The 72,089-nt window shown below is 36.1% G+C and overlaps 1 protein-coding gene and 1 long non-coding RNA gene across 3 annotated transcripts; both read left to right on the top strand.

The window, feature by feature from the left end:
- Positions 1 to 8,990: 8,990 nt before the first annotated feature.
- LOC113301345 lies at positions 8,991 to 11,461 on the top strand. Of its 2 annotated transcripts, none has more exons than XR_003336238.1 (5): positions 8,991 to 9,129; positions 9,235 to 10,074; positions 10,185 to 10,380; positions 10,463 to 10,616; positions 11,270 to 11,461. It is a non-coding gene; the product is annotated as an uncharacterized LOC113301345 (long non-coding RNA). The 2 variants fall into 2 exon arrangements; XR_003336237.1 differs by having other exon boundaries at positions 8,993 to 9,129; positions 10,463 to 10,667.
- Positions 11,462 to 37,521: 26,060 nt separating this feature from the next.
- LOC113305500 (suppressor protein SRP40-like) lies at positions 37,522 to 38,070 on the top strand. The gene has a single exon (XM_026554526.1). It carries the CDS (start codon positions 37,522 to 37,524, stop codon positions 38,068 to 38,070), a length of 549 nt encoding a protein of 182 aa, XP_026410311.1.
- The last annotated feature ends 34,019 nt before the right edge of the window (positions 38,071 to 72,089 follow it).

Raw genomic sequence — 72,089 nt, 5'->3', positions numbered from 1 at the left:
GTGACTCAACAACAACCCAAATTAACAATGTAATTAGCTAAAGGGTAAAACCTGACCCAGAAAGGTGAATAAAAATACAAGGTATTATATATTAAGCCGCTACAGACACTAGCCTACTACCAATTAACTTCGGACTAGACTGTAGTTGAACCCTAATCAATCTCACACTGATTCAAGGTACAGTTGCGCTCCTTACGTCTCTGATCCCAGCAGGATACTACGCACTTGATTCCCCTAATTGATCTCACCCACAACTAAGAGTTGCGACGACCCAAAGTCGAAGACTTGATAAACAAATTTGTCTCACACAGAAAAGTATATAGGATTGAATAAATCTGTCTCCCACAGAAATACCCAAGAGTTTTTGTTCCGTATTTTGATAAATCAAGGTGAACAGAAAGAACAACCTAGTATTATCAATGACCTCACAATAAACTTAATCGATTAGCGAAACAAGTTATTGTGGAATCACAAACGATGAGATGAAGGTGTTTGTGACTACTTTTCTATCTTGCCTATCGAATATATAAATCTCAATCCAATTTTATAATTGCACTCAATCACGATAGAAACAACAAGATCACATCACACAACTACAAAGAGAATAGTTGGGTCTGGCTTTACAATCCCAATGAAGTCTTCAAATCGTTAACCTACAGAGTCTTGAGAAGAAACCTAAGGTTAAAGGAGAATCGACTCTAGTTATGCAACTAGTAATACACAGGAGGTGTGGGGATTAGGTTTCCCAGTTGCTAGAGTTCTCCTTTATATAGTTTTCAAATCAGGGTTTGCAATCCAAGTTACCTTGGTAACAAAGCATCCAATCACTACGCCATAATGGACAATTTTAGATAGGGGGCTTATAGGAATTTGACAGCAAAACCATGTCATTTCATTTTTGATAGGCGTTTGCTATCAAATTCGTACAGGTACATGGGCCCCGATTGGGCATCTATTATCGACGAGGTCAATAAGCGTTTCATTATCCCCAAATACATTTTCGTTTCACCCAGAAGGAGCAATATCTCTTTTCTTCTCCACCAACCAGTCGATCTGAAGATTCATCACTTAAAAATATCAATATGAAGATATGAAAGCTGAATCTAGTTTTTTAAACTAAATCAGAGTATCAATTAGCACTTGATTCAGCATTCAAACGTTAGTTGGAAGATTCACTTGAAGTCGTAGGAGAAACCTGATGAGAATTATTTGTTGATCGAGAGATTAAATCACTGAACGCTATTGGAAGATAAGTTTATTCTCTCCTTTTATTTTAATTTGTCTCTGTTTGTTTAAGTTATCGATTCTGGAATTTAAGTTTATATCAATCAATTGATTAATAAAAACATAAATTTCATTGAGAATCTCTTTACTGACTCTTAATTGGAGCTCAAATCTGTAGCAATTTGATTGCTATTATCGTTTTGACTAGGAAAATATCATCAATTTGTTTTTAGAACTTATCTCTGAAAATTTGAGTTTGATTCGGTCTATGACCTAAATCGAGCTTATATTTGTTCTTGAATGATTGTACTTGCTCCAATCAAAATATTGCTTGCAGAAAAAAGAAAAAAAAAGGTTTTTAAATTTACAAAATCTGGTTCTCTGTTTCCTTAAGTTGTTAATCAAAGTCGATGCAGTTTTCCAATTGTGAAAAATACTAGAACCCCCCTACTATATGGGTTCAATATATAGAAGCCCCACAAAATGAATCATTCACAGTCAACTCCATACTTTAGGAAACTGATATTACTAGGCCCAAAAAATCAAATTTGTTTCAGATATGGCCCATAATTAATTATTATGAATTTTAATATTGACAAAAATACCCTTTACCATAAATACAAGAAGAATATCAGAAGATATTTTCATTTTTCCATTTTCATTCTCTCTCATCTTTATCTCTCTCAGTTGCAGAGGAAAAAAAATCTAGGGTGTTTCTGAGATTCATTTTCATCTTCTCCTTTTAAATCTTCTACTGCAACAACGATGAAGAAGTTTTAGGGTTTTCTTTCACAGTTTCACATCTTCTCCATTGATTCCTCTGTAATCTAAGTTGTTACGAAGATCATTCGCATCTGATAAAGAGAGATCATATGGAAGATGAAGAAGATTTATTTGATCCCATTGTTAATAAAAGAAGATCAACTGCATCTGAAGATTCATCCACATAATCAAAGCGTCCCGCAGATAAGATTTTTCTAGATTTATTTTTTTTCACTGATTTCGTTTTTCATCTGCTCTCTTAGATCTGGAAAAACGATGGTAAATTATCTTGGTTTTGATGTGGTTATTTAGAGATTTGATTCAATAGATTTAATTGTTGAGCATCAAATAATATATGAATTCGAATCAATCAAATATTGTTTCGATTTTGATTTTGAATCTGAAATTAAAGCTTGTGAATCATAAATTAAGGATTCGCCAACTCTTCTCACTCTCTATTTCAACTCATAAGTCTTCTTCAATTAGTTATTATTTCATCAATTTCATCTCCTTTAAGTTCTCTTTAGTTGGGATTTCTTCTTCTTTTTGTTGTTTCTCATGTATGTATTGATGTTTTAAACCATAAGATTTACTTGTTGTACAGGTTCAATATGTTTGTGTTAGCAACTCAGTTTGATGAGAAAGTGTTTAATGGTGATGTTCATGAAGGATCTTTGGTTCAAATGATCTATTACACGTGTAATACTATTCAGACTCAGAAGTAAGTTTTTCTGAATTCTGATCCATTTTTTTGTTTGATTTCAATTTTTTTAGTGTTATAAACCTTTGGAATGATGCTCGTTTCAGTTTATAAAAATGAGGTATCATACGGTTGAATCTAAACAACTTCAACAACTATTTCATAGAGAATCAGTGAAATAAGATAAGTTTCTTTGAGTTTTTTTTATGGTTTGAATGTATCATATTGAAATTGTATATACTTTATGATTTGAGTTTACTGTTCTTTTGTTCAAATTTGATTAATATTTCAATGTGATTGAGTTTCTCATTTTGATGATTATGCACAACATGTGTAACTTTCGTCTACACATCCAAATTGCATGTGTAACTTGCGTCTACACATCCGAATTGCATGTGTAACTCTCAGTTACACTATTCAGATGCTCTGTAACTCCTAGTTACACTAGTCATATACATGTGCAACTCCTATTTACAGAAGTCAAGTGCATGTAAAATCGTTTATACATTGTTGTGTGTATTGTTCTTTTCAATCTCATAAAAGCTTATTGCTTTTTGTTTTCTTCGGGTTGCCAATAAAATTGACTGCTTATTTATGGTATTTTTGTAGGATGGTCTTCCTGGAATTGGAGTTGGCACTTAAATGATGAAATGAGGACTAGGAAGTGGAATTCATGATTGAGTAATTGTGGAATTTCATAATGGAACTGAGGACCAAGTGAAGAAGATTTTTGACACACTAACGGTGCTGAAATTGCATCCATAGGGTGAGTAGATTCAGTTACTGCAGTACAAATATTGAAGGTAAAAACCGAACTCCAAGAACTTTGAGTGTCTTGTCATCTGTAACTATTCATGTCGTTGTATGCTAATTGCTATAAATTATAGGAAAAGTATGTAATATTTTGTTGGTAGGAACCTATCTTTGATGAAATTTGTGTTGCTATAATCATGTTGAAAAAGCGGGGGTACAACAGTCTCACCCAATATTTCGATTAGCAATCTGTATGGACTAACTCCAATATACTTCTAGAGAATCAACTAGACAGTCAGACTCAATCTAGATAAAAGTATATCGAGGAGTTAATATCTCAATCTCTTGATTTGATCTTTACTCAAGCAAATAGAAATCTGCGAGTCTTTATAAAATACAAGGATAAAAACTTGTATGGTAACAAAGACCAATATCCAAGGATCAATCAATTTCCAACCAACAACCAAAGGTTGGATTTCACAATTGATCGATACAACGCACAACCTGTGGTATTTCAATTATGTAACAAAACATAAGACGAAATAGAAACAACATAAACACCAGAAGTTTTGTTAATGAGGAAACCGCAAATGCATAAAAACCCCGGGACCTAGTCCAGATTGAACACCACACTGTATTAAGCCGCTATAGGCACCAGCCTACTACAAACTAACTTCTGTCTGGACTGTAGTTGAACCGTAATCAATCTCACACTGATTCAAGGTACAGTTTCGTTCCTTACGTCTCTGATCCCAGCAGGATACTACGCACTTGATTCCCTTAGCTAATCTCACCCACAACTAAGAGTTGCTACGACCCAAAGTTGAAGACTTGATAAACAAATCTGTCTCACACAGAAAAGTATATATAATTGAATAAATCTGTCTCCCACAGAAATACCCAAGAGTTTTTGTTCCATATTTTGATAAATCAAGGTGAAAAAGAACTAATTGATAAACCGGACTTATATTCCCGAAGAACAGCCTAGTATTATCAATCACCTCACAATAATCTAAATCGTATGGTAGCGAAACTAGATATTGTGGAATCACAAACTATGAGACGAAGATGTTTGTGATTTCTTTTTATCTTGCCCTATCGGAGATATAATCTCAAGCCAGTTATTCAATTGAACTCGTACGATAGAAAATGGCAAGATCAGATCGCTCAACTATAAGAAAAGTAGTTTCGTCTGGCTTCACAATCCCAATGAAGTCTTTCAGTCGTTAACCTAAAGGGTCTCAAGAAGAAACCTAAGGTTAAAGGAGAATCGACTCTAGCAAACCAACTAGTATCACACAGGAGGTGTGGGTATTATTTTTTCCAGATTCTAGATGTCTTCTTTATATAATTTTCAAATTAAGGTTTGGAATCTAAGTTACCTTGGTAACAAAGCATTCAATATTCACCATTAGATGAAAAACTTGATTCCACCAAGCTAATATCTTTCAACCGTTAGATCGAAACTTAGCTTGTCACACACACAAATGAAATGCATTCATTTAGGTTTGAGTAAACGTACATAAACGTGTACACTTAGTTGGTTCACAAATAGTTAACCACTGGTTAGCCATATGAGCACTTTCATATTAACCGTATTCATCTTTCTCATAACTAGTTCAAATGACTCATAAGAACTAGTTGAAGAGTTGTTCAATTGCTTAGGTCTTTATTCATAGACACAATTGAAACAAAATCGGTTTGATCCACTTGAATCAATTCATGAACAATATAGCCACGGTTTTCAAAGATTGCATTCCTTATAATTTATTGTTTTAAGTTCATGAACTACCGATTTGAGATATCACCAGCTTGAGTACCCATAGATTTGAGTTTACAAACTCAGCAGAAATTTTTGGTTCGAAAACTTCCGTGAGTACGTGTACCTAAGGTGACTGGTTTACTAGTTTGACATACAAACTCTAGCAGAAATTTTCGGTATGAAAACTTCCTTGGGCACGCGTAATCAACCTGTCTCCTTCACAAATACCGCATGCACACATATGCACGCACTTGGCTTACGACACATGGATTTATATACTAATGTGCGAACACACTATATATGTTTATATCCATAGATGGTAAGCTCAACTCTACATTTCAATCATTGAAACATTCTTTTATAATGTTATAACAATCGTTATTCACGACTATCGTCATCAAAGCTATTTTCAAGTTTAAAACGTCATCATGACTTTCGTCACAGGTAAAGATGAAAATGGTTAAGGCGAAAGCTTACCAACACATATTTCGAGAAAAAGATAGGCGCGTAAACTCGGCTCGAAATAGCAAATGTGTATGTATGAAAACTATCATACTTATACAACTATGTCTCAAGAGTAGGAGATAGAATAGATTTTTGAGTGATAGATAAGTTCAAGTCTCCACATACCTTTTAGTCGGATGAAGTTCCATTGGTCCCTCGAGTAGTTCTTTATCTTCGTAAGATGATTGCCATGGAGTCTGGAGCTTCAACTACACTTGACTATCCTAGAATGAGACTTAGTCATAAGTAAACTAGAAATCAAGACATATAGTTTTGATCACTAATATTGACATGCGAGTTCGACCGAGCAATTCTCTAACACATGTGTATCTACTAGTTACACATGCTTTCTAGCATGTGTATCTTCTAGTTACAGATGCTTTTAGGATGTGTAATTGATGGTTGCACTTGCATTTTGGATGAGCAATTGCAGATTACGCATGCATTTAGGGATATCTGCCATGCACAGATGATTTTTCTCTTAAACTATACATTTCAAAAGGAAATATTGTAAATTTGCTTACTTTGGGTTTTGTGGTTTGCAATTGATGTCCTTATCAACAGCCTAGCGTTGATTAGATGCTTTACCACCAAGACTTAACATATGCATACAGTAGAGTTTATGTAGCCTCATTGTTTTTCAGTTTTCTTTTGGTTGATGTGAATTATTCGTAAATAATATAGATCTGCTTACTTTGCGTTTTGTATTCTGCAATTGATGTGCTTATTGACTGTCTAATGAAGGTTAGTGATTATCCGAGTAAACATTATGGGAAGAAGTCAAGTGGTGTTGTTAACCAAGAAAACAGTGGAGACACCAACGGTTTACATAGGTCATGTGCTGCTATAGACCTAGCTCAATGGTTGTGTAGGCGTGGTATTCCACAATGGGTTTTGAAGTTGAACAATGAGCTCACAGTCAAGATTTGACAATTCAAAGGATTTTCAATGAGCTCACAGTCAAGGTATGTCCTTACTCTAAAGAGTTCAAATTGCCGTGACAATTCCAGTTTAATCTTTTAGCTTCTAGCTTATGTTCTCATGCACCTGTTGAGATTTCTGATACTCTGCATCATAAATTTATCATGATTTAAAACCAACAATAATCAGCATTACTTGTTTCAAAGAGCAAATTTCTTATATATAGATCCCTTTCCAAAATGTGTTTGATTCCCTATTTTCACGCCATGTTTCTTGTGGTTCCAGTTATATGAAACCCATGGTCGTTTAGCTCTAGAAGATGGGGACTTGCCGGAGTTTAACCATGCTGGATACTGATTCTTTTGTAAGTTATCTGACTTTTTCTGGATGTGTAACTATTAGTTACACATGCTAATTAGATGTGTAACTTCTAGGTACACAAGCTAAATGGATGTGTAGCTACTAGTTACACATGCTAATTAGATATGTAACTTATAGACACACGTTCTAATTGAATTACTAGTTAGTTAGATGTGTAACTATTAGTTTCTGAAGTTGTCATCTAGTATTGTTCCTGCATTTCTTATTCGATATTTAGGTTCACGGTTGCTCACTGATTGATTATGTCTCTCAATAATTAATTCCTCAGATTCCATATTGTGGGTCTATATGGTCATGTTCTTCAGACGAAGTAATGAGATTTTCAGCCTTTTCAGTTCTTTCATTTTGCCGAAACCATCATTTGCTTCAGGTAAATTTTCCTTTAATTACCTTCAGATGTTTGTCCTCCATATAAACTATAGATGAAATAGTATTGAATGTCAGTCTGTCGGTATCTTTAATCTTGCTTTCATTCGGTGCTACTACCATATAATGTTATCTTAAGATGAGTTTTTCACATGGTCAGTCATGGAATCATGTTTGGAACCATAGATTTAATGATAGGAATTTCTCCATACACAACTCAGTTGCATGTGTAACTTCTCCTTACACATTTCTATATGCATGTGTAACTTCTCTTTACATTAGACAAATGCATGTGTAACTAGAAGTTACACAAGTTAGATGCTTGTGTAGCTCCTTGTTACACATGCTAAAATAAAAATAACTCCTCCTCCTTACACTAGGCTTTAGAGATAAGTTATCATGTGCCTTTTATGTGATCTTTGTTCTATAATTTCTCCTTGCAATTATTCTATAATTTTGTTTCTTTATTTTTTGTCCATCCAATCTAATTCCATGGATGTTTATTCTTGTTTGTAGATATGCAAATATATTGAAATCGAGAAAGACAAAAAAGGAAGGAAACATTTCTATTATAGGATATAATGGATTTTTTCTAGGATTTCGCTTTCCATATCTCGTATTTTAATTCGTTTATTGTGTTCAAACAACCAATAACTATAATTATAATAATTGATGAGTGGAAAAATTATTATAAATGAAAACTAAAGTAATACATATATTTTATGATGAATAACTTGTAGATAACCTTACATATAATACATATATTTTATGATGAATAACTTGTAGATAACCTTATATATAGCATATGTAATAAAAAGTTACACATGCATATGGATGTGTAACTTGTAGATACACATGTCATACGCATGTGTAACTTCTGCCTACACATGTGTAACTACAGAGTACACAGCTATGTACAAGTGTAACTTTGCATTACACATTTTATATGAATGTGTAACTCATGGATACACATGTCATATGCATGTGTAACTTCTGTGTACACATTCATATGTTGGTGGTGGTCGGCAGTGGTGGCGGGAGGTGGTCGACGGTGGCGGCGTTTACCAGTGGCGATGGTGGTGGTGGTCGGAGGTGGTTGGCGGTGGCTGTGGTGGTCGGAGGTGGTTGGCGGTGGCTGTGGTGGTCGGAGGTGGTTGGAACATCATCATATAATATTTTAATAATTGTGGACCTAAATTTTAATTTTATTTAATTATGGGTTTGACAAGATACATACGGGTATCAAGCTTTTTTAATATTTCGGAGCTTAAATTTAAACTTCTTTTAGTTAAGGGTCTAATATTATGGGTTATCCATGGGTGTGGCCTTAACCTAAGTTTCCCTTTCCAATTTTGTAATGGTGATCACTTGACTGGTATCCCTTGTAAGGTGTGCTTTATTGCCTAGGTGTGTTAAAAAAGGAAGTCATTTTTAGACGAATGGATTCATATGAATGGAAATTAGGTTGGTTGGGAGTTTGTGGTGTTTTTAACTCTATTCATCCATGAATAGATTCAAATGAAATAGGAAATCATTTGTATGCATGATTTGATTGACGTTGATTCTAAATTAAAGCTTAAAAATATTTTGTGAATGTTAAGAGACTAAGAAAATTCATACCAGATATTTGATTTCGAAGTTTTTTATTTGTGAAACTGGTAGAGATGGTTCATCTTTTTGTGCTGAAATTTACAGTTTTTTTTTAAGTGTGATTAGGTGGTTCTTGCTGCTTCCATTATTAGTAAATCTGGTGAAGGTGAGATTGCTTTCAGTTAGCTAACCGTTAATTAGAATTCTATAATGAGCTGACACCATTTGAGTTACACCTGTTAAAATTAATGGTGTGTTTTTTTTCTTCCAGTCCTTGTCTCAAGGAAGTTTGTGGATATGACTCGTATAAGAATTGAAGGCTTACTTGCTGCATTTCCCAAGTTGGTTGGTATAGAAAAACAACATACATTTGTTGAGATTGAAAATGTCAGATTGAAACTGGTTGGCGTTGTTTTTAGGTAAACTTTGTGTTCTTGGTATTCTTGATGACAATGCTAGGGAAGACATACAATGAGAAATGAAAATGTTATGTGCCTTGTTTGCAGTTTTGGTTTTTGATTGTTTATATGGTATGAGTTTGCGCGGTTTTCAGCATGTAAGAATGCTTGTAGTTGATTCGGTTTCTTTTGCCTTGAGATACCAGTAGTTTTATTTTCCTTGACATACCAGTAGTTTTAAACCATGTCAGCTGGAGCGAACATTACTCAAGAATCATGAAAGAATCAATCGATCAAATTGTTTACTTGTTACAGATGCACTTAGCTTATTTGTTTGTAATGTGCAAAATCAATCCGAACGGGCATCGAAAGTTGTTATTTCTTTTTTACATAGGTTCAGAGTAGGTTCATTCTAATAGTATATCTTGATTTGATAAACAAATTGTCTGTTAGGGAGACTTGTTTGCACGAGAAAGACACATTAACTGTAGGAAATGGTTTTGAGAAATGTTCTTTGCTCTCTTCGTTATGCTGTCCATTTGGACATGTAATTGTTTTCTAATGTGGTTTTTTGTCGTCTTGATTCTTAATATCATTGAAGATTCCACAAATTATTTCCTTAAGTCTATTCAGGTTCCCGAATATTGCCCCGCTATAGATGTAGAAGGAATTTTCCAGTCAGGGTTTGAGTTGATTTTTGCTTTCAAGCTCAGGTACTGTCTCTGCCTTTCTCGTGCATGATTATAACTTCAGGAATCTCTTTATTTTTTCTTTAATGGGTTCACTAATTTATCTCTTCAATTTATATTGTATCTAATTTCAGATGGAGTCTGGAACCAACTCTGCCATCCATTTCAAAACACATCCAAACATCAACAAAGAGTTGCTTTCAAATGAAAACATACTAGGCCTGAAAGATCCAAATTGACCTTTTCCAAAATGTCCACCTGGTGATGCAGGTGTTAGTCTCTTGAGGTGGAGAATGCTGAGTACTGACGAGTCTTTAGAGCCCCTGACCAGTGAGTTTTGATTCTGGAAACCATTAGTAGTCAAGTCATATTTTGTTCTGGCACATGTTATTAAACTATGTTGTTTTTGCAGTCAATTGCTAGCCGTCTGTATCTGGAGGTGACAGTTATGTTAGCATGGAATATGAGGCATCAACTATGTTTGATTTGCACAATCTTGTGATCTCGGTCCCCCTTCCTGCACTTCGAGATACATCAAATGTGAGCCAGGTTGATGGTGACTGGAGGTAATTGGTTCTTTTTGTGTTGGAAGTACCGTGCCATCAACAATAAAAGTGGTACATCTTAACCCCTCTATTCTTTTTTCTAATTGAGTTGATTGAGTTGAGGCTGGAAATTTGCTGATCTTAACGTTACATCTCCTTTATACAGATTCTTCTAAATGACATCTTTTGTATCACATGAGAGTAACTTATAGATACCTAATTGAGAACTAGAGTGATTTAAGTTAATCTGAAATGTTGATGGTTTGAGCTTGTAGTTTGTGTTGAGCACTGAAATTGGTGTCAATGATTTCACTGTTGAGTCGTTGACCCATCGGTCGGTTTTCACAATGACTTATCCAGGGATTAGCATTTGTATGTAATAGAACGCTGGTCTGTATGTAATAGAATGTTGCATAGCTAATTTTTTACATTGATAGATCTATGCTCGCCCCACATTTCTTGTGACTTTACGTATATATGCTTATACATCCTTACATGTCTATGGATTCCAAATAAGGGAAAAAAAAAATCCTTGTCAGTATTTTGATTTGTGGAACCTTTTCATTTACTAGTATTCAGTGGAAGTAATTTTCGCTCTTGCCATTCGTATTTTTCTATTTTGCAGAGAGTCTTGAGTTTGAGTTACTAACTAGTTGCATTCTCTTCTCTCGCAGAGAATTGCAGTGTTGAGGCTCAACTCACCCAGTCCAAGAAAGAGGACTGACGGAAGGATACCAGCATCGCAACTACTTGAGATATCTGTTGTCTTTTGTTGTCTTTTTATTTTCTTGGATGTTGTCTCCTTTCTTTTATGTTACTTGAACAAAGAATACTTGTGAGATTGGGTTTTTATAATATATGATGATTTGTTTTAAATTTAACATGTTCTTAGTTCTTTAGATGACTTTTATTTACAATTAAAGTAATGAGAAAAAACTTTGTATACGATTGAAAATGAAAACTGGCAATTCAATATTTGAACTAATTGACAAGTAAAGCCCGTCAATAATTTTTGATAGTGAAACTTCCTCGTTTGTTGTTCATCGTTATTGAAAGTAGTTTACCATCATTTAAGATTTTTGACACCTTAAATAACGACAGGCCGTCCGACGGGAAGGGTCTGTCAATAGTCTCTATTATCGACAGATCTGGTCCGTCGAAAATGGTTAATTCTGGCGTAGTGAATAATCACCGTTAGATGAAAAACTTGTATCAACCAAGCTAATATCTTTCAACCGTCAGATCGAACTTATCTTGTCATACACAAATGAAATATACCCTCATTTAGGTTTATGTAACCGTACCTAAACGTGTACACCATGTTGGTTCACAAATTGTTAACCGAGGTTAGACATATGATTACTCTCATATCAACCTTATTCATCTTAACCATAACTAGTTCAAATGACTCAAATGAAACTAGTTAAAGAGTTGTTCAATTGCTATATTCTCATGGATTTATACAAGAACACAATTGAAGCAAAATCGGTTTGATTCACTTGAATCAATCATGAACATTATAGCCACGGTTTGCAAAGATTACATTCCTTATAATTTAAGTGTTTAAGTTCATGGACTGACCGATTTGATAAAGTAACCAGCTTAAGTATGCGTTCTTAAGCAACCGGATTTGATTTGGTTTAGTTTCCAAACTCAGTAGAAATTTTCGGTTCGAAAACTTCCGCCAGTATGCATACGGGTACGCATACTTAACTTGTCTCCTTCACTAATTTCGTATACAGACATATGCATACTCTTGGTTCCCGATTTATGGATTTATACACTAATGTGCGAACACACTATATATGCTTATATCCAAAGATGGTTACATAATCTCAACTCTTTATTCCAATCATTGAAACATTCTTCTATAATGACAATAGTCGTTTTCATACACTATTAGGATCAAAGCAATTTTCAAGATATTGAAATAATAATTATCGAAACATTCCAAGTCTTACATCAAATGATTGTATCACACAAACCATGTAAGATGTTACTCGACAATTTTCTCATGATATAAGATGAACTTGGTCGAAGCGAAAGCTTCCCAACACATTTTTTTTTCTGAAGCTGGAAATTTCATTGATTAAATGTCAGAGATTACATGATTGGCATCCTCATTTAGCTGAAATAAGATGTCATCAGGGATGGACTGAATCCATACACTACTTAAGCAAGAAACTCTAGCTAATTTTGTTAATCTATCTGCAACCTTATATTTTTCCTTTGGCACATAAATGCATTCCCAGGAAACATTATTCTTAAGAATTCTTTTAATATCTAAGATTAAAAAACGAATTCTCCAATCTGCGTTGAAGTCTTCTTTGTTTATTGCATCAGCAACCAATTGAGAGTCCATTTCAAAAACTACCTTATCTAACCTCATATCTTCTGCCCATTGTATAGATTCTCGTAATCCCTTGCACTCCACTTGCTCTGGACTCAGAGCTGATTCTAGGAAGATACATTTGGAGCCCCTGTGAGTACCTGTAAAATCACGTAAGATTAGACCAATCCCACCTGTTTTTAAAGAGTAATTAAAAGAACCATCTACATTAATTTTATGAATTCCTATAGGAGGGGGACTCCAATGCATATTTAATCTATTTTGTTTAGGAATAGGAGGTATAGAGGTGTCTTGTTTTGTCTTCAAGAGCTCTATTTCTTTTTTACTTCGATGAATGATTGTGTCTGGAGTTATCTTCCACCCTTTGAAAACATTATCACACCGTGCAGACCATATATACCATGCAGTTATTGCTATTTTGCAAAGATGATCCTCTTGTATCTGATGTGAAAACAACACGTCAAACCAGTTGCATAACCATTCTATTAAGTTTGCATCAGCTTGAATATGTATTCCTAAGACTGCAAACCAGACTGCTTTAGAGAGATTACAATGTAGAATGCAGTGTGAAGAATTTTCCAGAGTTTGAGCGTAGAAAGGGCAACCATAATCACCGTTTTGAATTACATAAGTTAGTTTATCTATGTTTTGTAGAATGTTTTTAAGACATTTCCAGATAAACTGAGCTATCCTTGGCAGAATAGGTAGCTTCCATAACTTCTTGAATATAGCTTTCATCCTTTGTCCAATTGTAGGATTCACATTTTGCTCTTGAAACATCTTATTATATGCTGATTTAACTGAGAAGTTTCCATTTCTCTCCAAAGTCCAGACCAATTTGTCTTGATACTGAGAATGAATTGTGATAAAGAATTAATCTTGCAATTGGCGCTTCAAAAAGAGAGAAAATGAGAGAATCATTCCAACCTCCTGAATTTGAAAAAAGTTGAGAAACATGAGTATAATTCTGATAATTGTTGACACCAGCTTTTGGAGTGGGTGGTGTTAATAACTCTGGGATCCATCTATAACTCCAGATTAAGACAGTTTGGCCATTTCCAATGTTCCAACAACTGTATTTTTTGATGAAAGACAACTCCGAGCTGATGCTTTTCCATGACCAAGTGGAGTTAGAATTCTCTTTTATATCAAAAACCTTTCCATCTGGGAAATAATTTGCTTTGAGAGAAAGAGCACACATTAATGTATTATCCGTGCATAATTTCCATGCAGATTTTGCAAGTAATGCTCTGTTGAATAACTTGAGATTTCTGAAACCAAGTCCTCCTTCTTCCTTTGGTGTACTTACATTATTCCAAGAAATAGGGGGCCTGCCCTTGTTTGTCATTTTTTTCCTCCAGAATTTCTGTTGTGTAGAATTCATCTTATTGATAGCAACATCTGGTAATTTGAAACTGATCATGTGGTAAACTGGAATAGCATTTGTGACATTTCTCACCATTACCGATCTTCCAGCTTCCGACATATTAATAGAACACCATCTAGTCATCCCATTCTCCATTTTTGTGATTAAACTTGAGAAAGGAATTTTTTTTGTTTCTTCCCACAAAGAATGGAAGACCCAGGTATTTTTCCTCAGTGATGCTAAGCTCCTTAACTTGGAAAAATCCACTGACGAGTTGACAGCAAGAAGTACTTGTATTTCTACTGAAAAAGACTGCAGATTTGTGGAAATTTATAACTTGTCCAGAACAGGAACTGAATTCTTCAATAACTTGTAACAGTTTGTTAGTTTGAGTTTGATTTGCCTTGCAAAATAAAAGACAATCATCTGCAAACAATAAATGGTTAATTTTTGGTGCAGATCTGGAGATTTTCATACCTGTAATTTGACTCCTATTCTCATGATAAAATAACTGTCTTGAAAAGGCTTCCATTGCAAGGATGAAAAGAAAGGGAGAAAGGGGATCTCCTTGTCTGATTCCTCTTGAAGGTCTGAAAGAAGAAGAAGAAGGAGAGACATTGATCATAATCTCCACAGATGTAGTGCTGATACATAGTAAGATGAGATGAAAAAACTTCTTAGAAAAATTAAATTTTCTCATAACTTCAATTAGAAATACCCACTCCAGCCTATCAAAGGCCTTAGACATATCCATTTTTAGAGCTAGACGTCATGTTCTTCCTCTTTTTTTCTTCATGGCTTTCACTAATTCTTGAACTAAACAAATGTTCTCAGAAATCAGTCTACCAGGAACATAAGCAGACTGCATAGGAGAAATTATTTTAACCATGTGTTTTCTAAGTCTAAGAGAAATGATCTTAGAGATTAGTTTATATGTTGTATTACACAGGGCTATAGGCCTGTAGTCTTCTGGTTTATGAGCTCCTTTTGTTTTTGGAATTAAGGAAATTCTTGTATTGTTGATCTTCTTGAGTAAATATCCAGAAGAGAAGAAGGCTTTGACCATTTTGCACACATCATTGCCCACAAGATGCCATTGGTTTTGATAGAATCCTGGTGGGAATCCGTCAGGCCCTGGAGAAGTCCAAGGCTGCATAGACATTAAGGCTTTATGTATTTCCTTATCATCTGGGACTCTAGTAAGCTCCTCATTATCTTGAGTAGAAATACAGGAAGGAATGCACTGTAAGAAATGAGAAGAATCAGCTGGATGAGAAGTGGTACCAATATTTTTGAAGTGTGAGACCAAAAGAGACTCAATGGAATTCCTATCTTGACACCAAGTGTCATCTGGTGCTTGTAAAGAATCTATTATGTTTCTTATCCTTCTGAAATTAGCTCTGATGTGGAAATATTTAGAATTCCTATCCATATCATTATAGAAGTGATCTCTGGATTTTTGCATATTTGAACTTGCTTGAATATCATTCAAGATATCAATTTCTTTTTCCAGCTGTATTACTTCTTCTGTGTTATTACCATGAGTATCTTGAGCCTGAAGTTGTAAGATATTATCTTGAAGCTGGGTGATTCTAGATTGGATATGACCAAAAGTGGACTTACTCCATTTGGAAAGAACATGTCTAGTATTAGAGAGCATATCAGATAATAGATAGGCTGCTGAACCTGAAAGATTAGATTTCCAAGCACTCATAATTTCATTTTTACATGCATCATTATTCAACCAATGTTGGAAAAACTTCCAGTTTTTACCTGAGATACTAGACATGTTATACATGGACATCAAAATGGGAGCATGGTCTGAACCTTTTTGGGGTAAATGTAGAAGTTTGGCATCAGGGAAATTAAGTAACCACTCACTATTCACTAAAGCCCTATCAAGTCTAGATTTGGTTTTTCCAGTGCCATGACTGTTGTTAGTCCAAGTGTAGGGATTTCCACTATAACCCAAATCATTTAAGTCAGAATTTCTTATATGATCTAGAACTTCAGAAGCTGTTGGTTCAGTTTGAGTATTTCTTTCAGTAGCACACATTGTGATATTCAAGTCTCGTATGAGAACCCAAGGGATATGGACAGCAGAACTTATATTTTTAATGTAGTTCCATTGACTAGGTTGGTCATTTTTATATGGTGTACCATAGACACAAGAGAGGAACCATTCCCCTTTACTAGGATCATTTGTAACTAATGCATGAATCATGTTACTGGAGGTGTTTTGTATGTCTAACGTGAAGCCATCTTTCCAAAGTAAAATAATACCCCCAGCCTGACCAAGAGATGGAACAAAACAGTTATTAGGCATTTTGAGGCAGCTAGTGAGTTTCAAAATCCTATCATCATTGATTTTAGTTTCACACAGAAAGATAATATCAAGGGAATGAGTATTGTTAAGATGCAACAGGTGATCTCTAGAGTCTTTTATTAGGAAGCCATGACAATTCCAACTGATGATTTTCATGATAAAACAGGTAAAGCAGTACTTTAGCTTGATACTCAAGTAAAGATTATAACTAAGTACGGGACTAAAACGAACAATATGAGAAAAAATGGGAGTACACAACAGAAGATTATAAGCATTTCTAATTTTAAAATGTAAATTGTAAGGATAAATAAAAAGATTTAGGGAGATGTGAAATACCAGATTATTTGGAGCCTCATTCATCTCATGGGGGTTATCTTCTTCTCTTGCATCTCCTTCTTCTATTAAATCATGTTCCATTTCATCATTGCGATTAGGGGATTGAATTGTTTCAGTATTATTTTCCACTATATTTCCGTTAGAGTTTTCAGTTCTAGATCTTTTATTGTTCCTAGTTTCCTTTCCCACAGATTGCCCCGCTTCATTGGCTTCTTCCTCTTGTTTCTTTCGGCTAGCATCACAAATTCTTTCAATCAGAAGATCTAAATCTTCACAAATTTCCACTTCATAGGATGCGGCAAGATCATGAAAATAGTTGATGTATTCTTCATTAGTGAATCTTCTCAGCATTAAGTCATGAGCAATATTAGAGCACTCATCTTCATTATGATCAATCACAAAGCAATTTGGACAAAGATTATGCGGTTGTCTTTCCCAATGAAATCGAATCCAAGTAACTCCACCAGCAGCACTGTTCCACCATCCTCCTCTGTGTAGAGGTTTGGAAATATCGATTTTGATTCTAGCATTAACCTGAGAACCATAAGTTGGTTTGCAGTCTTCAGGATCAGTGGATATTTTTCACCTAACTCTTGAATGACTTCATTAAAAATTTCAAGAGAATGATGTTCTGGAAGAATATTCTTGAATTGGATATCCCATTCTTGGTATTTGAAGACCCAATCCTTAGCTGGGATCGCAGGATCATATTTTTGCAGATTTAGATGACTCTTGTTGACGTTCCAAGGACCATTGGTAAGAATATGATTCATGGCATCTTCAGTGAAAAACTTGAACAGAAATAAGTTTCTGTCCAAAGCACGTACATCTTTGAATCTGAATCTGTTCCAAAGTATGATGACTCCTTTCCTTATTGTATCCGTTTTAACTGCATCTTTGTCAAAGACTTTTCCAATAAGAGTGGTATTCCATTCATTTTTAGCTTTGGTAATTGCTAAATTCGAACCAACTGCTTTTCTAAAATTTCTAGCACCGATATCACGAATCTGAGCACTTTGCATCTTCCCAGTAATAACAGTGACTTGGTTATTAGAGGAAGAGGCCATTTCCTTAAGATTTTGAGAGCTAGAGTGAAGTTGGGATCTATAGAAAAGATTATTGACAATATAAATATTGCAGTTATAACCATAATTGGTTGATATCGGATAAATATCTTTCTCTAAATAAACTGAGGGGATTATTTTTGAATTAAGAGATAACTTTTGAAGTTCATTCTATCTTCTATCAATACTTTCATACCGACATAATAGAGATAACTTTTGAACAAGTATGGGACAGTCACAGGTTCATGAACGTAAACAACATATCCCATAACAATTTGCAATATATAAAATCATAAAGATTAAAATTACAAAAATCATCTTCCAAAAAATTAGAATTTAAATAAATAAATCTAAAAACATTGAAGATGAAAATCGTTGGACATAGCTATGTGTACTCACAATAATGGCTATTCAAACCCTAGTTATTCTTCTAAAAGCATAAAAAAAAGATTTACTAGACATAATAAACCAAAACAAACTCAGAAACAAAGAGTAATCACAAGCCATAATCAAATTTCTTGTACGAAAGCTTCACTGGTACCAAGACCTTCAAGTTTGTGACTAACTGTATCAACTGCATCTTCGGAGAAGATATCCTCATTGAGAAGATCCTTAACTTGTGACTTCATGAGAACAAGGTCCAAATCAACCTTTTTCAACTCAGTTTGTAACAAGTTAAGTTCCTTTACAGAGTTCTCGAGCTTCAGTTGATTCTTCCCAAGATCAGTGAGAAAACCATGAACTACTTAAACAGATACCATCTCAGCATTTTCTCGATCTTGATGAGAAAACGCATAATTGCATGAGGCACAGGATTCGAGTACGTCAGACTTAACAAGGGTTATCTTCTTCTTCAAAACAAACTTTGAATAAAGCTAATTATCAATTGAATCGTCTGGTAAATCCCAATAACTTGGAGTAGATCCCATCCTTAAAAGAGCACAACAATAGTATGCGTACTCTATAAAAGGTTTGGTATTTATAGGTTACACAAGAGCCAAAGTTTAGGGTTTCCAAGTTTGGTTCGTGCCTGTGTGAAAAGATACATGCACGTTCATAGACTTACCCTTATACCGATCGGTTGCGAAGAAGATATATCACATATTTGCTTAATGAGTAAAAAAAAAACTCAGCTCTAAAATAAATTTGTTCTCAAAAGAGAAAAATTTAGAGCACAACAATTTGGCACCCCTTTTTTGGAAAAAAAATAAAAATAAAAAATAATACTTATGCATCAAAATGTGTTTGTAATTGATAAACCAGCTAAGAACGATAAGAAGATAGCTGGAGATTCAGAAACACATTTTGTTATCAAGTATACCTGAAAAATATCTCACTCTGTCAGGATTTTTATTGAGAGTGAGAATTCAACCTTGTGATTAATTAGCACAAGTATGAGCCATGAGCTCATTAAATGAACGTTGTTTATGGTTAAGCCTATTTTTACGGATCTTTGGAGGAAAACCATTATGATGTGAAGAGTTATCATAAAACTTACTATCATCAAAATATGACACATAGTGTTGATTCTTACCTGGAGAATTTACAGAGGGACTTGTCAGCCTGTTGATGATATCTTTATATCCTTCAATTATCCTTTTTAGGTTGGCTTCCATTTTTCCATTGCTTCCTTCTTCTGGTACCTTTTTCACATCATGAACAACATAATCTCCCCTCTTAATCGAAGAATATCCATGAGTTCTTCTTCGTCGATATGGCTTAGGAAGACTGTTATGTGTTTGGACATTTGAGGAACACATCGAACTGACTTTCCTGGTGGAGTATACAGGGTGAGTACTAAAACCAATAGGTTTACACATACAAATTAAAAAAGCGGGGGTCTAACAACCTCACCCAATATTTTGATTAGCAATCTGTATGGACTAACTCCAATATACTTTCTAGAGAATCAACTAGACAGTCAGGATCAATCTAGATAAAAGTACATCAAAGAGTTAATATCTCAATCTCTCGATTTGATCTTTACTCAAGCAAATGAAAATATGCGAGTCTTTATCAAATACTAGATAGATAAACTTGGATGGTACCAAAGACCAATATCCAAGTGTCAAACAATTTAAATCAACAACCAAAGGTTGGATATTCTAATCGATTGATCTTAACGCACAACCTGTGATATTTCAATTATATAAAAAAATATAATGCGGAATATAAATAACACATACACCAGAAATTTTGTTAACCTACAGGGTCTCGGGAAGAAACCTAAGGTTAAAGGAGAATCGACTATAGCAAACCAACTAGTATCACACAAGAGGTGTGGGGATTAGTTTTTCCAGATGCTAGATGTCTCCTTTATATAGTTTTCAAATCAGGGTTTGCAGTCTAAGTTACCTTTGTAACAAAGCATTCAATATTCACTGTTAGATGAAAACCCTAATTCAACCAAGCTAATATCTTTCAACCGTTAGATAGAAACTTAGCTTGTCACACACACAAATGAAATGCATTCATTTAGGTTTGAGTAACCGTACCTAAACTTGTACACTTAGTTTATTCACAAATAGTTAACCAATGGTTAGCCATATGAGCACTTTCATATTAACCGTATTCATCTTTCTCATAACTAGTTCAAATGACTCATAAGAACTAGTTGAAGAGTTGTTCAATTGCTTAGGTATTTATTCATAGACACAATTGAAACAAAATCGGTTTGATCCACTTAAATCAATTCATGAACAATATATCCACAGTTTGCAAAGATTGCATTCCTTATAATTTATTGTTTTAAGTTCATGAACTACCGATTTGAGATATCACCAGCTTGAGTACGCGTACGGGTATGCGAACCTTAGCTACCGGATTTGAGTTTACAAACTCAGCATAAATTTTTGGTTCGAAAACTTCCGTGGGTACGCGTACCTAAGGTGACTGGTTTACTAGTTTGCAAACTTACAAACTCCATCAGAAATTTTCGGTTCGAAAACTTCCGTGGGTACGCGTACGGGTACGCGTACTCAACCTGTATCCTTCACCAATACCGCATGCACACACATATGCACGCACTTGGATTACGGTACACGGATTTATACACTAATGTTCCAACACACTATATATGCTTATATCCATAGATGGTAATCTCAACTCTACATTTCAATCATTGAAACATTCTTCTATAATGTTATAACAATCGCTATTCACGACTATCGTCATCAAAGCTATTTTCAAGATTGAAACGTCATCATGAATTTCGTCACGGGTAAAGATGAAAATGGTTAAAGAGAAAGCTTACCAACATGTATTTCGAGATAAAGATAAGCGAGTAAATTCGGCTTAAAATAACAAATGTGTATGTATGAAAACTATCATACTTATATGACTTTGTCTCAAGAGTAGGAGATAGAATAGACTTTTGAGTGATAGATAAGTTCAAGTCTCCACATACCTTTTAGACGGATGAAGTTCCACCGGTTCCTCGAGTAGTTCTTCGTCTTCGTAAGATGATCGCCATGGAGTCTGGAGCTTCAACTACACTTGACTATCCTAGATCGAGACTTAGTCATAAGTAATCTAGAAATCAAGACATATGGTTTTGATCACTAATATTGACAAACATGCTTGAGATAGCAACGCGTGCGAGTTCGACTGAGCAATGCTCTAACAATCTCCCCCTTTGTCAATTTTAATGAAAAAACTATCAATACATATGGATTACAAAATAAATAAAAACTTTGTAACTTCTCGTCCACATGCTTGATCTCCTTGGTGCTTCAACATTACTCGAAATCTTCGTCACTTCCAAGTACTCCAATGATTCCAAAGGTTGTAAGTTTAGCATCATCGTTGTTGAAGTTCCGTAGCCATAACAATGAGAAAAAAATGCTCTCGATCATTGTTATACAGTGTCATGGTATTATTACACACCATCAAAGTTCTCATATCACAACTTCGACAACAATACTATGGTGATATGTATCACTCCCCCTTAGTCAATACTTCGTCTCAACATGAAAACCACTCCCCCTTACATAATTATCCGTAAAACACGTAAAAAATATGTATTTGTAGTGTGAACTACATATTAATTCTCCCCCTTTTTTGTCAATAAAATTGGCAATGGTACGAAAACGGGATCCTAATAAAATTCTCATGGAGACACTTCAAGACAAAAGAAAAGTACATATCAACTTGATTTTGATGTAATCATAAAGTCGAAGCTAAATGATTCATCACGGAGTTTATAAAGATACAAGATAACTCCTCAAATATTCCACAGCCTCACTCCCCACAAAAATATGGAAATTAAGCGCAAGTTCAAAAGAACTCTCCCCCATTTGATGTCATTCCCGAAAGAACAACAAGAACGACCTTGCTTTTACAAGAAAAGAAGGATTTCTTTGGACACCAAAAACCACAAAAGAAATGATTTTGTATCCAAAAATCTCAATTAAACTAATCACAAGAGAACCCATGATTAATTTAATCGGAATACACAACCAAATTAATCACAAATGAATCTATGATTAGTCTAGTCCGAAATGCTCACATAATAAGACTTATGGAGCCGCACGGTATATACATAAAATATGGATCAGGGAAAATCAATACTGCGGAATATACAAAGATTCATTCTATCTTCATCACTATTTGCATAACGACATATATATAGGCATAATCTTTGTAAACAAAAGATTTTAACCTATCTTCGATCAAAGAATTGACATAATAGGCTTAACTTTTGTTTGTCAAAAATTCATTGATATTGTATCACATGTGTATCGACATATGAAAGAGATAATTTTTGACATCGTATGGGACAATAATAGTTCACGAACCAAACACACATATCCCATAACATATTGCAATATATAAACCATAAAGATTAATACTGCAAAAATCAATCTTTTTCCTTAGAAGGTAGAATCAATCTTTTTCACACGGATTTACACCAAGAGTGGTTACCAAAAACGTATAAAAATATTTTCTTAACAAATAAGAATATACAAAGTCATTAAGACCATGCATCATAGTTCATATAAGATGATTGTGAACATTCAAGAATCCCATAGAAATGCGTACTACTTCCCATTCTTGAATTTCCTTCTTTGTGATTCACCAACATCATTCTTGTAAAAGTTACAAATGAGCTTAGAAGAGAATTACTCCAAGAATCCAAGTGCCCAAGTCCAGTAGAACAATTGCGACGAAACAGAGAAAAACACTCAAAAACAAGATACGGGACAAATACCAACCTCAACTCATTCACATTTAGGATTTCTTATCACCATTTTGAAGATAATTCAAAGAGGAAGAGAATGTAAAAATAATGAGGTCATTCCGAGTTCGAACGAATAAGTTACGGCCAAAACAAATTTACCGAATATCGACACCAAGTATGCAAACGGGTATGCGTACCTAAACCCCTGGATTTTGATTTTAAATGATGTTATGCATACCTGGTATGTGTACCATGTAGTCCAAATATCCCGAACTATTATTTTCAAACCTAAACATTTAAGAACCTTAAACACAGATCAAGTTAGGTAGAAAAGAACGATAAGAAAGGTATGTGAATCATTATAAGTTCTCTAAGCAAATAAGATCACAAATCTTGCTCAATTTTATAGACATACCTTTTTAGATGAATCCAATTGAATTCTACAGCGTTATCAAACATAATTTGTGCGCCCCAATTTTCGTGCTTCCCTCACCGTATACATAACAGGGCATTCCTTGGTGAGGATGCACTTAAAACACATTCAAGTTGTGTTGAGGTGAAAAATGTCTTGCTCACCACAAGTGACTTTTGGATTATCATGAAAGAGATCACTTTCAGAATATTTCACATCCAAATCTATCTTTCCAAAGAACTCTTTAAGTTCCAACATCATGGATACTGCCTTCTCCATAGTCATGGAATTTTCTGGGAGATCATTCTTATTCACACTCAAAGTGTCATTGACTTTCTTTGGAACCCACTTATGAGTGCATTTAGAAACAACCGGAACCTTGTTCCCGTTACTCTCTTCAAGATTTCTCGAAAGAGGATTGGATTTACTATTCTTTTGAAAGTTAGTCTTTCTCCAACTGGGAACATCGGATCTTGTCTTTGTCTTTACGAAGTTATCCTTTTGATAACCATTACGATTGTGAAAAGGATTCGTATGACGTTTATAGGCAAAAATAGGTTTATCATAATACTGATTCCTTTGCCTAAAGGTTGGACCCGTTACAACCTGTAGCATTAAGGGGATTAGCCTTAACATATGATCTTGGTTTCACAACTTTTTGTGATGCCCAAACAAGAACATCATGAAGTTTCTCATTCCTTATACGGAAACGACATATCCTTTCTAGGTGACCTTTATTTCCGCAATAGTGGCAAACATAAGGAATGTTCTTACCTCGATCCGTATGTGCTGACTTTGGAGGTTGATATACTTTTCTCTTTCGAACCTTAATTTCCGGTGAAGGTATTTCACTTTTTCCATCAGTGGAAATCTTTTGTTGAGAAGAATCACTAGCCTTGAAAATTTTTACCTCTTTGCTAATACTTGGATCATCTATTCCCTTATAGCCGAATCCTCGTGTATCACGATGATTTTTACTTGCTCCTAGCATAGTGGTTAATTTGCTTGAACTAGTATTGAACTTTTTCAAGTCATCTTCCAACATCTTGATTTTATCAAGAGCAGCAGCTAAATCATCCTCAGGGCATTTTTCTCGAGCGAGACAAGCACTTTCTCTGTCATCAAAACTAATTTGTTGAGATTTAAACCTTGCTTCAGATTCTGCAAGTTTTTCTTCCAACAAAAAGTACTTTTGATAAAGATTATCACATTCAAGTGACTTTATACGTAGGTTTTCCTCAGAATCCTTGAGGATCGATTCGTTAGACGATTCAAAAAATAAACACCTGCGTAACATCTTCTCAATTTCTTGTTTTCTCGACAAATAGGAGTCAGAAGAGGTGAGACATGAGAAGTTGTAATCTTCTTCATATTCCACGAATCCAAAAACTTAACATACTCTGAGACTTCCTTATCAACATCTCTATCAATATCTGAATCACCTTCATCAGAAAGTTCATCCAATTGTTCTTCTAGGAGAGTTTCCCAATCAACAGTTTTTACATCAAGAGAATGTTTAGATATTGACTTAGATGTGACAGTTCTCTCAGGTGAATCCAAGCTTTTAGAATCATCTTGTAATTTCTGAACTGGTACGTTATTAGAGATAGACTCGTCCATAATCAGATCGCTACAAACACAGACTTATAAGGTCTTTAACGTGTTTGCCTGCTCTAATACCAATTGAAAAAGCGGGGGGTCTAACAACCTCACCCAATATTTCAATTAGCAATATGTATGGAATAACTCCAATATAATTTCTATAGAATCAACTAGACAGTCAGAATCAATCTAGATAAAAGTATATCAAAGAGTTAATATCTCAATCTCTCGATTTGATCTTTACTCAAGCAAATGGAAATCTGCGAGTCTTTATCAAATACTAGAGAGATAAACTTGGATGGTACTAAAGACCAATATCCAAGTGTCAATCAATTTAAATCAACAACCAAAGGTTGGATATTCTAATTGATTGATCTTAACGCACAACCTGTGATATTTCAATTATATAACAAAATATAATGCGGAATAGAAATAACACAGACACCAGAAATTTTGTTAACGAGGAACCGCAAATGCAGAAAAACCCCGAGACCTAGTCCAGATTGAACACCACAATGTATTAAGCCGCTACAAACACTAGCCTACTACAAACTAACTTCGGTCTGGACTGTAGTTGAACCGTAATCAATGTCACACTAATTAAAGGTACAGTTGCGCTCCTTACGTCTCTGATCCCAGCAGGATACTACGCACTTGATTCTGAAAAATTGTGGGTCTAACAATCACTCACAATCTTTCGCTTAGCAATTTGTATGGACAAACTCCAATAAACTTTCTAGAGAATCAACTAGACAGTTAGACTCAATCTAGATAAAAGTACATCAAAGAGTTTTATATCTCAATCTCTCGATTTGATCTATACTCAAGCAGATAGAAATCTTCGAGTCTTTATCAAAGAGAGATAACTTGGATGGTACCAAAGACCAATATCCAAGTGTTAATCAATTTAAATCAATAACCAAAAGGTCGGATATTCTAATTGATTGAACAACGCACAACCCGTGATATTTCAATTATATAACAAAATATAATGCGAAAAAGAAATAATACAGACACCAGAATTTTGTTAACGAGGAAACCGCAAATGCGTAAAATCCCCGGGACCTAGTCCAGATTGAAAACACACTGTATTAAGTCGCTACAGACACTAGCCTACTCCAAACTAACTTCGTTCTGGACTGTAGTTGAACCCCAACCAATCTCACACTGATCCAAGATACAGTTATGCTCCTACGTCTCTGATCCCAGCATGATACTACGTACTTGATTCCCTTAGATGATCTCACCAACAACCAAGAGTTGATACGACCCAAAGTCGAAGACTTTAATAAACAAATCTGTATCACACAGAAAAGTCTATAGTAATAGATAAATCCGTCTCCCACGAATATACCTACGAGTTTTGTTCCGTCTTTTGATAAATCAAGGTGAACAAGAACCAATTGATAATCCAGACTTATATTCCCGAAGAACAACTTAGTATTATCAATCACCTCACAATAGTCCTAACCGACACAGTGAAAAAAGATATAGTGGAATCAAAAACGATGAGACGAAGATGTTTGTGATTACTTTTTATCTTGCCTATCAGAGATATAAATCTCAAGCCAATTATTACAATTGTACTCGTAAGATAGAAACAACAAGATCAGATCACACAACTACAAGAAAGTAGTATCGGTCTGGCTTCACAATCCCAATAAAGTCTTTAAGTCGTTAACCTGGTTTAGAAAAAGAAACCAAAGGTTAAAGGAGAATCGACTCTAGCTTAGCACAACTAGTATCACACAGAATATGTGGGGATTAGGTTTCCCAGTTGCTAGAGTTCTCCCTTATATAGTCTTTCAAATCAGGGTTTGCAATCAATGTTAGCTTGGTAGCAAAGCATTCAATATTCATCGTTAGATGAAAACCTGATTAGATTCAATCTAATATTTATCAACCGTTAGATCGAAAACTTAGCTTGTTATTGATAGACGCATTTATGTGTCTAATTTGTCCTCAATGTTCCGTATTATTAGTACTCGATTTCGTACTTATTATGGTGTTTTGTGTGTTTGTAGGTATTTTTGGGAAATAAATATTATTAGAAAATTCGGCTCGAAAAGTTGCTCGGAGCACCTCGGAGGACAATTGCTATACGGACCCCCATTTTTGCTAAGTGTCACCCACGGTTATATGTAGCCCATTTTTGTCCACATCACCCTTCTCCCTCGTTTGAATTAATTTTTTTGGCGGGAAATATTTTTTTCACCTGCAACATATTCTTCTTCGGATTTGGAGGAGCTGCAGTGAGACTCAATGGCTGAATTTGCACGGGATGACTTTACGGAGCGTAACATGCGTGGTATGGTTGATTGTTTCGATTGGAATTGGCTGCATCTTCGGATTGAAGCTAAACAGGGCAACCGTGTTCACAAGGGAGACAATCAAGGGATTACAGCGAGTTTGGACGTGTACCGCACGCGTTGGTTGCTTCAGAAACGTGAAGGAGTTAAACAAAGATTCTATGCACGTATCCAGACGCGTGCAGGAGAACAAAAAGGGAAGAAAATATTCCTGAGAATATTTTCTTTGTTGCCGGAGTTATGAGGATTATTTGGAGTAATGGGGTGATATTCGAAGGCCTCTGTGGGTATATATAGGCTTATGGTATCACATAGGAGGGGGGAGTTTGGGATAGTTTTAGAACGCTACAGAGACGTAAATAATCGAGTTTCAGGAAACTGCCATTTTTGCTGCTGAAGCTGAAGAACACGAAGAACATCAACCCACAGAGGCAGTCGTTTTGCTACAGTGAAAACGACAGTTAAGTTCTATCGTTCCCTGTAACAGTTCGGTTTGTAACACTTATAACTGTTACAAACCCGATTTTAATTGATTTCTCTCCCATTTCATCATTTGTACACCACCTTTGAGCAATAAAAATGAATTTTGAGCGTGTTTCCATGATGAAGAGCTAAACCCAATCCTTGGGGCGATGGAGGAAGTTGTTGTTTTGGTAAAAGTGATATATCTTTATTTTAAATTAATTATAGCAATTCTATTATGATTCTTGCATTGAACTAAAAATGGATTATATGATTTTGATTAGTTAGGTGTATTTTCTCTTGATAGAATATGCTTGCTTTAGAGTTTTGATATTCTATGCTTGGATTAACATCTATTGTTTTAAAAATCTACATGTCTAGGCAATACTATTAGAATCAATTTGAACGTTGAGTTCCGAAATTATTTTTTTATTAAATCACTAATATCGACCAATGGTGGAATCCTATCCCCATTCTCTCCATACTTTTCACAACATATTTTTAATTTAGTTTGCTATTTTTATTTATTAAAAAAAATCTAAAAATCCGCTTTCACAAGTCTTGAACGAATCATACTACTACAACAACTTTGAAAACACACCAGTTATACACAAATGAAATGCACGTTTCTAGGCTTGTGTAACCGTACCCAAACTTGTACATTAGTTGGTTTAACAATAGTTAACCAAATGGTTAGCCATATGATCACTTTCATATCAACCATATTCTTCTTCACCATAACTAGTTCAAATGACTCAAATGAACTAGTTAGAGAGTTGTTCAATTGCAAGGAAATCTTATGTACTACACAAGACACAATTGAAGCAAAACGATGTGATTCACTTGAATTGGTTCATGAACTATATATCCACGGTTTGCAATTGCATTCCTTAGCTAATATGAATAAGTTCACAAACATCACTTTTAGATATAACCTACTCAAGTTCGCGGACTGGGTTCGCGGACTTAAGTTCCCGGATGGAGTTTACAAACTCCAGCAGAAATTCTCGAGTTTGAGAACTTCGCCAGTTCGCGGACTGGGTTCGCGGACTTAGCTCACGCACTACTCCAGTTCACTTGATCAACAAAGTTCGCAAACTTCGGTTCAAGGAATAAGGACTTATGCATATATGTGTTTCCACAACAATGCTTATATCCTCTAATGATTATATAATCTAAACTCTCATTTCAATCATTGAAACATTCTCAGAGGACGTTATATAGTTGTTATTCACAAACCATTTTTCGTCAGAGCAATTTTCAAAGTGATTGAAACATAACATGACTTTCGTCACTAGGTAAAGATGAACTTGGCTAAAGCGACAGCTTACCAACACATATTTCGAGAAATAGATAGGCGAGATAAACTCAGCTCGAAATACCAAATGTGTATAATCTAAGTCTATATAGAAAAAAGACTTTTGTCTCAAGATAGGAGATAAATAGACTTTTGAGTGATAGATAAGTTCAAGTCTCCACATACCTTTTAGTCGATGAAGATCCACCAGTTACTTGAGTAGTCATTCGTCTTGTATGATGATTTCCATTGAGTTCTTGAGCTCAACTACACTTTCTATCCTAGTCCGAGACCTTATCTATAGTAGACTAGAAATCAAGACTTATAGTTTTGATCACTAACATTGACAAACATGCTTGAGATAGCAACACATGCGAGTTCGACCGAGCAATGCTCTAACAATCTCCCCCTTTGTCAATTTTAGTGACAAAACTATCAATACATATGGAATACAAAAAAATATTTAAATAAACTTTTGTAGCTCCTATTCCACATGCCTAATCTTCAACATTACTCGAAATCTTCGTCACTTCCAAGTACTCCATTGATCCCAAAGGTTGTAAGTTTATCATCATCGTTTTACAGTGTCATAGTATCATTACACAGCGTCAAAGTTCAATTGTATCACAACTTTAACAACAATACTATGGTGATATGTCACTCCATCTCACATGGAAACCACTCCCCCTTACATAATGATCCGAAAACCATATGTATTTGTAGTGTGAACTACATATTAATTCTCCCCCTTTTTGTCAATAAAATTGGCAACGGTACAAGAACGGGATCTTAATGAAATTTCCGAAAGAGACATTTCATGACCAAAAGAAAGCATATATCATCTTATTTAGATGCAATCATAAATCCGAATCTAAATGCATTCATCAAGGAGTCTATAAAGATACAAGATAACCCCTATAATATTCCACGGCCGCACTCCCCACAAAGATTTGGCAATTAAGTACAAGTTCAATTAAGAACTCCCCCCCATAGAATGTCATTCCTGAAAGAAAAATAAGATCGACCTTAATTTCAAAAAGAAAAGAAGGATTTCTTTGGACATAACAAATCACATAGAAGTATGAATTTGAATCCAAAACAATTAAATTAACCACAAGAGGAACCATGATTAATTTAATCAAACATGCTCAATATAAGTAAACTTATGGAGACTTAAAAAACACTCAATTAGATTAATCACAAGAAAACCCATAATTAATCTAATCGAAATACACAACTAAACTAATCACAAATGCAATCAATTTAATTGGTCATGCTCGACACAAAGTATCTCATGGAACAACAACTATGCCAAGACAATGACTCAGTCGATAGAGCTCAACATAAGACACCTTATGGAACAACATAGTATGTACACAAAAATTGTGGATCGGAGATCGACCTTATACCGTGGAATAAGCAAGGACTCATTCTATTTTCCATCACCATTTGCACAATGAGATTCAATAGACAGAATCCTTGTAAACAAAAGATTCTAACCTATCTTCCATCAATAATTGACATAATAGGCTTAACTTTTGTATTTGTCAAAAGTCAATTCATTTTTTTATCAATTCATGAACGACTTTACTTTTGACAAGGCATGGGAAAATCAAGTTCACGGACGCAAACATACATATCCCATAACAATATTGCAATATATAAAACCATAAAGATTAATACTACAAAAATTCATCTTCCAAACGATTTTAGAATTTAAACAATTTTATATTTGATCTTCGATATGATTATAAAATCACTATTTTAGGTATCATACGTCCATCATTATAGAACAAATAAACCTAAAAACATGAAGATGAAAACGTTGGACATAGCTATGTGTAATCACAATAATGGTTATTCCAAACTCTAGTTATTCTTCTATACAAAAAAAAAAAAATTACTAGGCAATAAGACCTTTGAAGAATTCTTTATCGTCCCCGAACTCCTTGTCGTCAACAACCATTGGAACATAAGGTTCATTAAGGTAGGAGTTTATATCAATAAACCTTCTTGGCTGATGTTGTCGAACCAGGGCCTTCTGAATCTCATGAGTCTTATACACAAAAGCCTTTATTTGTTGAATCTTCTTTCGCATCTCCTTCAACACTTCAAGAACATCAGAAAACTTCTGAGAATTTGAAGGAATGACTCTTGGATTCCTCACATTCCTTCTTTTCCTTTTCAATGTTGGAGATAATGGAGATTTTTCTTTTTCCTTCATGATTAATGGCTCAACAATCATATTAACATCTTTTCCATCAGAAGACATCATGCTTGGAGTATCCATAAACGTACGGGTTTGTGAGAGGAAATCACAATTTTCTCAACAAGTAGTATTGAGATAAAAAGAGGTTACAAAGAAGGAAAAAGGAATGTAGGGTTTCGAAACCTTTAAATAGGTTCGTACACGACCAACTCACAACCCTATGAAGAGTAGAATTATCGATAATAACCTTCCTTTATTGATAGACGGGAATTCCTAAAAGCACAAAGAAAAAAAAAACTTTTCCTAAAGCCTGATAAGTATAAAATCATTGTCTCTTTTGATCAGGCACATGAGACAAGATTTCAAAGACAACACAATCAAGTTGTGTTGTGGTGAACAACAATTTGTCCGTCGTTTCTCTCTTGAGAGGAATCCACAGACTTCTGTCTATTAAAAAGACTTGACCATACTTTTTTCTCTAATGGTTTTGGTTTTTCCTTGGAAACTAACTTCTTAGACGAAGATAAAATCCTACATACCTCAGCGGTCTTCTGAGCAAGTTTAAGCTTCCTTGCTAAATGATTTTCTCTTCGTTGAAGTTTGTTGACGTGCCTTCCACTAGTACAGAAATGGCATTTAGCCACGCCAGATATAAATTTCCCTGTCACGCCTTTTTGGTTTTGGCATGTCTATAGGTTATACTTCTACCCTATAGACACGCCATGTTCTATGGGGGTGTTAATATAAGTGCTTTCAGCCACGCCAAGGCTAGTAGCGTGTCCAAATATCAACCGTTTAGTCACGTTAACTTTTAATTTTTGATTGGGCGTGTTTATAGACCAGTCTATGGCCACGTTAACCAGTTGTGGTGTGTCCATAAAAATAGTTACGCCACTTGAGGCGTGTTTAAAAAGTTAGTTTTATTAGACACGCCAGTATGCATGTCCATAGTGTACGATTTGCAGACACCCCGGTTAATTTGTGTGGCTATAAAGTTGGTTTTATTAGACATGCTAGTATGCGTGTCCATAGTGGGCGTTTTATATCCACGCCGGTTGTATTGCGTGGCTAAAAAGTTCGGTTTATTGGACACGCTAGTATGCGTGTCCATAGTGTGCGTTTTATAGACACGCTGGTTTATATGCGTTTTATAGACACACTGCTTTATATGCGTGGTTAAAAAGTTGGTTTTATTAGACACGCTAGTATACGTGTCCATGGTGTGCGTTTTATAGACACGTCAGTTCTATTTACTACTGGGTATGGGTATACATGAAATGGGCTGTAACTGCGGCAGCACTAGCCCAGCTCTGTTGGGGGCCTTTTTATTCTCCAGCCCAACAGTCATTAATTGACTTTCAAAAAATAAATAAAAAAGCTTCTGCCCAAATTCGAACGCATGGTCTAGACTCGAAGGAGGTAGGTAACAAGACGAATCAATCCACCAAGCTGCCCATCTATAATTGTTTAAGATTAGTTACAATAACCTGTTTCTGCTATTCCATAGGGACCAAAGGATAGTTACAATATATAAATGAATCATTTGATGCTCCGCAACTGACAAAGAAGAAATTCTTCATCTTCCTCCTCATGCTATGCAACTCATTCATCCCTTTTACCCCAAACCTATATTTCCATTTCCTCCTCCTTTACTACTCTTTCACCCCTTTAATCCCAAACACTAGTACTAATGCTTGGACTTGGTTTTGTTGTTGTTTCTTGTTTGTTGCCGAATCCATTAAAATATTTTGGTCCTTAAGTATTTTAATGGATTCAAGAGCAAACAAGAAGACAACAACAAAAACAAGTTCAAGATGCTCTGCCAAGTTAACTTGTATCTGAATGGCTATAAATAACTCATCTGATATGCTTTCCTTATATGAATGCATAAAACCAAACGGTTGACCTAACAATGCACCTCTTAATTGGGAGTAAAAGCTAATGAATTAAGCGTCTAGATTTAGGCTTTGGAAATAGGGTTTAGCAGAGTAATGACGTCTTTGAAGAGGGTGCGCATGGCATTGAAAATGAGTTAATAGCCAAGCGACAGACACTTGACCAAGATCCATAAAATATCATATATGGCTAAGCTACTACCATTATTAAACAAGACAGGGGGATAAACGGATTATGATACCAAAAGAAGAAATCATATAAATAGAGATTAAGAAAACATATAATAGCAGAGAATGCTAGTAGTTCGGCAAATCGAAATCACAACGATCCACCACCCGATCCAGATGCAATGGTACGTGCAAAGTTGACAATTGGGACTTTATCAAGCTCTGAGATTGAAAGGTTGATTCCTTTTCTGAATCAGGAGAAGATAAGGAAGAAATAGCAAGAGGAGCGAGAAGAATTTGAAAGATTAAGGTTTGAAAATGATGAGGAATTTCAGTTGTGGATGAGAAAGTTGGATGCCAAAGAGGAACGTCGACACATGCAGAAGCTTCAATGACGAGGAGAGTGGAAGTGTTCATGGGGAAAAACTCGCAGTGCGGCTGAAAGTGATAGTGAAGATGAATAAAAGAACTGTGAAGGAGTAGAAGATGAGGAGAGCATTGATGATTCGATGAAGAGAGATGAGAGAGCAAAAGAAGCAGAGAGGAAGAAGAGGAAAAGTCAAGAGTTTGAAGATGTGATGTACAAGTGCTATCTCTCCGAAAAGAAGAACAACCGTCGTAAGTTTGCTCGAACCATGTCAGAACCCCTGAACGTGGATTCTGACGGAGAGGAGATTCCTGGGTTAGACCTCGATGGGGATCCTTTTTTTTCCGGCGGTGAGATGGTGGTTTGCAGCGAAGCGGAAGATGAAGAAAAAGAAACCGAAGATGATGATCTCCAGGGTCCCTACACATCTTCAGACAATGATGATGGTACTGGTGCCTATTATGAAGATGATGAGTTAAACTACAACAGCAACAGTGATGGAAATTCTTGGTGATTTCCTTATAGGTATAGTCAAATCCATTAGAACTAGAGTAATGTGATATTTTGATTAATATTTCTCTTGTGCATCTTCGTGAAAACTTGTGGGGATATTGATGGTACTTTATGTTGCTGAAGAGGTGTATGGAGAATGGGGTTCAATTTCAGACATTTGGTGTTTATTTTTTGTTTGATAGATGCATGGTGTTGATGAAGATCTTAGAAGATGTAAGGTGATTTTGGGGTTTAGTTTGCAGCAGGTACATTGTTTGGATAGCAGCTGGGAGAGTTGCAGTGGTTATGATGGGCAAACCTTTTATGTCAGGTAGATTAATAATGTTGCATCTTTGAATTTTGGTTGTGTAGATGGGGAAAAACGATTTGCTAGTTTTTACGGAATTGAGGAGATGACCGTGCGGAGGAGATTCCTTGAACCGAGAAAATGCTCAACCTCACACAGATGCACTGCAAGAAGGGAGTGCTTTAAGTTCGAGAGATCAATCTGTAGGACTTCGGCCTAAACCAAGACAATGGTCGTTCCAGAGTCAATTCGGTCACAAGAGAGGATGGGATGATCTGTAGGAGGGAAGCTGAGAAATGTGTGAGATCAATGGTGATCGAGATTGTAGGTGTATTATGTATTCTGCGTAAGAAGTTCTAAATGATTGAATTTACTCAGTTGAGAGTTATTTCTCAGAACATAAGTTCATGTAGACGAAAGATTGTCTGTGTGAACTTGTCGAGAAATTTTTGTTTAGACGAATGTCCCCTTTTTCAATCAGGATTCAGAGGCATTTTATATTGCTGAATTGAAAACATCATGATCCTATGAAGTGTGACAGTTGCTGAAGTCAAAGAGTGGGGAAGTGGAAAATCGTGCGGAAACCAGTTGCTCATCGGCTGGCTAGTGGACCTGGTCCCGCGACACCTTTCCTAAATTTTATTATTTCTTTGATACGAGGAAACACCATGAGACTGGGGAGTTTCCTTGAGACGAATGAGATTTTCTCAAATGAAGGGATTTTCATGAGATCAAGGAAAATAATAAAATATGATAAAATATAAAATTAGACGTGGGACTGGCCATGGCACGACCGGCCGGCCGGTGGACCCAGTCCCCAGCACCTTGATTAATATTTTATTATTTATTATTTTCTTCCTACTTTGTATAGGTTCATCGTTCCTTCGTGTTTTGGAATGCTCGTTTGCGCATTCAGGTGATCGTTCGTGCATTATTGCTGAATACACTTGCATCATTTTAGTCGAGGCTTACTCGATAGTTGCTTAGACGCCCGTACGTTGAATATTTATCACTAACCCGTGGAATTCTGCTGGGAAGAACCACGAATTGAAATGACGAAATATTACTAAGAATCGTAGAATATTGTTGAATATTCAGTTAACGATTATAGATAATTAACTGATGGCTCTATACTAGCAGGTATGCTGTCTAGGAGCATTAATTATCTGAGAATTGAGAAACATGAGCTTGTTGAAACGTCATATTTCCTTTATATAGTCAGGGAAAACCTTGTTATATCTTGAAGACGTTGTCGCTCTATACTAGCAGGCATGCTGTCTAGGAGCCGTCCAATCTTTCGATTCTATATAGAAACAATTACTGAAATTGCTTAGTATTCATGAGATGTGTCGTTTCCTCAGTTGAAAGACTACACATCTTCATATACTCTGAGAGACAACATTCTCGTCCAGAGATTTTAAGGCATGAGCTTTCATGCTTCAATGAGAGACATGAGCCTTAATACTCATCTGATTGCCGGATCAGGAGCATGTATAATTATGGTTTTAAGATTTTAACCTTTGTCGAAATCCACCATCTACATTAAGTCCCCTTCTTAGTGAGGGACAATCATGTTCCTTAGTCAACACTGAATGGTGATTTTCCAGTTGCAAATAAAATAAGTAATTGAACTTAGTCATAAGATAGACGATACCGGATTTTGACTGAATGAGCAGACCATGGTTCGAATGAAAAACCTCAGTGGAATAATAGAGCGTCATCCAACAAGCATAAATTGGTGTAGAACCGCTGATTTGGTGGTGGAACCTTGGTCGGTTTAGGATTCACAGGACGGGCCCGAAAAGGAAATCCTTGTGAAATTAGGTTTTGGAAATAAAAATTGATATAAAAGGGAATTAATCCCTTTTTTTTTCTTCCACGACCACCACCTTCATCTCTTCGTCACCTTCACGCCATCAGGGAGGAGCAGAGAGGTTTCCGTCGGAGCAGTCGATCGCCGACGTCGTCCGACCACCGTCCGGCCAACGCCGACCGGTGAGTGTTTTTTTTTTTTGCTTGATGATTTCATGAGTTGTTCATGCTTTTATCATATTAAAATTTTATACATGTTTATATATGAGTGTGAGCTTTGTTGAAAACCATTGTTTTTTGGAAAACGTATGTTCGTTTCGATTGTTAGTTTAAGAAACTAGTAATAATCCCTGACTTAGGAGAGATTTTTATTTATATAGACCTGTGTCTAATGATAAAATCTTTTTTTATGAACTTTCATGGAAGCCAAAACTTTATCTTAAAAGATGTGAACTTTTCACAAGACCGAAATAAACTTTCGTTTTAAAGAAAAATGCTCATACGAAGGAAAATAGATTTTTTTTTAATATGGAACCGTGACATATAATAAAATATAATACCGTATATTCATTTACGTGAGTTTACTCACGTTAGATAAAAAAATTTGAAAATTTACGTGAGTAATTCACGTTAATTATTATTTCGCAAAATCGAAACATGAGTTTTGAGTAACCCTCGAAATTAGACAATTTATTTATGATGAAATATTGTCTTGGTGTAAGTTTCATAGCTCAGTTGTGGATGTTTATACTATGAAAATTATGTTCATGGTTTTACGAAAAATCAATTCTGATTTTCAAATACTAATGCTTTGTTCGTTATTGCGGGTTTCAAAGAACGAACTAATTTGGAATGCTAACTTTTGCACCACAATCACTACTGAAATCGTGAAAAGGTAAGAGTTAAGAGTTACCATCTTTGTAGTGAATTTATTATCAGCATGTCCATAACTTTATGCTCCTGGTTCCAGAAAATGGTGACTTCCAGCAGCAGCGATTATGATTATAGTTATTCATCTAGCTCCTCTGATGAGGATTTCAAAGCTTCTGCAGCCAAATCGAAAACTAAGACAAATCATGCTGAGGGGGCAAAGCCTGATATACCCCTTAATGACCGGAGAGTCACCTATGCTGAGCTTATGAAGAGAAAATCCAGGGATGATGAGGCGGACGACCGTCGGCGTAGAAAGGATCGAATCCATCGTAGAATACTAGCAGCTGAGGAAAGACGTCGATTTTCTGACGGTGTACCTTCCGACTCTGATGCTTCAGAATATGAACCAGTGTGGGTGCCACGGGATCACAAGATTAAGCCAGATCGTCGTACCAGAGAGCTCAAAGAGATTGTGAAACGGTTTGAGGGTAAAACAGAAGAGGAATCAGACTCGGACTCAGACGATCCTAATATCCATCCAGACTTCATCAATGGACCTGATAGTGACTCCGACGAAGAAGAGGAGTCTGAGAAGGACGGTGATGATGAATCTGATAAATGTGACAACTCGGATGAATCTGACGAGTAGCTTTACTCCTGATCTTACTTAAACATTTGAATGTTTTCTTAGCCTTCATAGTAGACATCTTCTTTATTTGAATAGCTTCACTTCAGTATTAATATTTTCCTTTTGAATAATAAATCTCTTTAATAACGTTGGTTCTTCTTGATTGAATCAAACAGAATGAGCCAATGCTCATGCGCCAAAACCCATCATGATCCTTTTAGACTTGCCTTGGCGGTTTCCATCTGCAAAATACTAGGATACGCTGCATATGCTAAGAAAACATGCAACATACACAAGTCCGTGTGACTATATCCATCTTTGGTCAGTCCCCAGTACGTCATTTTCCTCCGCGTCTCCAGTATTAATCTTGTTTGAAACTTAGGGTTTCAGTAAAACTCGCAACTGAATTGACTATTCACAGAAGATAAGCACCCACCGTATCTCATATATATCTCTAAAACTTAGGGTTTAGAATTTACGCAAATACTTCTTCCGTTCCTGAGTTAGTTTCATCGCGCAGAGAAAATTTTGATTATCATACCTTTCGTCGCTATGTCCAACAGTAGTATGTCTTCTCAAAACGAATCTCAGTCGAAGCATGAAGTGGAAGCGTCCATCTCAGTAAGTTGTATATTTGTTTCATCTCCATTTGATCAGAGTTATTGATCATATGAAAATAATTTGTTGCAGGATAATCATAAGAATCCGTCTTCTTCTCATAATTCGAGACCTAAGCGGACTGTTAGAGTCCCTGCCCGGTATAGATCAGCTCATACTGAAGCCGGTACATCTGTGAGTGATTGTATGACTTCTTGATTGAAGTTCTACTTAACGGTTTATCCAATCTTCATCTGAAATTGCAAACTTCTTTACCACAGGTTGATGTACGCGTTGTTGTTGATGTTGGAAAGAGGAGGAATGGGGAGTCCGTGGTTGTGGTCGGCGATAGTAGTGACCGTGTTGACGAAGACTCAACTGATTTCGCGGGGGATGTGATTAGAGCTCATGTTCATGAATATCCAACAACTGAACTCCCATTTGAAGCTCCCATGATCAATACTAGCCCAAATAATGAGGTCGTCGGTGGATTCGTCATTCCCAAGTGTCGTGCACCTCTGTATACTAAAATTTGGAGGCGTACGGGAATATTGCTACAACACAAATATGGAGAGGCTTTCTCCCAACCCTTCTGACTACGGTGGCCGGACTGTTACCGATCATCGAAGAGATGAACAAGATGAATCTGCGAGATGTCAAGAATCATGAACTTCATAGGTGGAATGACATGATCTCGAATTGCGAGACCCTGCGGTTCAACGTGAGTTGGCTCCGCCGTCGACTCGAGATGATCAAAATCGATAGGGCAGCGGCTGCTGCTGATGCAATTTCTACCACAACTGCTTTCTTGGAAGAGGAGAAGGCACTCGCCTTGGAGTCGGCAAGAGTTGAGAAAGCTGTCCAGGACTTGAAGGTGAAGAAAAAAGAAGATGAGTGAGCATTAACTTTCAAAAGAAGCTTGACATGGCTGTGTATAAAAATTAATCTCTGCTGGATGGTTTACTTTGAGTGAGCATTTATGATTGTTGTTTTCGAATAGGTTTAGGCTTTTCTGAATAATTGATCATGGTATGAAAGAATTTTGCTCATTTATGAAATGTTTAATGAACAAAGGAGTATTTTGCATACTCTTTGGAGGAATATAAATTACATCTTGAGAAATACTTGAAATGATGGAAGGTGAGGATTTTCTACGGGTCAGGCATAATATGCTTTAAGCCATTTACCGTTGATGATATTTCCTTCCACTCCTCCGTCAATGGCTAGGATCTTGTAATATCCACTGGACACTGCCTTGATGATGACATATGGTCCTTCCCATTTCGGAGAGAACTTAGGAGCAGACATATCTTGTTGAATGTGTTTTGCTGTCTTTAGCACCAAATCTCCTACTTGGAATGTTCGAGGTCTTACCATTTTGTTGTAAGCTCTGAAGATCCTTTGTTTGTATGCTTCCACATATTTTTCTATTTTAGTCCTCCTTGACTCAAGCATGTCCAGTTCGGCGATCCTTGAGTTAGACACTTCTGCTTCATCCCACTGCATTCCACTGGATGTGGCTATCCTTGCTGAGGGAATCCTGATTTCCGCTGGGAGTATGGCGTCAACTCCATAGACGAGAGAGTATGGTGAAGTTTCGATCGAACTCCTTGGTGCCGTCTGGTAGGCCCATAAATCCATAGGCAATTGTTCATGCCACATTCGAGGATTATCATTAAATGTCCGGCTGAGAATTAGGATCAAAGTCTTGTTAGTACTCTCTGCTTGTCCGTTTCCCTGGGGATAGTATGGTGTGGAGAAGACTTGTTTGATGCCGTATTCCTCGAGCAATTCTGTCACGTGTTTGTTGGCGAAAGGAGTTCCATTATCAGTGACAATGTGTTTAGGAACACTGAACCTGCATATTATGTGTTCCTTGATGAAGGCTGCGATCGTGATTCCAGTGGTGCTTCGAAGAGGGATGGCGTCAACCCACTTGGTAAAATACTTAGTTGCAGTGATGATGTACTCATGTTGTTTCGAAGAGCTGGATTGATCTTCCCTATGATATCCAATCCCAGCTATAGAAAGGCCATGGACTATTCACATAACTCAATGGGAGACAAGGAGTGTGGATGAGATTACCATGGACTTGACATTTATGACATCTCTAGACGTATGCAGCTGCATCGTCTTCCATGGTCGGCCAATAATACTTCTCATGAATCTGGAGAAATAGTTTCCTTTTTCCTTGATGTTCTCCGTCGTGCATTTCTTTTAAAATTGTAGGGATTTCATGCTCAGCTAAGCATCTCAGTAAATTCCCACTAAAGCTTTTGCGGTATAAGATTCCTTCAAGAAAGGCAAACCTCTTAGCTCTCTGAATGAGTTTGACCGTTTCCTTCTTTTCCAATGGAAGCTCATTGCCCCGAAGGTACTTGATGTAAGGTTCTCTCCAGTCCCCAGTGTGGTGTATTGTCAAAGCTTCTAAGTGATGAGGAGGCGTCTGACAATTGGGACAAGATCTTTGCATAATCCTTGACTGAGCTTCCATGGAAGGCCAATAATATCCCATCCTTTGAAGCTTTCTGTAAATTGTTACCACCAATGTCTGTCCGCAGATCTCTTCATGTATGTGTTTGAGTTTCTCATCCGCTTCGTCATTTCCGAGGCATCGTGATAAAGACCCGTCAGGATTCCGATAGTATAATGCTCCATGAAACAAGAATTAATTCTTTAGTTCCTTGAGGCTGACTTTTCCTTCTGAAAGATAATTGATCAATTCATGAATAATGGGCGCTCACCAATCGTTTGTTTGAATATCTTCGACTTGAGGAAGCCAAGTAGATGACACAACACGCCTTTGTACCATGATTGTTTTCTCTGCTCCTTCGAATTGCAGTTTTGAAGCGAGAGTTGTTAGACAGTCAGCATGCCTGTTGTTAGTCCATCCAGTATGGATGATTATGGCATCAGCAAAAGGAGTTAAGATCCGCTGAGCTTCCGTTATGAATGGTGCGAGCGTGACTTATTTGAGAGAATATGCTCCATTCATTTGATTGGCCAGTAACTTTGAATATCCCCTTATCTCAAGGTGTGCTGCTCCTGCTTGCTTGGCCAGGGACAAACCTACATACTCTACTGAATTGTTGGTGCGGTGAAAATCCAGTTTGAATGAATGCGAGAAGTCTTCACCAGACGGAGACACTAGCACCATGCTCGCTTCTCCGGTGTCGTTGCTAGGAGTGGCGGACTCGTCAAAGTATAAGAGCCATGTCTCTTCTTTTATAACTAAGATCTCTGGAAACTCGCCAGGTACATCTTCATACAACGTTGTCGTATCTTCGCCTGGGAAAGCAGCAAGCAAGTCGGCAACTTTTTGGCCTTTGATTTCTCTAGGAAGTACACAAGATATGTCGAATTCTGACATCTGAAGTAGCCATTTTGCTGGTATTCCTATCAAGGCTGGATTTGATAGTAAAAACTTTATAGGGTCATCTTTGGAAATAAGCATGACTCTGTTGGATAACAGATAATGTCTGAATTTCTGAATCGCATGCACCAATGCTAGACATGCTCTCTCAGCTTTTGGGTATCTGAGTTGAGCATATCTCATTATACGGCTGAAGTAGTAGATCGGTCGTTCGAACCCTTCTTCGTCTTCTTGATCAAGAAGTGCTCCAATAGCAACATCACTGGAAGCTGTATAAAGTATCAGTTGTCGTCCTTGCGCCTGGGATTTCATGACAGCGAGTGATAATAGTATGTACTGTATTTTCTGGAATGCTTCTTGTTGGACGGTTGTCCACGTAAAACTTGCTCCTTTATTCAGCAGTGAGGTGAATGAAGAAATGAGTTGAGCTAATCCAGGAATGAAGCATCGAATATAATTTACCTTTCCCATAAAAATTTGAAGTTCTTTCACAGTGCATGGAGGAGGCATGGTAGTAATAGCTTTTGTTTTGTCTGGATCAACTTTAATTCCTTCTTCAGTGACTAGGAATCCCAAAAAAATTACGGAGGAGACACCAAATGCACATTTCAGAGGATTCATCTTTAATTTATATTCTCTGCATCTTTCAAAGACTTGTCTCAGAACTTCTAGGTAGGATGATCGAGTCTTAGACTTCACCACCACGTCATCAACATATTCTTACACCTGCTTGTGCATCATATCGTGGAATATTGCAGTCATAGATCGCTGATAAGTAGCACCTGCATTCTCTAATCCAAAGGGAATCACGGTGTAGTGAAAATTCCCAATGGGAGTGCGAAATGCAGTTTTGTTGGCATCGTGTTCGTACATCTTGATATGGTTGTAGCCACTGTAACCATCCATGAATGAGAACATACCGTGAGCACTGGTTGCATCAATGAGCATATCAATATTGGGTATAATAAAATCATCCTTTGGGCAGCATTTATTCAGATTCCTGAAATCAACACAACATCTGATTTAACCATTTTTCTTCTTAACAGGAACAACATTTGACAGCCATGTTGGGTGCTGAATAGGTTTGATAAACCCTGCTGCCAGTAGTTTCTGAATTTCGACCTTGATTTGATCCTCAACTTCGTGTCTGAACTGCCTAGGAGACTGTTTAACAACTTTGGATCCAAGAGTGATGTGCAGGTGATGAACGACCAATTTTTCGTCAAGACCAGGCATATCTTCGTATGTCCAAGCAAAGATATCCTGATATTCTTTCAACAGACTTATCAGTCCCGCCCGCTCTTCCGGTGATAATGCATAACTAATCAAGATTGTCCTTGGATCATCCTGCGTCCCGATGTTGATCATTTCGAGATCATCAGTAGTAGAATCAGTGTCATCTTGCAATTGTCATGGAGCATCTTGAATCTCTTCATCAAGTGATTGTTCATTCTGATATGATTCTTCAGGGCGAGGAGACTTTTCATTGTTCTCCCATGTTAATTGCTAATCTTTGCGCCGGCGGTATGTGGTCTTTCCTTCTGCATCATGACTGGCTATGAAGTTGGATCTTGGCGTTGTAGCCTGATTTTTACGGCGCTTGACTGGCGTAGCAAATGACTTGATCGGCTTAGCGCCTGAAGATGATGGTTTGTTAGCAGCCTTTTCAATGGGTTCCCAGATCGGGAGTGGAGTACTATAGATCTTTCTTGGAGGTTCAGGTATTTCCTTATGAGACTCAAGGAATTCAGCGTCATATACCGGAGCGTAAGGGAATGACGAAGCTGCAATGCGAACAATCTTGTTATTGAGCAGAGCTTTCATGCATTGATGGTATGTTGAAGGAACCACTTTATTGTCATGGAGCCACGGTCTTCCAAGTATCATGTGGTAATCAGGATCTTGTTCGATCACATGAAATTTGGCCTTTGATTGAATAGGCCCTACTATCAGGTCTATGTATGCATATCCATGTGTATGGATCTGGATTCCTTCAAATCCTGTCATCAAGATGGGATGACGAATAATTTTATTCTGTGGGAATTTGGCTGTTTTGAGAGTCTTAATGCTAATGATATTTGTGGAAGCGCCTGTATCAACGAGAGCCCTCTTGAATTCAGAGTCTTTAATGAAACTTGTCATGTACAAGGCTCGATTATGCCCTTCATCTTCCATGCGGTCTTCTTCTCCGAATTGTGATGTTGTCGATCGAATGCTCAGACATCATGGATGTCTCTTCGACTACTAGGCATAACGGAGTTAACTGCACGTCTGATGATATCTGGTTAAGTGCAGCAAACGTGTTTGTACGCTGTTCTCTGGAGAAGTGTAAGAGTTCACACAAATTTTTGATCAATTGTGCAACCTCCTGGTCCACCGGCTTCTCGTAAGTAATGGAACTGTTGGTTTGAGGGAGGTCATCAGTTGGAGCATTTGGGCGTTCCACTACTTCTGCTCCGAGCATCCTTGTCACGTGCACATTCGAGAGATTCTGGCTGGGATCTAGAGCAGTTGAATTAATCCTAAGACCAACCATCTTGTGAAATCTTGAGATTGTAACCGAGAGATTAATCTCCCACTGTGGTCGCCAATCTGTAGATGGGGAAAAAGGACTTGCTGGTTTTTACGGAATTGAGGAGATGACCGTGCGGAGGAGACTCCTTGAACCGAGCAAATGCTCAACCTCACACAGATGCACTGCAAGAAGGGAGTGCTTTAAGTTCGAGAGATCAATCTGTAGGACTCCGGCCTAAACCAAGACAATGGTCATTCCAAAGTCAATTCAGTCACAAGAGAGGATGGGCTGATCTGTAGGAGGGAAGCTGGGAAATGTGTGAGATCAATGGTGATCGAGATTGTAGGTGTATTGTGTATTCTGCGTAAGAAAGTTCTGAATGATTGAATTTACTCAGTTGAGAGTGATTTCTAAGATGATGAGTTCGTGTAGACGAAAGATTGTTTGTGTGAACTTGTCGAGAAATTCTTGTTTAGACGAATGTCCCCTTTTTCAATCAGGATTTAGAGGCCTTTTATATTGCTGAATTGAAAACACCATGATCCCATGAAGTGTGACAGTTGCTGAAGTCAAAGAATGGGGAAGTGGAAAATCGTGTTGAAACCAGTTGCTCATTGTGCAGAGACTTGGTTAAATTTCCACCCACTACTTTGATAACTCCTCCAACTGATTGCACGACTTGCTCACATTCTCATCGTGTATACAAACACACCTTCCATAGACCGCTAGACCAAAACCCTAGTTAATATCCCCCCATGTGACACGATTTACATCTCGTGGTTGTGGAGTCAGTTGCTGACTTCATGGGACGATGAGTCTTTGTATTGCTGAGTCGAACGTGATTTGCAAATGTTCTGAGACTCATGAATTGAACACGTCTGTTGAGACACAGGTATAATTATGTTGGTTGTTAAAGTGAGCAAATATTGCTCGTATGAGCAAATGTTGATCGTTTGATAAATTGTTGAATGTTGACAATCAATATTCATGGACTGAACAAATATTGAATATTGATAGTTGAACCAATATTCATGGACTGAGCAAATATTGAATATTGATAGTTGAACCAATATTCATGGAATGACCAAATGTTGCTCATTTGATGAATTATTGAATATTGATAGATGAACCAATATTCTTTAGTGCGAAAAAGTATTGTTCATCTGAGAAAATGTTGCTCATTTGACAAATTGTTGAATATTGATAGTTGAACCAATATTCCTCAGTCTAAGAAAATATTGCTCGCCTGAGCAAATGTTGCTCATTTGATGAAGTATTAGTAGCATGACCAAATAAATATTAAATTAAAATATTGGCGACCGAACCAAGTATAGTCAATTAGAGTGTTGATCATGGGATCAACATAAAATTTAGTGTTTGAATCTGGAATTATGAACCTTGGACTCAAGACCCAAATTTCGATCAACTGCTGAATTGATGACTTATTGAAAATCATTTATGAAATAAAGGAGGGACCGACTACATGGGATGATGAATCATCCATGTAGCGCCTAGATGCTCAAGTGAGCAAAATAACAAAGTCTCTTGAAGAATAATTGGCGAAAGGATGATTAAATGCTGGTTTAATCATTTGTTGTTGAAAAATAATGCTCGTCCCAACATTAGGTGTTAAAACCTAATTATGAAGAGATGAGAGACCGACGAAGGAATCATGAAACCGGCCTTGGTCGGTCATAGGATCGTCTGTTGATCATTTTTATGAAGTTCCAAGTTGTTTGGAAGAGTTTTGGACGTGCAATTGTGCAAATTAGGTCAAATCATGAAAATACATGGGACCGGCTCCTTACAAGCCAAAGAGCCAACCTTGGTCGGTCAAGGTAACATGCTCACATCACCAAAGTGTCTGCGTCTTAGTCTTGAGAATTTTAATATTTTCTGGTGTGCGTTTGAGCAGCATTTTGAGAAAATATGAAGAAATCAGAGATTTTGCTGAAACCGTGAAAACTTCATGAGATGAAGGAAAATAATAATAAAAAATGAAGGAATCATGAAGTGTGGGACCGGCTATGGCCAAGGCATGACCGGCCGGCCAAAGAGCCCGTCCCAAGACACTTCTCCTAATTTCATAATATTTTTTATGATTTTATGAAAATATCATGAAATCAAAGAGTTTGTTGAAACCAAGGAATTTTGTTGAAATCAAGGAGTTTTCATGAGATGAGGGAAACATAAAAAAATAATAATGATAAAATAAGGGGTGTGTGGGACCGGCTAGGGCGTGACCATCCGGCTATAGCCCGGTCCCATGGGTTTCTCTAATTTTATATTATTTTTCATGAACTTGAGCGAAATTTCATGAATCCAAGGAGTTTGCTGAAACAAGGGAATTTCCTTGAAGTGAAGGAGTTTCCATGGGATGAGGAAACAAATAATATTAAAATAATAAGACATGGGCGTGTGGGACCGGCCACGGCTAGGGCATGGCCGGCCAAGAGCCTGGGTCCCGTGCGCTTTCTCCCTAATTTATAATATTTCATGAATTGAGGGAAATATCATGAGATCAGGGAATTTTCATGTGATGAGGGGAATAATAAAATAATAAGGAGTCATGAGGTGTGGGACCGGCCACGGCTAGGGCATGGCCTGTCGGCTAGTGGACCTGGTCCCGCGATACCTTTCCTAAATTTTATTATTTCTTTGATACGAGGAAACACCATGAGACTGGGGAGTTTCCTTGAGACGAAGGAGATTTGCTCAAATGAAGGGATTTTCATGAGATCAAGGAAAATAATAAAATATGATAGAATATAAAATCAGACGTGGGACTGGTCACGGCACGACCGGACGGCCGGTGAACCCAGTCCCCAACACCTTGATTAATATTTTATTATTTATTATTTTATTTCTACTTTGTATAGGTTCATCGTTCCGTCGTGTTTTGGAATGCTCGTTTGCGCATTCAGGTGCTCGTTCGTGCATTATTGCTGAATACACTTGCATCATTTTAGTCGGGGCTTATTCGATAGTTTCTCAGATGCCCATACGTTGAATATTTATCACTAACCCATGGAATTCTGCTGGGAAGAACCACGAATTGAAATGACAAAATATTACTAAAAATCGTAGAATATTATTGAATATTCAGTTAACGATTATAGATAATTAACTGATGGCTTTATACTAGCAGGCATGCTGTCTAGGAGCACTAATTATCTGAGAATTGAGAAACATGAGCTTGTTGAAACGTCATATTTCCTTTATATAGTCAGGGAAAACCTTGTTGTATCCTGAAGATGTTGTCGATCTATACTAGCAGGCATGCTGTCTAGGAGCCGTCCAATCTTTCGATTCTATATAGAAACAATTACTGAAATTACTCAGTATTCATGAGATGTGTCGTTGCCTCAGTTGAAAGACTACACATCTTCATATACTCTGAGAGACAGCATTCTCGGTCAGAGATTTTATGACATGAGCTTTCATGCTTCAATGAGAGACATGAGCCTCAATACTCATCTGATTACCGGATCAGGAGCATGTACAATTATGGTTTTACGATTTTAACCTTTATCGAAAATCCACCATCTGCAGGTTGTAAAAAGAAAGTTGTAATGGCACTGGTAGCCTGTCGGGTGTTTAGAATTGGTATTCTGTTTACTTCTTTATATGTAATTAAACTAGTTGTTTTCTTCTAGTTGTTTGAATTTTCAGTAGTATTAAACTTGTGATGGATGTAGGTCTGAAGGGTTTGAAGAAATTTGTCAGTTTTTCTTGCTCTTTTGATTTCAGTAGTAATGGATTGAATACAGTAGATGTACAAACAAGCAATATTCTTGGTGAATGATTCTAAAATTCCAATGATTGTAAAGTAGAGATTGGTAGGAATGATTGAATTAGTGAATCAATATGGTATATAAAATGATGGTTGAGATGGTAGAAACTAGGGTATTACTCCAGTTTATAAAATGTTGTTGGAGTAAGATTAATTCAAAGACTATTTTAAACCCAATTCCAAAAAAAAAATCTATGCGCAAGCCTACTACTATTACTACTAATCCTAACATGACAGAATATTAATTTAACAATCAGTATGCCAAATCCAAACTCATCCAACATTGCTAAAACCCATCTGCATACAAACCCCACCATGATTTAAGAATCAATTTTTTTCAACAATCCATACATTCATTCTCTAGTTAACATGAAAATTCAAACTGCTAACTTAAATTTGAACCAAATTCAGTACCATGATGATCATCATTACCAAAATAGTATAACCCAAAACCAAAAACAAAGGCTAAGAGTATATAATTTACACTAACCAGTTCCTTAAACAAAAACCAAAAAATGTTCCAACCTAATCATTCATCTATTAGCAAACACAAACAACTACATTCTATCACCTGGCTTGATTATCGCTTAGTCCTTGGAAATGGTTGCTCAGATGCAGTCGTTTGAGAAGCAGGGACTGCTGATGGTACTGGTGCTTTCCTTGCAGTTCTACCCTTAATGTCGTCCCGATAGTAATCATCCCTAGATTTCCTTTGCAGGTCAAGTTTATATACATGCGGCAATTTATACTCATTCCGACAAATAACTGCCGAACTGAATTCCTCGTCAACTTCATCACCAGCATATTTCCAGATTTGGGTAGGTGCACCTAACACAATAGACTTATTTTTATTTTCCTGGTCTGGCACATAAAATACCCGCTTAGCTTGGAAGGCTACAATAAAAGGATCATTCTGGAGTCCCAACTTATCAAGCTCAACCAAAATATAGCCAAGTTTGTCTTTTGAGACCCCTGCTTTGGTAACCCATTTACACCTGAAAAGTGGAATTTTCAGCGAATGATATGTCAGCACCCATATCTCTTGTAAAAAACCATAATAATCTGCCAGATTAAGGGTAATCTCTATTGTCTCTTCCACAAGGTTCCCTTCAGCAATGCTTCCTCCAGGTCTGTTTCTGTTTCGCACATGCCCTTTAATGACCTTCATGCACCTTTCAAATGGATACATCCATCGAAAGAATACAGGACCAAAAATTTGCATTTCCCTGGTAAGATGCATAGTTAAATGAACCATGATGTCGAAAAAGGATGGATGAAAGCATTTCTCGAGCAAGCACAACGTCACAACGAGATCCGAATGCAATGTTTCTATCTCTACCACCTTGATTTCTTTGCTAGATATTGCCCTGAAAAAGAAACAAAACCTGATAATAGCATATCTTGTTGGCTGCATAATTTATTTAATCACAATGGGCAAAAAATGTTGCATTAGCATGTGATAATCATGCGATTTTAGTCCGATAAGCTTTCGATCTTTTCGATTCACCAGGGTTGAAAATTTTGAACAATACCCTTATGGAATCTTTATCTCGGATAATGTTGCACAAAACTTGTTCTTTTCCTCCGGGCTTAATGAGTGACATGTTGCCTTTAGTATATATCCTCCTTTTCCATTTTCCTTGGGTTGCAACTCGTCTCTAAAATCAATCTCCTTCAGGTCCATTCGAGCAACAAGGTGGTCTTTCGACTTAAATTCATTGTTCAACAATGTTCCAGTGTTACTCTCGCATACATTCTTTTCGACATGCATGAAATCTATGCAACGGTGGACAACATGACACCGCCGGTAGGGAGGAGCCGGAACCATATATTGAACTTTCTCTAGTAGGGCCTGTCAGTCTCCTTCTCCTTCTCCTTCCCCTTTTTTGGGTCGATGATCCTTTCGATTCTCCTCATCTTTCCACCTCTTCAAGGGTTATCCTGCATGAATTCCACCACAATGTTCTTCCGTACCTTTCCCCATTTATTCTTTATAGACTTTACCTCATTGTATATTTGTGCCGGGGTCATAATTTCCGGAGCCTTTTCAGTTTCATCTTTTCCGTTAAACCCCTTCTGACGTCTGAATGGATGATCCTATGGTAGGTATCTTCTATGCCCGGTATAAACCTCTTTTCTACAATGTTTTAGCCTGAAATATTAAGTATTTCTCCCACACACCTTACAGGCGTCTCGTCCCTAGTAGGGGAAAACACACAGTGTACCAAGAGCCGGGTAATCATTTATTGTCCATAAAACAACCGCACGTAGAGTAAACATCTCTTGTTTCAGCGCATCAAAACATTCGACTCCCTCAAACAATTCTTTGAGATCCTAGACAAACAGTTGTAACATAACATCAATATCCTTACAAGGCCCCCCATCGATAATTAATGACAGCATGGTGAACTTCCTCTTCATACACAACTCTGGCGGAAGTTTGTAAATCACTGTCAGAATTGGCCACACATTCTGCTGTTTTTGTATGCCTTTGTTTACGTCAACCCCGTCAGCCGAAATGCCTAGCCGCGGATTTCGAGGATCATCACGAATTACGGATATCTTTCATCTATATTTTTCCATGCTGGTGAGTCCGCTGGATGCCGTAAACACCCTCTTCTTTCTTTCTGGTGTCGTGACACAATAAATATTCGACATTTCTCTTTGATTGAAACAGCCGTTTCAGTCTTGGGATAATTGGGAAATACCATAAGACTTTTGCCACCGGAATTTTTTCATGCACCTCTTGGGTGGTGTCGTCAACTTTCCATCTTGATTCCCCACAGGTGGGACACGTGATGTGATCCTTGTAATCCTTACTATAGAGAATGTAGTCATTGATGCATACTTTTCGTAAACCGAACCCAAATATCTCATCACCTTCTTAGTTTCATATCTACTTTTCATTATCTCATTTCCTGGAGGGATCATGGATTTTAACAGTGGTAGAAGCTCATTAAAGAACTTGTCGGAAGCTCCGTGCTTGCTCTTCAAGTTAAACAGTTCACACATTGCAGATATCTTTGTAAAATCGGCACATCCTTCGTATAGGGGTTTCCCAGCATCTTTGAGTATACGTTGCATCTTCTCGGAAACCTTTGAAAAGTTATCTCTTAATAAAGAACTAACCATTTCTATAGTCTCTGCAGCATGTGTTGGTTCATCAGAGTGCGGACCGTCGCTGCCGTTACCATCATGCCCACCTTGATGACTCGTCTCCTTCTCCGTGCTTAGTCCATACGACATAATTTTGAATGAATCCAGAAGAATATAAATTAAACTTAACTTTACTTGCCTTGTGCACGTAGAGGTTGAGACATTTCACACATGGACATGGAAACTTAACTTTGCCCTTGTCGTATGGTTTCCGTTTCCCATTCGCAATATCTTGTTAGTATGTATGCGTAGCAAACTTTATAAATGCATCGACTCCATCTTGATAACGGCATTGGTTTCTATCGGTATACATCCAAGATTTATCCATTACTCTAGGATCCATTATGAATTCTCAGATACCTGGACGGAGAAAAAACTTGTCAACATCTTGTGAAAATGTTGTGGTCCGAATAAAACTACGAATTATCATTGCAAAGAGTAATACGTACACAAAGAGTAATCACAAATCACAATATGAGTTCAGTTATCATATATGAATCATACAAATAATAAGAGGTTAGCTACCTACATACAGTTTCATGTGAAGATAATATTTACCCTACTATGACCATTAGAGTTAAAATCTCAGTTAACAAAGCATACTGAAAAGAATTACTTACACGGTCGATCTGATTATTCCGCAAAGGAAAACTGACAGGGGAATATATGGTTTATCCAGGAGATGAATCATGCGATCAAAGTAAACCACTTGTTTTGTTTTCTAGGCGGGGGTTAGAAGATTTAAGAGTAGAAACATGAATTGATTTAAGACGAGAGAGATGAACACATAGGGTAAATGGAAATTTGGCAATATTTTTACTAATAAATAATTTGGCAAAATATTTAAGTGTATATCGTAAATAATTTAGTAAAATAGGAAGGTAAAGATCCTTTAATTTGCATGCTGCACGTTCTATGTTAAGAATTTTCTCAATCAAATCTTGTTATCCTGCTGCATAATTTTCTGCTTTGACGGCTCTAAAAGACCGGAGTTAGATGCGATGCAACTAATATTCATTCCATCCTGAAGATTTTTCTGGTTCGTACCTGAATTCAGAAAATAAACCAAAATGATAGCTAAAAAGCGGAGTACGTGTTGTTGCAGTTGTTATAACGGTACTAAAGTAAAAAACTAACTTTGTAAAAAGTGGAGTACGTGTTAGTACAGTTGAAAAATAAAATTGTAAGAACTGGAAGAAGCTATGGCCCCAATTAGAATTAAGTGAACTAAAACACATTACTCTAATTGTGTGTTCTGTCCAATTAGAATTAATATCTATAACCAAAGCTTGATTCATCCAATTAACATAATAGGTTTGATCATTGATGGATTTCATTTAAAGTCTCACAATCTGATTAAAAGATAACATGATTAAAGTTCTTAGAGGGTGCCAGAGTAACAGCTGCCAGCAAAGCCTTACATTCCAGCTCCCCAACTTCAACTCCTATCTTCATTCCTCAATTGAAGCATTGTCCTTGCACCCGAATGCAGCTTGGTGATATTTCAAATTGATGTTGTAGTAATAAGTTCGTTGAGACTTGTGAAATCAAAAGATTTTAGACTTATAAAACTTAAAAATAGATAACTTATTGCAAAATTGATTTCAGGATATTAAAAGTAACCAAGACACTAGATTCCACTATTACACATGAATGAACGATACCAAATATGTTTCAAAACTCTAACTAATCTTTAAGTCCTTTATTTCTTAATTCACACATAATCAAACATATTCCCAAATATTAATTGTATTCCTAAGAATAGACTATCAATCAATTAAACAAAGTATAATCAATCAAATTGAATCACAAGTAATTAAGAAAATTATGTGAACATTTAGAACTCCGCAAAAGCGGTGATTGAATGAATTATAAATTGTAAATTAGAGAAAATAAAATTGTTACCAATCATTCATGCATAGATAGATTCATCCATTGCCTTTGTTGCGCAAGAATTAGCTCATCATCATGGAAACACGCTCAAAATTGATTTTTATTGCTCAAAGGGTGTTTACAAAGATGAAATGGGAGAAACAATGATAAAACAGTGATTTTCTTTTCTCTCCCAAAAACTCTCCCAAATGTGCTCTCTAGCTCTCTATTTATACACACAAATACACATCACTCAAATATATTCTTCCATAACTCCAAAATCTTCTTCTTTTTAATTAAAAATATCTTCAGAATTTTTCCTTCTCTTTATTATATATATTTCTTTACTAAACCCATATCTTCTTTAAATCGCAGAATAAAATCTTCTAAGGATATCTTTCTTGTTTACTACAAGATAACTTCCTTTTTCTTAAAAACTTCATGTTTGTAAGGCAAGAAGATATTCTTATCTTAAAGATAATAAATCCTTTACCGTTGAAACCGAATTTCCCGCAAATTTTTTCTTTTCAAATCAAGGAAGAAGATGGAGCCCCCTTAACCAGTAATGGGGTGCGATTAGCAGTTGGTTCCCTGGGGTGCCCCTTATCCAAAACTGAGAGTCCGAATAACATGTGTCCTCCGGGTGCCTATACCAACTTTTCGAGCCGAATTTTCCAAAAATGTTTATTTTCCAAAAATACCTACAAACACATTAAACACCATAATAAGTACCAACAATACTGAAAATTGAGGACAATTCGGTCACAAAAATGTGTCTATCAAATGCCCCCAAACTTATTATTTGCTAGTCCTCAAGCAAATATAATCTAGAAAAATAAAAATGACTACACTTAGCACGTGCAGCAAGCCGTTAAACCGCTAGGTGGCCCTAGCGGCGGAGTGTTGTCTCCGGAGGGTTTGCCAGAGGTGTACCCACAAAACCTTTACTCCGGACCCTAGTTATCTACGCAAAACCTTGGAAGGAACTAAAGAATCTCCTTGGTTGGCATACTCTCATTGACTATAGGAGGAAGTACCCTGATGCGAAATTCCAATTGTTATACACGAGTTTTCACTCAAGCATACTAAAATTCATATAAGTGACAGAGCTCTACTCAGATAGTTTTTGTACATCATAACCGGAGTCAACCAATCACATAGAAAGATTAAGAAGATGGATGTAGAGAAAAACATAGATGGTTTTGATGTTGACTAAGGTGAACCTATCCTAATGGACTGAGATACCGGTCTGACTAATATCAACACAGCTGGCATATACAAGGGAACCAGCGGGTGATAATCCTAACTCTAGGTCAACACAACTGGCATATACAAGGGCACCAGTGGTCGACTTTATTGAATTTATTCCGGTTGGTCTGATGGTCTGGTCTTTTTTTTTTTTTTGGTATCTCAATCACTCTATTCCACCCAATCACTTATAAGAATATAAAAACAGAAGGTGAAAGGGATTCAACGAGATATGGTGAAACTACCATGTTTTTTTTTTAATAACACCTGAGCTCTGTGCTTTTATGAATAGACTCTTTAGATGTTTCCATCTAATCAGATTGGTTCCTCAACTCCTATAACCAAGATGCTTCCATCCACTTAGATTGGTTAGTGCCATCCTTAATAAACATAAATTTCTAGGCTTTGGAGTTTATTTATTGCAACTAAAAAGTTTCTCCCATACCCCCAAACTTAAATCTAATATTGTCCTCAATGTTCTAAAGATAAAATTAAAACCATATGAACAAGGAGAAACTGTTACCATTTGAAGAAAAAGAGTTAAGGAAAGATATTACCGTATTGCATGAGATTGGGTTACCTCCCAAGAAGTAATAAGTTTAAAGTCTTCAGCCAGACTAAGAAAGGATTAGTCACCTTATAGAATCATAAAGTAATAGCCGGAATAACTGCGGATCACCAAAACCAAATAGAGCTATCACAAGTAAAAGGAATCTGCACCATGCCAAGAAAGTTAACAAATAAAGCACACCCTTGTCTAGTTTCTTGTTTAAGACAACTACATCTAGTTGTGGTTCAGGTTCAGGTTCTATAACTGGGTATAGATAACATATTTTCCTGGGTTGCATTTCCTCAAAAGTTAGATCTGAATGTTCAGTTTCTAGAGTCTGGAAAAACTCAAATAAAAACTTAGAAGCACATAATAATAACCTAAATAATTACGGATCCTTAAATTCAATCAAATTTGACTTACACAACTGACCACAAAGAGAGTGGTGGTCTTCCTTAAACAAATATCTCGACCCTATTCTCCTAAAGTAATTAGGTTTAGTCTCGAAACTTAATATCTGACACATTTGAATTTCATAAGTTCCCACAATTGGAGAAACAGTTTTTGGTGGGAAAACAAAGTCAATCGAGGTATTGTAGCCTGGGTTAACCACATCAACCATAGGATGGGTTTCTAACAACTGAACTTCTTTCTGGACATCATTAGGTTCAGGAAAATGTGTATGAAGATAATCTTGTAAAATGGTTGAGGCATATATGTTAAGTTCCAAGTGAGAGACCTTTGTGAGAGTTAAAGAACATGGAGAATAAAAATCACCCCCAAACTTAGAGTTTTCAGTGTCTCTATAAAGACTAGTCACCACTTCCCTAGTTTCTAGGTCATCAGATTCATGGAAATGGTCAATTGATTCTTCTAATTCAGGTTCATCCTCACTCATCTCTACGAGTTCATTTTCTTCTAAGAGTAGAGTTTCTAAATTTCTAGACTCGAAAACAATATTCTCAGGATAAACTAGTTCCTCTAAACCATCATTGGCTTCGTAATCAAAAGGAAGTACAACTTCGTCTAAAATGGTATTATCTCTAGTCAAATCCCCGTCCTTTTGAATAGGTGGATAATAATTAAAATTATCGGGATTTGAACCAGAAATATCATTATCATTATCAAGCTCAGTAGGAGTAACAAATTCCTGATCACCATGCCTAAATACTTCAGATTTATCATCAACATTGTCCACATCATACTCATCATTATCATAACATGGAAATGGCCGAACCTCATCTACACAAGGAGTGTCACAAATTCTAACCTTGATATCTTGATTATGCAAATAACTATCCTCATTTTCAAGAGTATTATTGGATACACTATATTGGAAATTCAAGTCATTTCGAGCAATACTTTCGTTCGTCTCTAACTCAAGTCTACGTGTCGACTCAACTATCCTCTCAAGGGTCTCTTCTAAAGAAAGCTCCCTAAGTGTTGGATCTAAGTTTTCACTTAACCTATTGAGGATATCTTCCAAAGAAGATTCAGTCGTTGTTGCAGTTCTTTCGTCCATAACTACGTTGTTCACCTCATCTAACTTGTATGCCGATTCAGCTAACTTACGTGATGACTCAGCTAAATTCCTGAGAAACTCTTCTAGAGAAGGAATAGGAACTAAAGGATCATAAAAAGGACTACTTTTCAATAGTTTGATTGTATCCTCTAAAGACGAAGAACTAGTATTATAATCTTTTTTACCGTATAACCGATGCGCGTGTGGATAGTAATTGGGCTCACCATGGTATGACCCAAAACCTTGAAAAGGTTGGCGTGCCCAACCACTATTCACACTATGAACATAAAAATAGTAATGACCATGTTGTTCAGTTGGATAATCATTGTATTGGCTATACCAGTTCGACATCCTAACTGCAAGGGAATTCTAAACAAGCGCAAACAAGGCTGACTCGACCACAACAAACCTATTTTATCTAGCAAACAAAAAGCATGATGGCTCCAGTAGATTGTTTCTATATTAGCTTTTATTATTTTGAAAAGGAATTCATTACAATCTGAGCAAACCTCTATGGAATCAATCCGAGTTAAAGTAAGTTGAATAGAGACAAGGGAAGCTCAGTGGAGCTTTGATACCCAAGGCCTCACCGGCGTTACAAGGCGGCGTATTCAACTCACAGAAACCATCATGAACTTCAAAGTATGCTCAAAAGAGTAACAAATATTTTTCGAACGACTTTCCTAATAAGATCGTTACCCTATCGGTCTCGTTTTATTCCAAATTTTAAGGCTTAGGTTCGCGTAGGTTACGTGTTCCTAAGACGGGAAAGAAGGAAACGGTGATGAAATCCGAGTCTTTATCTTGATTTAGCCAGTCCTTGCCCTTTACTAGAAAATTAAATCCGATTTCAGGTCCTCAACATATATGCATACAAAATCATCCAGTAAACCCGCTGAGAGGGGATTCCGGGTGTTTAGAATTCTTACCTCTCGTTCCAGACAGGGGATGAACCGTTGAAGTCGACTCGGGACACCGACGCCAATGTCAGTGTACGAACCCGAGGGGCCGAGGCGATATCGTAATCGCCGTCCTTCCCTGTGCAGTTTATATTTAAACTAACCCTTCCTTAGGGTTTTAAAAATAAAGTCCAATGTTCAATGTCCAAAAGAAAAGAAGAAAAAAATGTCCAAAAATAAAATATTACAAAAATAAAAACCTTAATTACAGTTTCTAAAAAAAACAAAAATAAAATTATTTACAAAATCTTCTTCTTCACTCCTTTTGGATTTCTCTTTTCTTTCCTTTTTGGGCTTTTCCTTTCTTTTCAGCACTTTCTCTTTTTCCTTTAGCTTAGATCCAAATCTGAAGGGAAACAAAAATACCAAAACGCGTAAAAAAGAACAAAACCTAAAAACAAATCTATAAACAAATCCGCGTCGGCGGCGCCAAAATGATGATATTTCAAATTGATGTTGTAGTAATAAGTTCGTTGAGACTTGTGAAAGCAAAAGATTTTAGACTTATAAAAATTAAAAATAGATAACTTATTGCAAAATTGATTTCAAGATATTAAAAGTAACCAAGACACTAGATTCCACTATTACACATGAATGAACGATACCAAGTATGTTTCAAAACTCTAACTATTGTTTAAGTCCTTTATTTCTTAATTCACACATAATCAAACATATTCCCAAATATTAATTGTATTCCCTAAGAATAGACTATCAATCAATTAAACAAAGTATAATCTATCAAATTGAATCACAAGTAATTAAGAAAATTATGTGAACATTTAGAACTCCGCAAAAGCGGTGATTGAATGAATTATAAATTGTAAATTAGATAAAATAAAATTGTTACCAATCATTCATGCATAGATAGCTTCATCCATTGCCTTTGTTGCGCGACAATTAGCTCATCATCATGGAAACACGCTCAAAATTCATTTTTATTGCTCAAAGGGTGTTTACAAAGATGAAATGGGAGAAACAATGATAAAACAGTGATTTTCTTTTCTCTTCCAAAAACTCTCCCAAATGTGCTCTCTAGCTCTCTATTTATACACACAAATACACATCACTCAAATATATTCTTCCATAACTCCAAAATCTTCTTCTTTTTAATTAAAAATATCTTCAGAATTTTTCCTTCTCTTTATTCTATATATTTCTTTACTAAACCCATATCTTCTTTAATTCGCAGAATAAAATCCAAGATAAAATCTTCTAAGGATATCTTTCTTGTTTAATACAAGATAACTTCCTTTTTCTTCAAAACTTCATGTTTGTAAGGCAAGAAGATATTCTTATCTTAAAGATAATAAATCATTTACCGTTGAAACCAAATTTCCCGCAAATTTTTTCTTTTCAAATCAAGGAAGAAGATGGAGCCCCCTTAACCAGTAATGGGGTGCGATTAGCAGTTGGTTCCCTAGGGTGCCCCTTATCCAAAACTGAGAGTCTGAATAACATGTGTCCTCCGGGTGCCTATACCAACTTTTCGAGCCGAATTTTCCAAAAATGTTTATTTTCCAAAAATACCTACAAACACATAAAACACCATAATAAGTAGAAAATCGATTGCCAACAATACTGAAAATTGAGGACAATTCGGTCACAAAAATGTGTCTATCACAGCTACCTGCACAATTCCTCACTATTAGCCCTATTCCACCTTGTAATGAATCTGACTTAAAGAAGCATCAAAATGTAGAAAAAACAAGATTAGTTCCAGGAGACACAAGTTTATTAATGGCATCTATTGATATTGTCCTATTTGGAGTTATGTTCTGAAAAATCTTTGAACATCAAATAGTCCATACTGATGCTTAAAAAAAATAGTCCAAACTGAAACCATTAGCAATTTATTAATCCCATGTCTAGTAATTCCTGCACCAAAGGTAAAATTGATATTTAAAACCAACCAAATAGATCTAGCATAACCATATTCAAGGAATAGGTGATTACTGGATTCCACAGGATGATTACACAAACTGCAATGCAATTCATCAATATCATTTCCATATCGAGCTAGTTTATCTCTTGTTGGGACTATATCTTTTAACACTTCCAAACAAATAATTTAACTTCCACAAAGCTTTCCATACCTGTGGAAAAACAGAATTAGTACCTGCAAAAGTATTAGATGGACTAGACAACACATTATAGACACTCCTAACAGAGAATTGGCATTTCCTATCTGGAAGCCAAATAAGAGTATGAAATCCGATTCACCCACCATTGAGTTCTGGCAGTACTCCGTAGCTGGTGGTACTCTGAAAATATGAATACTATGAAGTAAACGATTTCATCAAATGTGAATGCTTCCCCCTTTCCCTCTAAGTAGCGCGCTTTCAAGGCTTCATGCTACAAAAACAACACAGAAACTTATTTGGTTACATATAAATTGAAAAAAGTATTGTGCCTAATAAACCATAAAGATACGTACAAGTTGTAGAGGGGACAAGCTAAGGTGGCTTGCGTGCGATATCCAGTGTTTGATTTTAAAAAACCCAGCTACCGCATCTAGGATGATGTTGTGCCTATCCTTGATTTGTTGAACACTTCTTCTTTTCGGGTTCCCATAATCTTGGCTAAATTTGTTATGAATCTTCGCCCAATAGGTCTCGGTCGAGGAGCGATCTAGAACTCGACTTTCGGCTGCCCATGCTTTGGTGATTGCCAAATCTTCCGCGGATTCAAACGATGCCATTTGTTGTATGTGGAAGTAGGGAATGAGTAGGTTCTCTAATAGGCTACAAGTGGAGTGCACGTGCGCTGCTGGTCGAACACCGAGTTTCAAATACGCCTTCTTCCCTGTTAAACCAATTGCTTAGCATGATAGAACACCGTTGCGAAGTGAAGAAAAACAAAATCGAGAGAATACAACAACATATTTTCCTTTCCGGCTCTATAACAACGCCGACTTAATCTACAATGCAAATTTTACTCCTTACAGCAACAAAAGCTAATTCCTAAATCCATAAAAAAACCACTACTAACAAAAATTAACTCAACCTAAACCAAATTCCACAATTTTCGTCACAAAATTCACACAAAACATCAATTGTTTCAACCAATTAATACTGTCTAACAAAAATAAATAAGAAATCATAAGGAAACGTGATCATCCATGCGAACCCAAACCCAAAATTACAATCTTATTATTAGAATTTATCAGAGAATGCTCTAGATGAACTCTCTCTAAATTGGTTTATGATCATAAAAAAAATGAAAGACCTGAAGAAAACAAAAGAAACCCTGACAATAAAAAACTCATTAAATTCTTACTAAGATATAGAATCACAGCCAAGATCATAAAAAACTCTTAAAATTGACAGAACCTTAGGTTTACATAATACAATAGAAAACGATTTTAGTTTTGGGAAAGGTATATACCTGAAACTCTAGCAATAGTAATTTCAAATTAAGAAAAACATCCCCCATTCATGAAATTAAACAAGTAAGTTTGAATTTAATCTGATAAGAGAAGGAAATATTTTTATTTTCTATTTTCTTACCTAGGGTTTCTCTATTTCGCCTCCTCCAGTCTTTCTTCCACGCAAGTAAGAGAAGGAATTTTTTTTTCTTTTTTCTCTAGTTGTTAAAGAAACCAAAATGCCATTTTACCTAGTTAATTAACCAAAATGCTATTTTACCTAGGTTTATGACATAGTGGGTTAGAATAGGTGCCAATTAGACTAGGGTACGTGTTCGATTAAAGATTTCTCTTGGAAATAGGCGTGACCTTCCAAGAATTTATAATTTATTTCTGTTAGAGTAGTTTATAAGGGGATTAACAGGGAAACCAAAGGGTCAGAGAGCAAATAAATTCAGAGAGAAATTTGTAGAGGGAGATTACTGTTTTCTGAATTTTTCCAAATCAAATCAATCAAAATGGCCGGTGATGATGATGAACGCAGACGAAAGGGTAAAGCCCCCATGACTGAAGAGCAACTATTGAAAGAGTTAAAAGAGAAAGAAAAACATGAAAGGCTATCATCCACTATGCGGATGATTGGGCGGATGACCAAGGATAATCTGGAGAAAGTACACAAGATAGTAAATGACATGTTATATGATATTGAAGTCCACCCTCTCTGGGAAGAGATGCATGCTGCAATGGATGAAATCAAAGTAGAAGAGAAACCAGTTGAAAAAACGGTAGAGAAACCGGTGCAGATTTTGCAAAAGAAGCATCATCTTGATCTTTTCATAGATGAAGAAGAGGAGGAGAAGTTATGGGAAGTGCAAAGTAAAAAGATGAGGTTGGCCGAAATGGCAATAATGAAGAAAGAAAATGACAGTGATGCAACTACTTCTGAAGATGAAGAGCCTGCTGCTTTTTTGGGCATCGAAGTGATACAGAATCTGCTCTAAGAGTGATGATTGAGGATTTTCGCGAAGATGAGAGATTTGGGATTAATGATGCACTGTTGGCCCAAAATACCGATTCTGAAGCGAACGATGCAGATGAAGATGAGGAGGAATAGTGGTTTGATGAGGAGCAAGAGGGGTCTGGCGAGGAAGAAGAGGGGTCTGATGAGGAGGAAGATGAATCTGATGATTCTGATTCCGAGTGATGGGTATGACAATGAGTAAGCCTTATCGACATTCGAATTCTTCTGTAGAGAGTCGGTGGATTTTTAGGTAAGTGCTCGAATGGAAATGATGATATAATGTTAAAAAATGGTTAAGAAATAGATATTATCAAAGTACATAGAAGAATTCAAATGGAGAGGGGTCTAATGCAAATGGTAAGTCACTGAATCATGTGTTTCTTTTTTGGTTCTGGCAATGGAGACTGAAAATGCAGGGTAATGTTATGTTTATTTTTCTTTTTGGTATTTGGATTTTTTGTGGGTAAGATGGTGAAATACTTGTAAATGGGTATGCTTTAGTTTATGAACATGTAAGTGGACATGAAATGATAGTGTTGCTACTAAATGTTGCTCAACGCTGAATGAAAAGAACGGTTGTAACTTTTTTAAATGCAATATGATGAAGTCAGATTATTTATATTGTCCAACGATTGTGTGTCGATAATGTTGGAGATGCAGGATGTATTCTAGAAACTAAAACTACAATCAAAGAACTGGAACATGTACAAGACTAAAATGTATTGAAAAAAAATGCATACTGAAAACAAGTCACTTTAATGTTTCTCTATGCAGTCTAATTCACTTGATGGAGAGGCATATACACACCTAGTCTTAATCTACAATATGGCAAAGGGACAAATTACGAACATCTATATGTGTTTAATCTTTATATATTCTGTCAAATACATGACTAAAAAAAATTGGCTTGGTTTGGTTGCGTGTATTCGACTTGCACATAACTGACATGAACACTACTTGGTGGAGCCTTAAGAACACCTAATTTAATTCTACAATATTACAAAAAATACAAATCACAAAGACTCCCGAGATGCTGCTTCTCAAAACAGAATACAAGCTTTATTCACCAATGCTGACATCCTACAACCAAATACTATGTCTGAGTTTAAGATCATCTGTCAACTGACATATAAAACTACTTGGTGGAGGCATAAATCATGCAATTGAGATCATCATGATCACCAAAACATTCTAAAAACATGATACAATTCACATCAACATAATAAACCTAAAATCTGAAAGATAGAGATGTTCATAATCACCATCATAAATTGTACCATTCAAAACCAGTAGTGTGTAACCTCCAATTTATAAAATCATTAAACCCCAAAATGAATGAATGAGAAATACCTTAGATGAAGATGACCAAGATTTTCATTTCCAAAATTATAAATCACTATTAATACTTCTATGAGAGATCGATTGAAATTAAATCTAGGCATGAATCGATATTTCACAGAAGAATCAATTGATTCATTGTTGCCGATGAAGTTTTCTGCAGATGAATCTCCAAGAAACCCCCAAATGACTCTTAGATGAAGATAACCCATATTTGAATTTCCAAGATTATGAATCAGTGTCAATACTTCTATGAGAGATCGATTGAACTTAAATCTATCCTTAAATCGATGTTTCACAGAAGAGTTGATCGATTCTTTCGTTATTGTCGATGAAGTTTTGTGCGGCTCAAATGAATGGAATTAGATGAAATGATAATGAGTTATGTCTCAGACGCTGTTGACATAGTGTTGGAAGATTTTTGTGGCTCATTTGAGTTGTTGGTCAGGGACCAGGGTATTGAGATATGGCATGATGCCTGAGCCAAACCATGCTGCAGTTCAAGATATGGCCCATCAGTTAACTAATTAAAATTAAATAAATATACACAATTGTGCAGGGACCTATTACGTTTGACCATTTTTTGATTTTAATTGTTGGTCACTTGGTCAGGTACTTGAGATATGGCATTATACATGAGCCAAACTTGTGAACCTTGTGAACTATAATGCTACATTTATGGCCTTCAAATTAGGTAACCGCCTCGTTTTACTATTAAAGATAACACTGTGTGCAATTAAGAGATGAGACAGGTCTGGAGAGAGGGCAATAATGATGTATTTTTTAAATATTGCTTCTCGAGACTGAAGACGCGTGGTCTTCCAAGGGACTAGAAGTTTAACACCATGCGCCATAAATGGACATTTGTGGTTAATCTAACCACTCTACAAAAGGATGAGAAACTGATATACTTGCAATTACTTTTAATCAAACCAAAAGAATAAAGAAAATTTGCAGAGATAAGAAGATTAAGAGATGGCTGAACCAAACCAACCTGCAGTTCAAGATGTTGTTGAAAACCAATCACCAACATTAGAAAATGCAAAACAAGCAACTCATGCATTAACAAACAGATGTTCATACTTCATAATCATCATAAGAAATTGTACCATTCAATAAATATACACAAGAGTGCTGATTTTATTTTGCTTATTGACCTTATTTGTTTGACCTATTATGCTTGACCATTTTTTAATTTTAATTGTTGGTCAGGGACTTGAGATATTGCATGATACATGAGCCAAAGTGCCAAACCATGATGCAGTTCAAGATATGGCCCATCTGTTAACCAATTAATCAATTATGTCAGGAATACACTAGTGTCCTGATTAACCAAATCAAGATATTGCAATACACCAGCGTCACATAATGCCTGTCAACAGGTGCTGGATCTTCCGGATCTGCAAACGCATAAACCCTGGTAAACCGTGCATGATCAACAAGTGTTGTGTATAATAAGTGCTGGTGTATATGAATTTTGCCAAAAACAAAATAATGATTGTAGTAATAATGTAGTAGGAAAAATTGCGTCTGAAATTCAATAAGGAAGGACTATTTTGTTAAATAAGGAAGGTAAAATTTTAATTTTAACAAGTGTACTATCTCATTGACATGAATGCTTAACGTGTCAGGATATTTAGAGATTTCTTTAAGGTTTCAGCAAGATTATAGGAGTCTAATTAGAACTAACAATCAAGTCTAATCCTACAATCCTAATACAATATTTTTCTGTTGGGTCTCGCAAAATCCGCAAAATCCCACTTTCCATGTATCACCTTGATTTTCATTTGTTATATTCATGGTAAACATAACCCACCTGCTATATTTAGATTTGCATACTAGATATGTATAGGAAAAAAAACACTATATTTAGCTAGATTTGGATCCTAGAAATAAGAAATTAGATACCTCGTTCATAAGTAAAAGAAAGAAGGAATTGAGAGGATTAGTTCTAATGAGAAATGTGATGTTCCTGCCAATGGTCTTGTTAATAATGATCCTCCTCCTCCAAAGGGCTTTGCTTCATGGGATGACTTTGTGGAAAGCATTAGTGATATACTAGAAGAGTATGTTGATGAAGAATGGGAATTAGTTCATATTAAGAAAATGATCCATGATGAAAATGATCCTCCTCCCAAGGGTTTTGCTTCTTGGGATGCATTTGAGAAAAGCTATGGTGAACATTTGGATAATGATTACAATGAGTAAGAACATGGGAAGCCACCAAGACAAGCAAATTTATGGCTGGGCACTCGGCATTGACTAAATTCAAGTTTTTTACGTTATTTTTAGTATGCTAATTTTATTAATGTGTAAGAAAAATTATGTAGCAGTCAAAGGCCTACTGTTCAATTGTGCTCTCAATTCTTTTTTTTTTGGTTAAGTTTGTTAGATTTGGCATTGCAATTTCTGAAAATTTTGGCTATATTTTTCAAATCTGTACAAGACTCAATATACAGTCCCTATCATATTCATGATCCTATCACTTTAATAGAAAAGCCACAACAAAATCATGGTTAACCCTAACTCTTCAGCTCCAAATCTCTAAACCAAGCCCCCTTAAACACATTACTCGTTCATTCTGTTTTGTCAAAAGATTGATACCCCAACAGATGAACAATGGACAAAAATTAAACAACATATGCACCTGGAATCTAAATAAAATATTGCATCCGTAAATATTAAACATTCACAAAAAGTATACTTCCAAGCAGCTTTACAAACAGACTAATTAAACATCAAAAAAAACATAAGATACACTAATAACACACAAAAAAAAAGACATATATATATATGAATATATATATATAACTAAACAAAAGATGATGGATCAAGATGTGATTGAATACCATTCTTGCATAGCATAACCATGAAAACATAGGACTAGATCAGTTAGAATCCCCTTCTTCTTCACTGCTGCCATCTACAATCGTAACCACATCTTTGTATGGCCAATAATAATCATCATCATCAACATCATCGTCTTCATATTCATCCTCAAGCGCTGGCCCAAACCAAAATAAGTGTTCTTGATCATCTAAATCATCATCATCATCATCCTCAGAATCATACTCATCATCCTCTTCATCATCCTCCTCTTCTTCATCGTCAACAGCATCATAATCATCATCCTCTTCATCTCCAAAACAAGGAACAACCTTGTAACCAAAATAACCAACAATCTCTTTGTCTTCATCGAGAAGAATAAATCGGAAGGAAGTTACTACTAGAGCAGTCATTTTTTCTAGTTTGATACTAAAACTTTCAGTTTTGATACTAAAACCCTAGGTTCAGTTTAGAGAGACTTGGAAAAGAAAAGGCTGAGTAGTACTTTACTAGTCTCCCTTGCTCGTGTTTTATACCGTGACACACGTTTTCACTTTAATATTCAACCTCTAGCTTAGCCACGTACAAGCATGATAACTTGGCTAGTGAACAAGTATAACTTTGGAAAATAAATAAATACAGTATAATAAGATAAAATAAAAAAATTGGGTGGAAAATTAACATCAAGGAATTTAACTTGGAAGAAATATAAATTGGTTTACAATCTCGTCCAAGAGTGACATCGGTAAAAATGGAAAATTAGCATTAAGCAATTTGTCTCGGTGGAAATACTCCCCGAAAACTTAGATTTGGATGGAAAATTCTTGCTAAGATCGTGACATCGAAATAAATAAAAATTGGTTTAGAAGCTCATCCAAGAGTGACATCGGTAAAAATTGAAAATTACCATAGATCGTGACATCGAAATATAAATTGGTTTACAAGCTCGTCCATGAGTGACATCGGTAAAAATAGAAAATTAAATCAATTTATCTCGGTGAAAATACTCCCCAGAAACTTAGATTTGGATGAAATTTACTTGCTAAGATATCGTGATATCAAAATAAAAATCAAGGGTTTAGAAGCTCGTCCAAGAGTGACATCGGTAAAAATGGAAAATTACCATCAATCAATTTATCTTGGTGGAGATATTCCCCGTAAACTTAGATTTGGAAGATAAATACTTGCTAAGATCGTGACATTGAAATATAAATTGGTTTACAAACTCGCCCATGAGAGACATCGGTAAAAATAGAAAATTAAATCAATTTATCTCGGTGAAAATACTCCCCGGAAACTTAGATTTGTATGAAATATACTTGCTAAGATATCGTGACACCGAAATAAAAATCAGGGCTTTAGAAGCTCTTCCAAGAGTGACATCGGTAAAAATAGAAAATTACCATCAATCAATTTTTCTTGGTGGAGATATTCCCCGTAAACTTATATTTGGACAATAAATACTTTCTAAGATCGTGACATCAAATTAAAAATTGGTTTACAAGCTTGTTCAAGAGTTACATCGGAAAAAATGGAAAATTACCATCAATCAATTTATCTTGGTGGAAATGCTCTCGGAAACTTAGATTTGGAAGAACTATACTCTCTAAGATCGTGACATCGAAATAAAAATTGGTTTAGCTGAATAAGCCATGTCCAAGAGTGACATTGGTAAAAACTTGGATATCGAGTATTGTCGACAAAGCCAATCATAGTCGTTCATGAATTCATAATGCCGACCAATCAAATAAACTAGTTATACCTGATAACCTAACATCCCCAAACATTCTTGCCAATATTTTCTGCTGATCGGTCTGATACGACCAATAATGCGATATTATCAGATATTCATATGTATGTATCACTGATATTTTATGTTTCGTCCAGATTAAAGGCACAAACATGATAAAATCATATATTATCGGCCAGTATTTTAGAAAATAAATACTGATCAGTTTTTTTAATACAAATTTAATTGTAAGTTCTGAAAATATGAACTGGGATTTTAATCAAAAAAAATTGCACCAAAAAGCATTTATGATATTCCAAGGCACTAGTTAGTACTATATTAATAATTTATTATTTTGCTTCTAAGAATATGTGAATTGGGAGTAAAATAGTGCAATGTAGTTGACTAAGTAGTAAAGAAAATATACTATTATATCCAGGGCACTAGTAACAAAGGAATTATCTAGTACAATAATAGGTACTTCACTTTGCAGTGGTATTTTTCGATCTTTGATCATTTCTACTTTAACAATTTGTGTAGAATAATCTAGTGGGACCCTGTCCTAAATACCATCCCCATCACTAATACTAGGAGTATATATATGAAACATTCCTATGATTGATTTTTGGGTTTTAGGGGTACATTCCTATGGTAGTTGTACTTTGGGACTTCTTGTTATTTGTGACTGAAAGAGAAGTATTATAACAAGAGCCTGTATTGGATATCCCACAAGATCTGATAACTTTTGGTCTTAAGAAAAACAATAAAAAGTTGGTATAGCCTTCTCACACTTATTTTTTAATTTACTTTTTTTGGTAACAATATATAAAACAGAGAAAGAAAAAAACCTAACTATATGCTTCTCACACTTTTGACTACCTAAACAAGTATTATTCTTAAATGTAGCAGTATCTTTGATCGGAGCAATATAGCCTTTTTTTTTGAATTTATTAACATTTTATTTTTGGTAAAATTTGGGACCATATTATTTGGAAATATATATATTACCTTAGATAAAAGTGGTTGATTGTATGGAGTAATTTGCTCTTAACAGGGTTACTGATAGGGTTATGTGTGTTACCAGACCTTGTGTAGTATATTCTTTCATTCAAAAGCAATATTTTGTCAATCACCACGCTGCTTCTTTTGTCAATCATCATTACGCTTCAGTTTCTCATATTTCACTTCCACTGATCTACGCAATCACAATGAGTATCTTATTTTTTGTGCTCATGCAAAAGAAGAAGATCATCATTACGCTTCGGTTTCTCATATTTCACTTCCTTGATCTATGCAATCACAATGAGTATCTTATTTTTTGTGCGCGTGCAAAAGAAGAAGATATAGGTATCCATAATGAGTATCTTGTTGCTTTTTTTAGTACATGCAAAAGAAAAGATAGATACTTTAAGTACTCCTCTCCTTCTGTTTTTCCAAATACCAATATAGAGAAGATTATTTTTTGTTTCTAAAATGTCTGTCACATTGGGTTGGCTTGACCCAAATTAGGCATCGGTGCCAAGATCCCCTGTGGTCCAGTCTTTCCATAAATTATTGATATATTTCTTCCATTTTGGTTGTGTCTAAATTAAAATTAAAATCTGATAACTATTATAAGGGCTTATGTTATGTTATATACAATATATTACGGAAAACTGAATTGTGTTGACTCGATGAGTAAGTTAAAATTGATTTATTAACAACCAAATATCAAGCAAAGAATTTGAACACAATGAGCATATATTAAAGAACCAATATTTCTATATTATTCATTCTAAAACTAAATGAAATAAAATAATACCAACATCCTAAATAATTTTTCTTAAAAAATTAACCAAAATGAATAATTTATAAAAACAAAAACCACATTATTCGTAAGTTTCTTTGATAATCTGCTCAACTAAAACCATCACATCTGGATCTGGTACTCGTGTTGCAGCGTTAGCAGGCTGTGCTGGAACTTCAAGTACCTTTTCTTCTAGAGATGTCTCCCTGGGTATTTCTGGTGTGCCAGACACAGTTTCACCAACAGGCTCATTCGAAGGAATGGGAGCATGGACACCATCCATTTCAACAGAAGCAGAAGCAGGAAGAGTAAGATTGTCAACATGAGCTTGAACTTCAGCTAACAAGGGCATGCCAGTAACCTTACACACGCCATCAATAGTTATGGTGATCCTTAGCTTTCTTGGTACAACCATAACTATCTTTGGAATTGTTCTAATCCTCTCGGTATTGTTCTTATTGGAACTCATTTTTCTATCTTTTATATTGGTGTGGTTTGTACGACCTCTTTAATAATATATATGTATATACATATATTAGAAAAATCCTATTCTTTTTTTTAGGTTAGGAGCATTATCTCCAATTACCTAATTTACTTGTATTCCGCATATCACTCTCAAGTAAACAAAATATAACAGTTTCCATGTCGATAAATATATGCTCATATACGCGACAACACCACATTGATTTTAGTATGTATATGATTTATCGAAATACGGAAAAATCCATATCGATAAATATATGCTCGTATACGCGTAAAACACCACATTGATTTTGGTATACGGAAAAATAGCAAGAAAAAATTGCGTAAACACAAATCCATGCGCAACAATTCCCTCCAGCCAAGCGCCATAACCATGCCCAAATTCTCTTATGGCTTTCGGATATTGGCCAACACCATTAATTACAGCTACGATCGGTTACAGCTACGATCGACAATAGCAATATATATTGGGATCATTTTTTTTCTTCAAAAGATTAATATACTGTGGTCATAACCCTAATTTCTTGTCTTCAAAAGATTAATATACTATCCTAATTTTTAAATTTGCAATGGACACATAAATAGAATGTTGATAAACTGGAATAAATCTCACACAAACACATGAAAATATATGTTTCTTGTTTGGATCATGAATTTATAAAGAAGGCATGCTGATTAAGGATGCGACCATTGGACAAATGGTGTAATGGTTCACACCCCTTCGTATTACGGGGTCCATTAACCGAATAGATTTTGAAACACCAAAAGACGTGAAAATTCCAACAGGTGTGTTGTATGGGGACACATACTGCATCCATTGGATATCTATATAAGCTTTACTCATATCTGTTAATAGCATCAACAAAAACGAAATTCTAAATGCTTCTACATTTAAAAAAAAAAATTTCACCAGTAATAGTAACGGAAATGTTGCCGGATTTAACTCCCCAGATACTACACCTCCTCTCAAGTACAGAAAGTATTTTGGCAAGCATACGTGTATGCAAAGAGTGGAATTCTGTCCTTGCAGACAAAAGAATTGGACTCCTTTTCGGTTTCACTCGAAAAGTGAGAGAAGAAAAAGTTACGAAACTCTTCTACAGAGAACAAATTGAGGAGGAAGATTACTATACGATGATGGGAGATTTCTATCCGATGTTATTTGGAAACAATGGTACCTGGAACGTTATCCAATCCTATGATGAAAACATGTCACACCTAATCGTTGGATCTTGTAATGGTCTGGTATGTTTTTATGTTTCACACCACGGCATACAAGATCCTACTTATATTATGAATCCAACAACGGGTGAGCATCTCCATCTGCCACAAATATGCGATCCAACACCAACGCCACAAATTAGTTGGGATCGACGATACGTCATAGGGGGTTTCGGCTATTGTGAACATACCGGTGAATACAAAGTAGTTCGAATTCAAGTGGACGGTAAAGTGGACGTACACACTCTAGGCGACAACAGGGGATGGAGGAACATCGAAGATTTTCCTTTTACTTTTTGGGATTCAGGTGTGTATGCACATGGTTGTATTTTTTGGATAAATCATTATTTTTATGACAATATTCAGATAGTATCTTTCAATTTGGAAAATGAGACATTCCAGCCACATTCGCCTCCCTCGCATCATATTTATGAGAATGGTGGTTTCAGTACTCCAAGATTTGGAATGGTCTTTTCTGGAGATCGCCTTTTATTTTACAACATTCACGATATTTATGATCTCCGGATTGATTTTTGGGCACCCATTTCCGATAATGCTATTCATGCACGGGCACCCAGTGTAGAATGGAATTGGGAACTTAAGAGGAGCATTGTCGTGGAAGAGCCTTCGAATATATGGTGTCCGCCTTATAAGCTGGTATCCTTGGGAAAGAACAACGACATCCTA

The sequence above is a fragment of the Papaver somniferum genome, chromosome 8 (genome assembly GCF_003573695.1).
Source record: "Papaver somniferum cultivar HN1 chromosome 8, ASM357369v1, whole genome shotgun sequence".
In the NCBI taxonomy this organism is placed as follows: domain Eukaryota; kingdom Viridiplantae; phylum Streptophyta; class Magnoliopsida; order Ranunculales; family Papaveraceae; genus Papaver; species Papaver somniferum.
This window is presented reverse-complemented; position numbering and strand designations above follow the sequence as displayed.

What these genes read in the sequence shown, in the direction of transcription:
- LOC113305500 (XM_026554526.1), top strand. Translation starts at nt 37,522, where the DNA reads ATGGTGACTTCCAGCAGCAGCGATTATGATTATAGTTATTCATCTAGC.